The 72,089-nt window shown below is 40.2% G+C and overlaps 1 protein-coding gene across 3 annotated transcripts; it reads left to right on the top strand.

The window, feature by feature from the left end:
- Positions 1 to 26,045: 26,045 nt before the first annotated feature.
- Positions 26,046 to 71,174, top strand: tatdn1 (TatD DNase domain containing 1). 3 transcript variants are annotated; one of them, XM_059646076.1, is made up of 12 exons: positions 26,046 to 26,143; positions 33,630 to 33,695; positions 35,499 to 35,548; positions 38,424 to 38,487; positions 42,681 to 42,824; positions 42,982 to 43,024; positions 46,860 to 46,945; positions 50,110 to 50,150; positions 52,484 to 52,560; positions 63,517 to 63,587; positions 65,957 to 66,083; positions 70,204 to 71,174. In XM_059646076.1, exons 2-12 carry the CDS (start codon positions 33,656 to 33,658, stop codon positions 70,304 to 70,306), a joined length of 846 nt encoding a protein of 281 aa, XP_059502059.1. In that variant the 5' UTR covers positions 26,046 to 26,143; positions 33,630 to 33,655; the 3' UTR covers positions 70,307 to 71,174. The 3 variants fall into 3 exon arrangements, with proteins under 3 accessions (XP_059502059.1, XP_059502060.1, XP_059502058.1); XM_059646075.1 differs by lacking the exon at positions 26,046 to 26,143 and adding an exon at positions 26,734 to 26,871; XM_059646077.1 differs by lacking the exons at positions 26,046 to 26,143; positions 35,499 to 35,548 and adding an exon at positions 26,728 to 26,871.
- The last annotated feature ends 915 nt before the right edge of the window (positions 71,175 to 72,089 follow it).

The following is a 72,089-nucleotide window of genomic DNA, read 5'->3' as shown; positions in this document are numbered from 1 at the left end:
TAATACAACATTTCTTGATTTCTTGACACTTCTAAGGAGTCCAGACAGTGCAATTTTTTAAGTTCAAAATTATGAAGGATTTTAATATGGTAAAATGCCATTTATTTTTCTATTCTCCAAGTCCTCATCATTCATAACCACAGATTCTGCTATTTTTTTTAAATCATTCAATTCATGAAAGAATTCATTAAGATTAAAAAAACCTTTAAATCTGTTTTGCTGCTCTCAGTTTAAACATTTTGTGTACAACTGTAAAACTGTATTAACAAAATAATTACTTTAAAATATTATCACTTAAAGAACATATTATCATGTCTGAAAAACTTAAACTATATTTTAATTTACATATATATATAAAGCACACAGTGACAACACTGACGTAAAAGATTCTAGCATCTATCAAGTCAGCCACAGTATTTCTGCTGCTGTAATTAACATTTTCCTTACTTTATTGTATTCAATTGTGGATGTGAGTTGTTGGCAAGGCCAGCAATTGTGATAATGTTGTGGAGGTGGGGCTGATTGTGAGCCGCCTTCCTGCATGTCTGTATTCCACATGGTTAAGATAAACTCATGGTGTTGATAAGAACGGAGTCCAGGTTTATCACTCAGTGGGAAGAGATCTTGTTCCAATTGAGTTAGGATGGTGTATGATGACTTGGAAAGGAAGCTTGGACATTGTGATATTTCTGTATCTGCTACCTTGTCCTTCTAGATGGTACAGACCAAATATTTAGAAGGTGCTTTCAAAAGGATTTTGGCAAGTTCCTGCAGTGCATCTTGTAGATGGTATGGACTGCTGCCAAACAGTGCTGATGGCGGGCATGAGAATGTTTAGGGTGGTCGATATATTGCTGATTAAGCAGGTTGCTTTGCCGCAGAAGGTGTTGAACAGCAACTCGCCAAACCTCTTTTGACACACCTTTTACTACCTAGAAGCAGAAGGCTAGCAGATATATAGGAATACTACCACCTCCAGGATCTTCTTCATCCTGATATGAAACTATATTGCCATTTTCCCAATATCACAGAGACAAAAACCTGGGAAATCTCTTCCTAACAGTTGCACAGACACCACATAGACTGCAGAAATTCAACACAACCACTCACCACAAATACTTCATATTGATATAATTCCTTCAATGGAATGAAACCTTCCTTGATGTTTCACAAGAACATCATCAAATAAAATATAATGAGTCACATATGGTGATGAAGTCAAGTGACTGGAAACTTGGTCAGTAAATAATGTTTTTAGAAGTGTCTTAAAGGAGAGTAGAAGAGTACAGATCCAGAGAAATGTAGCAAGGGTATCCCAGAATTTGAGGCCAAAGTAACTGAAGGTGCTTCCATTGATTTGCAATGAGTAAAGTTGGAAGTTGTGTAAGGGGTCAGGGAAGCAGGGTATGGATATCTCAGAGGCCTGTGGAGCTGAGCAGATTAAAGAGATGGCAGTGGAGTGGGAAAGGCCGTGGAGATCTTTGAAAATAAGGATGAGAAATTTTAAATCCTGTTTGCTCAGGCATCTATGTAGATCTGTGAGCAAAAGCGTGGTTGGGAAAGGAAACTGCTGCAAGTTAAGACAAAGGCAGCAGTTTTGGATGACTTCATGTTTGTAGAGGTTGGAATATGATAGAGCAGCCAGACAGCCTGACCAGCAGATAAGTTAGAACTGTTTTGAAATCAGGAGGTATTGCAGAGTTGAAATTTGTGGGATGTGGATGTTGCTGGCTAGCCAGCATTTATTGCCCATCCCTAGTTGTCCTTGAGAAGGTGGTGGTGAGCTGCCTTCTTGTACCACTGCAGTCCACCTGCTGTGTGTTGACCCACAATGCCATTAAGGGGGAAATTCCAGGATTTGGACAGTGAATTAACAGTGATACATTTCCAAGTCAGAATTGTGAGTAGTTTGGAGGGGATCTTGTAGGTGGTGGTGTTCTATACATAGACAATCTTTGTGCTGGTTTGAATGTGAGGTATGAAGCTTATCTCCAGAACAACTGTGAATAGACTGGCTTAAACTGTTATCAGCAAAAGGGATGGAGTTATAAGTTAGGAAACAAAGTTTAGAGCATGGGCCAAAAACAAGTACTTAATTGGAGAAAGCATCTGCTCATGCAATATTGGATGTCAGATAATCATCTGATAATTTAGCAACAATGAAGCAGGCAAGAGGTGGTGTTGAGGTAGAGCTGGTGTAATCATCATAGCTGTTCCTGGGATTGCAGGCTTAGTTAAAGATTTATTATAGTTTTTTAGAAGTTTTGGAGGAATATTGACCAGGAGCAGGCAGGTAGGACTGGTTTGGTTTGGGATTATGTTAGGCATGAACTGGTTGGGCTGAAGGTTCTGTTTCTGTGCTGTATAACTATATGACTTTATGACTCCATATAGAACTTATGGCCATACCTTCAATGATGTTTCCATGGGGCAGCATGTCAATGAAAAATAGGAGGGAGACAAGGATAGATCCTTTGGAGACACCACGGGTCTCAGTGCAAGTGCAGGAAGAAGATGTTGCAAGTGTTTCTCTGACAATCGTTACATAGGTAAAAATTAACCCAGTCTCAACATTGCTAGATAACCATGAAGAGGTTTTAGAAGGAGGATGACGTGATCAACAATGGCAAGGCTACAGATAGATCGAAGAGGGTACAGAAGGACCATTTATCTTTGTTGCAGTTACATAAGATGTCATCAATTATTTTGATAAGAGTAGCGTCAGTCCTGTGGCCTGAAAACTGAATAAAAAGATTGAAACATGGAAATGTGGGAAAGATGAGAGTGGTTTGGGACGTGATATTACTTTCAAGCACTTTGTGGAGAGGCAAGTCTCCAAAGTTTAATTTGTAAATTTGGTGAGGTCAAGTGTTGGTTTTTCAGAGAAAAGGGCTGACAATGCAGATATAAAGGAAAGACGGAGAACACCCAAGCAGAGAGTCTTGTTTGGTATATTAGCCTACATGAGGACCGAGGAGAGAGGGACAATATCCAAGCAAAGAGAACTGTTTAGTATATTGGCCAACACGAGGCCTGAGATGAAAGTTGAGTGATTGGCAATGCCTTCACAAGGGAAATTAGGAACATTGCCAGATACAAGGGCAGTACAGTGGCTCAGTGGTTAACATTGCTACATCACAGTGCCAGGAGCCTGGTTCGATTCCATCCTCGGGTGACTGTCCACGTGGAGTTTGCACATTCTCCCTGTATCAGCGTGGGTTTCCTCCGGGTGCTCCGGTTTCCTCCCACAGTCCAAAGATGTGCAGGTTATGCCATGCTAGATTGCCCGTGGTGTTCAGGAATGTGCAGATTTGGTGGATTACAGGGGGCATGGGTCTAGGTGGATGCTGTGAGGGTAGGTATAGACTTGTTTGGCTAAAGGGCCTGTTTCGACACTGTAGGGGATTCTGTGAGCAATAAGTCATCAAAAATTTTAGAAAAAACAATCACAGCTGGAGCAATTGATCATGCATGAGTTAATCAAATGTATTCATAACAGATTTGCTAAAGGAAAGTTGTGTTTGACAAATCTGGTAAGAGCATCTTTGAAAATGTAAAGAGCATGCTGTTCATATTAAACACATGAATTTTCAGAAGGTATTCAGTAAATTGTCTCATAGGAGGCCTGTTACAAAAATGCAGCATAAGAGGAAACATAGTAAAATAGAGAGAAAATTCACTATCAAATAGGTTAGGGTTAATGGGTTTGTGATGGAAATGTATTTTTTTGTATGAGTTGAATTTTTTGCTTATTTTTACGTGATTTGAAACAGAATATAAGAGGTTAACACTCAAGACCTCACAAAAACAGTTCATCAGCAGGAAAACAATTCAAGGCAGAGTAGCTGTTTTGCAAAGGACTGAAAGAGGTGAGAATGTTCTAAAGCCAAATGCATGGTTATATAAAGTGGTAATTAAGTAATCAACCTGGGGCTGATATATTGAATCATAAACAATCTTGCAATTGTCTGGGGTTCATTTAATTAATTATTGATGACTGACTGTTTGTTTGAATCAAATTATGAAAGCAATAGCTTTCTGCAGCTTTTGTTCCAGGATTCTGCAGGGCTTTCCACAAGTCACCTCAATACCACTAAGCCCAGGACTGTGACTTCATTTGACAATAGTTTCTAAGGTCTTTTGGGTGTATGATAGAGAATGAAGTGGCTGCGGTTGTCTCTGATTGACAGGCTGCATTCAGCGTCAACGGATCGTGACTGAATTTCCATACAAGAGCTGTATGTAACAGCTGTGGCTCAGTTGAAAACACCCTTGCCTCTGAATGAGAAAGTTGCTAGTTTAAATCCTACTCTGGTCACTTAAGCACAAATATTTATGCTGATCTTTGAGCAGTGTACTGTTGCGACTTGTTTTGGATTGTATCTGAAATTGAAGCTCCAGCTACACTCTCAGATTGGGCTAGAGAGAGAAATCATGGGCCCCGCTGCTTCTCTTTTTTCCAGATCTCTAACTTCCACAACACATCTCCTCCCTGATTCTTTAAACCCTCGACAAGTTCTGAGCCTTCACAATGTTCTATGGGTCCTACAGAACAGTACTTCACTGAAGGAGGCCATTTAGTCCATCCAGTCTGTGTCAGTTCTTTCAAAGTGAAATCTAATCATCAACTCTTTACGCCTATTATTTTCTTTGTTTCTTCCAACTACTTATATAATTTACTTTGAATGTTAGTTTGAATCTACGTCAACTACAAAATCTGTGTAAAGGTTTTTCCTCATTCCATTGCTGATTAGTTTGCCAATCAAAAAATTAAACTATTTTAAATGTGGGCCATCTGATTATCAATCCTTTAGGTATTCAAATGGTTCCAATTTATTCGATCTAACACTTCATAGTTCTATGTGACTGAAGCAAATTCCCTCCTGCTTCTTAGCTCTAAGGAGAACAACCCAAGCCACTCTGTAAACTCTCATCACTGGAGCTGTTCCAGTAAATCTGTTCTCAACAATTTATGCAAAGTCTTCACAGCCTTCTGGTATCCAGAATTGGAAACTATAGTTACACTATGGTCAAATTGTGTTATATTGAATCAACAAGACATTTTTATCTTTTGTAGTCTGTGCCCCTCTTTATTAATGGCCTCAAGAGTAGTTGTTTCACTATGATCGAGTCATTGTGGACTCAAAATGTTAACTGTTTTGTTTTCTCTCATGGATGCTACCAGACCTGGTTGTTTCTCCAGATTATCTGTCCTCCAGAACAAGTTATCTGGTCATTATCACGTTCCTGTTTATTGGAACTTATTCTCACGTTTCCTACATAACAAGAGTGACCATACATTAAAAGTACTTAGAATCATAGAATGAATACAACTCAGAGTGGGCCATATAGCCTATCATAACTGTATCCATGACTCTCTGTAGGAGCAGCTCTCCTGCCTTTTCTCTCTAGTCCTGCAAAAGTCTCCATTGACTCCTCCTCCATCTTACTCTGCTGAATATAATAGTGTTTCAATGGGAAGATTACAGCAAAGAGAGGCAAGATGGCTAACGGTGGACGAATTAAACTAAAATCAAAATCTTTTGCACTGGTTTCACATTGCCCATTTTTCTGGCCAAGGCCATTGTTCTTGATTTAATATGTTGAACTTTAAGAAAATAACTGTTACTCTACAACATCCAGCATTTTTTGCCCTCAGTCATTTTGTATCAGTACTTTTGAGTGGATTCAAGCTTAAGGCTTTTTTTTACAGTGTTTGGATAAATAAAACAATTTTGATTCATGCTTTGTAGTACTTTATCACTGTTTGAAGCCTCAGGCGCATATCTATATTCAGTTCAGACATTGGTGTTTAGGCATTCTAACATTGTTCTACAATCCAGAAAACTCTGAAATCCAGAATTGCTTTGGTTCTAACCATTCCAGACTGGAGATGTGAGAGTGCACTTCATCTTTATTGATTTTGAGTGTATCTGATATGTTAACTTCTTTTTTGTAATGTAGGATCTTTTACCTAACTAAAAGCAAAAGAAAAGTGCTCAGTTAATACTTCACTCATAAGACTTATTCTTAATAATGCATACTTTTAGTTCTGTGCTGTAATGAAAAAAATGCCAAAAGGCCAAACAAACCTACCAGTAAGTTATGTTCCCTGAAAATGAGAAATGACAATCTTGAACATATTGCATGCCATTTTTCTATATTTAAAACCCTTTAACTAGAATTTAAATTGAGAAAAGAGAAGGTCGACTAAGTTCAATTCTTGATTTGCTAACATTTACGCAGATTTATGGGTTGGGAAAATGTTTAAAGTAACCAAATTGCAATCATTGTGCACATTAATCAAAAAAATATAAAACAAAATGACTGGTGTACATCACTGAGATGAAATACAGCAGATTAACCTTTCCATGTGTTGAACATGTTTTGAAACTTGCATATTTGTTAACTGCCTGAAGTGTTTTAAAAACTACTTGGACTCCATAATCCTCTTGCAGGGTATTATTTAAAGGAGAAAAACTGCAGAAAGCTGCAACACAAAGGCACTTGGGGCTACTTGTGGACAAAACACAGAAAGCTAGCACACTGGCCCAGTAGGTAATCATGAAAGCTAATGGAATGTTGGCCATACTTCAAGGGTCCTGGAGTATAAGGATAAGGAAGATTTAATACAATTATATAACTGCTATAAAGCAGTTTTGATACTCTTATACAAGGAAAGACATTATTTAATTGAAGGCAGTTCAAAGAAGATTCATAAGGATGATCACTGATATGAATGAATTGTCTTGTAAGCAAAGCTAAACAGGTTGAGGCTCTCCTTGTTGGAAGAATGAGAGGCAGTCTTATCGAAATGTATAGAATTCTTAAGGGGCTTGTCTGGTAAATGCTGAGAAGATATTTCCCCTCATGGCAGAGTGTAGGACCGGACAGCATAGTCCCAGAATAAAAGGGCGCCAACTTAAGACTGTGATGAGGAGGTCTTTAATCTCCCAGAGGATTGAGAGTCTTTGGAGATCCTGACTGCAGAGAGATGTGGGGATAGAGTCCTTGTGTGTATTTAAGGTTGAAATAAATAGATTCTTAATTTGTAGGGAAATCAACAGTTATGGGGAAAAGACATGAAAGTGGACGTGAGGAATGTCAGATCAACCATGATCCTACTCGAAGTGATGAACGGCCCATTCCTTTTCTTATTTCATAGTATTATGGCCCTTAACTAATCTAGACGCTCCTCATCTACCTATCTACTATTTATATGTTTATAGTACACTTTCAGATTCTCTTCAGTGTAATCCAACAGCCTCTTTTCATATTTATGCTTTGCCTCTATAATTTTCTTTCTTAGTACTCCTCTGAACCTTCCATATTCAACCTTATTCTCTCTTTTATTATCATTGGCATAGTTAGCAAATTTCTGCTTCAACCTTGTCTCTACCTCTGTCATTATCCAGGGAACTTTGGTACCCCTTGGGAATTTACCTCGACCGTACCCAAACTGTGTCTTCATTAAAGGCGGTCTATTTCTCCAATAATTTCCCTGTCAGTCCACTTGTACCAGATCTATTCTTATCCCTTTGAAATTGGCTGTCCTCCAATTAATTTTTTAATCTGGATTTAACCTGATTATTCTTCTCCACAGTCAGAAGTTAGATAACACCTGGTTATGGACCACCAGGTTTATTTGAAATTACAAGTTTTCAGAGTGCTGATTTTTTGTCAGGTGAAGTGACTTGTGAAAACCTGCGATTTCAAATAAACCTGTTGGACTATAACCTGGTGTTTCTGACTTCTGAACTTGTCCATCTCAGTCCAACAGCAGCACCTCACATCATAGTTATAACTCCATAACTAATCTAAACCTGATATTATACTGAACTCTAAGTGTTGCTCTACTGACATTTAATATATTCATTGACTTAATTTGCCAGCGTTAGATGCAACATTGCTTCCTTTACTCCTGGATCAATGCAAATCAAGAAAATTCACCTGTATACGTTTCAAAAATTCTTAGCCCTCTCTGCCCTTTATACAAATATTATTCTGGTCTATATTAAGATAATTAAAGCCTTCCATTTCTATTGATTTACCTCTCAGTAATTTCACTGAAAATTTACTCCCCGATAACTTTTCCACTAACGGCGGTCTAAAGAATACATGTAATGGCACCTTATAGTTTCTTAACTCTAATCAATAAACTTCTGCCCTTACCCATTCTGACAACCTCACTCTCCAACACTGTAATATTCTCCTTAACTCGATACTGCTACCCCTCCTACTTCAGTCCCTCCCCCATCTTTCTTGAACATCTTGTATCCAAGAGTATTTAGTCACCAATCCTTTTCTTTTTCAAGCTAGATCTCTATTATTTCCCAACATTGAATTCCCATCTGGCTATTTGTGCCTGTAATTATCCAAGTTTATTTATCACACTCTGTGCCTTTACATATAAGCACAGTAAAACTATTTTGAAACTCATTTGATTCCCTTTTAGTCTCGCACCAGCTAATTCCTTTGGGTTCTTACCCTAACGCTGGCTGTCGCTCCCTATCATTTATTTATCTCACTCCTCTTTTCTAATAATACCGCTTGGTTTGCATCACCATGCCAAGTTATTTTAAATCTCATCTCCAATCCACCCTGCAAGGATGTTGATCTCAACTGCAACATATCCAGCCAATGCATATTCCCATTGCAAATAACCAGAACATTAGTAAGTTGGACTCTTACTTGTTTCTCCTTCATAGCTGCTTAAAATTTGCCTACAGGACCACATTCTACTTTCTACTTCTACTTTCTACTACTTCGCAGTATGTACCATTACTTCGCAGTTCATTTTGCCCCCTTGTTGGAATGTTCTACAACTACTCAGTGACGTCTAGAATCCTGTCACTAGAGAGGCAACAGACCATACTGAATTCATTTTCACAGCCACCCATATCAACATCCGGAGATTATCACTGACCAGAAATTACACGGTGGCTGTGAAAGCAAGTCAGGGACTGGAAATTGTGAGATGAGTGACTCACTTCCCAAAGCTTGCCTACCCTCTACAATGCACAATTCAGAAGTGTAATGGAATTGACTCCTCTTATCTGAATGAAGGCAACTCCAACAACACTTATAAAGTAAGACTATATCCAGGACAAAGCAATCCGTTTGATCAGTACCCTATCTACCACATTGGACATTCACACCCTGCAGATACTAGATGCACTGCAGCAATTCACCAATGCCTTTTTGATAGCACCTTCCAAATCCACAATCTCAACAACCAAGAAGGATAAGGACATCTGATTAGGGACAACAGAGTTAATATTATTTGGGTTATTATTAAAGTGCATATAGTCTCAAAATAAGTACTGTATTTTGCCCAAATGTAACAATGACGGCTTATTACTCTTTGCTACATAGAGCAAGACGATAAGGGAACTGAAACCAATGAGGAAAGTTGAGTTACTATGGAAGCTAACAGACCCAAGGTTGAAGGCTGCATGAAGCTGAGAAATATAAACGTGTTCTGATAACTCTGCACTTTTTGAGAGGTTCTTTGGGTAATTGAGATGTGCTTCTCTCCTGCAAATCTTTGTTTATCTGAGCCATACAGACTCAAGAGTGATAATTTTTAACCAAAGCAGATCCATGAGAAAACCATCACCAGTGAAATTCACACCATCCAGACTTGGAACTATGCTGCCATTCTTTTACTGTTAATGGATGAAAACCCTGGAACTTCTTTATTAACCAAACTATAGATTGACTGCAGCAGTCCAAGAAGATGGCATACCACAACCTTCTGATGGGCAATTAGGCATGGGAAACAAATGTTGGCCTTGCCAATGATGCCCACAACCCACAAAAGAGTAAAAGTAAAACTCTGTCTTTTCCTCTCTAGAATCCGCAATTTGTTTCCCAAACTTCCTCTGCTCACTCTATGCTACAGAGCCAACTATGCCACCATGCATTTGACTCTGGCTGCCTTTCCCAGATGGACCATTACCCTCATGAGTATTTATGTTAAAAAGCAAGATGTATTCAAGAACCTCACATATCACCTGTCCTCACTTTCTTTGACTGATATGTAGTCACCTATTCCTCCTCTTCCTACACAATCTAAGCTGCACTGTTCTCAAATCCAAAAAATTGATACTCTCATAACTCTCAGTCTCATGAAGCATCAGTGTTTCTTGTTGCCACTTAAGTTCCAAAGCCAGAGTATGAGCTCCTCCCGTTTCCAACACTTCCAGCCCTGTCCAGTTCACAAGAGACATCCTGGAGTTCCTACTTGGAACAGCATATGCATTCCACTGGACTGGCTTGACCTGCCATTCACTACTTTTTAGTTCAGCTAAATTTAAATAGAAATAAGAATACAAATGAAAAGTCTATTTTGTTTATTAATTTATCAACCTACAGACTCTTAGCCAAGCAAAAATAAAGCTGTAATACTCAGGAACTAACACCACACCTTTTTTTTTCTGCACAAAAGTGCCTTCCCACCACTACTATCACCGTGGCATTTTTAAACTTTTTTTAAAACTAGTAATCACCATTAGGAAAAAAAACCACTTGTGTATGCAATTGAACATTTGTAAGAAAAGTCCATTATGGGCAATGCAAATCATCAAAGTTAGGGGGAGGCTTTGGGGGAGCAGCAAGATACTAAATCAGAGTGGATTTGGAGGGGGAAATAAAGCACTGAGAAACAACACTTCTTACCTTCACAAAATCTTGCAAATTCAGTGGTAGAATAAACACTCCAAAATGCAGCGCCCTCTCTCAGGCTGATATCAAGGCATTGGTTTATGATCAAGCAGTTAAGTTAGTAGGGTGAAACGTCTACATGCCTGACACAGAACTTTAAAGACTAGCTCTTACTCCAAAATCTTCACTGCAGGTGGTTACCATGAGGGCAGAGGAAAAACTTCAAGAATATCCTCACCGATTTGTTTGAATTGCTTTCTCAAATCCACCAAAAGTGGAGAAGCCCTCACAAAGCTGCCAATAATTTCAACCTTCTCAAACAGGCCCAGATGAAGGCAAAGTACAAACAGCATAAGGAACATGCAATATCCCAAGCATCTCAACCATCCTCCTCACCAAATACCACATGCCCCATTGGAGGCAGGTTTAGACATAAGAATCCACAATTTCGGATTGAAGGACTGTCTAAGAAGCATGATTGAGCCTTGAGAAGAACGTCAAACCTTTTATACATTTCTCTGCCTTCCATGAATGTATGTTTCACTGCAAGGTTCTGTTTACTCTTCACTTATCTACATTACATAAGTAAAACTATTTATTGGTCAATGACTTGTGTCTCAACTTAATAAGTGTTTATTTCCTGTCGACCTTTCAATGAGAGGAATACCTCATTGCCATAAGTGACACACTGCACTAACTTCTGTACAAAGTAAAGATGCAAACCTCAGGCCAAATTTTCATTATGATATTTTGGTCAAGAAATGGCACACTTCAGATGGTGATCCACTAATGGGGCTAGTTAGTAATGATTAATGGGAGAAAATATCTGGAATGAAATTACAAAAATATAAGAGAATGTAATTGAGATTAGAGAAAGTTTGCAAGTACTATAATTTGGGAGCTCTGCATTTTGTAGGCAGAACCTTTCATAGTAAACCCTGTCTGCCTGTTAACGTGAATGAAATTACAACATCATGTGGAAAATGGGATTTTAGTGTGTACAAATCAATTTACTTAATAAAAACAATTGACTACACTTCAAATATTCACTGGTAGTATAGTTTGAAAAGGAACATGCGCTATCAATAAAGGGGAGTCAATGCATGTACTGTTATAGATTTACACAAAAGATTTGATAAGAGAATTGACATAAATGGATTTTCTGGTTGGTAAAATGTAACCAATTGTGTGCCCCCAGAGATCAGTGCTGAGGCTGCAACTATTTACCATCTATATTAAAGATACGGATGAAAGGACCAAAGGTATGGTTGCTAAATTTGCTGATTACACAAGACTAGGTAGGAAAGGATGTTTTAAAGAAGATACAATGAGACTACAAAGAATATAGATAGGTTAATTTAAGTGGGCAAAGATCTAGCAAATGGAGTGTAGAGCGGAAAAATGTGAAGCTGTCCATTTGGTTGACAAATTAAAAGAAAGCATTCTGTGTCAATGTTGAGAAATTGCAGAGTTCTGAGATTTAGATGGATCTGGGAGTCCAAATGCAAGAACCACAAAAGGTTAGTATACTGGTGCTGCAAATAATTAGGAAGCTAAGAGAATGTTTTGTTGAGGGGACTTAAATACAAAAGTAGGGAGGATATGCTTTATTTAAACAGGCATTGGTGAGGCCACATCTGGAGAATTGTGCACAGTATTGATCTCCCTACTTTGAAGTCGGACCTAAAGACATTGGAAAATGTCTTAATACCTGAAACATAAAGTGTCTTATGAGGAAAGATTGGATACTTCAGCCTCATGTCTATTGGGGTTTAGAAGACGTAAGTTGACTGAAGAATGTAAGATTTTAAAGCGCCTTTACAGGGTAGATGTTGTAATCTGTGTGATACTGCTACTCCTTGCAAAATCCAGTCTGCCTAGGTGTCTGAAGATGCTATGCTTCCAAAGGCTCTCTAGTGCCACTATGTGGTAGGAACAGAAATGATTTTAGAGATAATGGGAACTGCAGATGCTGGAGAATCCAAGATAACAAAAGTGTGAAGCTGGATGAACACAGCAGGCCAAGCAGCATCTCAAATGCTTGAGATGCTGCTTGGCCTGCTGTGTTCATCCACCTTCACACAGAAATGGTTTTAGTTCCGTTCACTCCAGATTTTCAATTCTGATCATCAGTTTCTTGACTCACAGGTTATATTAGTGGCAAGATCACTGTCAGCACATAGAAACACGAGGTAATAAAAACAGTGCTGTTGTTACCAAGGTTCTGTTTCTGAGACCGAAGGCAAAATGATCTATTTTCTATTCTATTTTCTACATATGGGTCCTAAAGTATGATCTTCAAGGAGGTACTAAACTATTGCAACAAAAAATGTTATTTGAAGGAGGAACCTTTGGAAAATGTCCTGAGGAGGTTACTAGACTAATTTACAATAAGCCCCTGCTTTAAGCTACCCTGTCTTAAATCATTCTGTTTTGACTGTCATTGGTTACTGGGGCCCATATTTGTATTTAACATTGTGAGTTTTTTTTAAGTCGTTTCTTGGCAGGTCTAACATAGGTTTTTATGACCCAATCAGTGACAGTTTGAAATGGCCTCTGATGCTCCCTGACTCGCCTGCTCATCATTTAACACTAACTGCCTTGTACTACAGTGAAGGTCTGGGAAAAGGAAGTAAGTTGAGGGAGAGATGACAGCAATGGAACTGGGAAGGTCAGAAAGTAGTATCGGGCATGAAACAAATGTTCAACAGTGACAGCAAGGGTCAATTGGCAGCAAAGGCTTTGAGTTAGACAATCAATGAGAGAAAGGATCAGAAGTGACTGGGAAGACGGATTTGCAGATGTATGATGAGTGAAAAGTTTTGGAGCAGAATTCATGGCTAGCAACAGAGGATGAACATAAGGCGAGTAGGAAGTTAGCATATTTCATTTGTAAGTTTTATCTTTAAAGTTATATCTTTGACCAATGTAGGAATTTAGCAATGTAACACATTTTACCTTAGTGGGTATAATGTTTAATTTTTTCTCTGGTATCAACCTGTTGTGGTGGCACATGACTAAAGTTGACAAGATGGCTGCCCGAGGCTTTTTAGCGGATACAAGATGACTGAAAGGGATTGGCAGCTACAAATAACAGATGTTCACAACCAGACTTGTAGTCTCCATATAGAGTTATTGGATAAGATAATGAAAGGTTCAGGGGGAGTCATAAAAGGGCCCTGATGAGAAGAATCATTGGGGAATTTACTCGGGTTTCTGTAAACAGGCAGTTGTGAACACACAAGCATTTTAATAAGGGGCATTTCTGAAAAGCCTAGTTAAGCCAAGGTCCTAAGTTTGTTATTTAGTAAAAAGTAGAGGAAAAATTCTGATACTACAGTATTCTGAACTTTTAGATAATTGTAAGTTAGAAATGAAAATGACAATGGAGTCTGAAAGGGTTAATTACATTCCTTGAGCAAATGTTTGTGGGCAGTAAAAGAAGCTCACTGCATTATTAGGAAAGATAAAGTAGCAAATAATATAAATAGACAACATCTGAGAGAATAATGAGTTTGTAAAACATGGAGAGATAAACAATTGCAGATTCTTACATCCAAAGATCAAGGAAAGACTGACAGAAATAGATTATAAAATATGTGTGAAGACATCCATTTATTGGATGTATTGTAAGATCTAAAGACAGATGATGAAGATATCTGGTAGCTATCATGTGATTAGGAGAGGACCCAAGGCTGATCATAGAGTGGTCCAGCATTGATTGTGTGTTTACTAGATTGGATATATCGATTACAGGGAAGTGGATAACCGTCACGTCAATGTTGCATGTAATAGTTCTAGTGCAAAAGGTATAAAAATGTTATTTTCAGCTGAGGAAAGTTAGTGTTGTTGACCTCTCCTGAAATTTCAGCTGTTTTTAAGAGGAAAACTGGGTTCCATTGTGATATCCAGATTTGGAGTGGTCTCTGGCCTCTCCCATGTGTAGTAAAAGCGCTCTGAATAAATATCGCTTGTACTGCCGAACACAGAACTCAAAAATTCTCTTTGATATCCCTCTATAACACAACCTACTTTTGAGTTTTAACCAAAAAAAAATCACTAAAAGATTTTTCATATGATGTTCTATTTTTCAGGAACACAATTGCAGCTTTAAGTGAGGATTTATTGTTTGTCTTCAATTAGACACATTATGAGGTCTTGTCCATGAAAATGTAGACAATATATTGTATATAAGTTGTCCGGGTTTTCAATAACTCTTCAAAGGCAATGGAAGATTCAGAAATGAACACAGGGCGACACCAATGTATGAATGCTCGCTCTCATGAACCTGCTCACATATGGTTGGGGGAGGGGTATAACTTTAAAGATCAGACATATGAAAATTTCCTGTACTTACGAACTGTAAGTTTCTGTGCCCAATTTCAAACATTTCTTGTTGCTATCCAACTTGATTCATTCTAGGTTCACACATTCAGAATATCTTGTGTGCTAGTGCAGAATATAACTGTTGCTGAAAAAAATGATTTTCATCTTGCTATCATTAGGATATTTCACAAGGATACCGATGCATGGGGAATGTCAAAATTAATACTACAGGAGAGGAGATTGAAAATGAGAAAAGTCAAATGAGCTCCCTTTCCTCAATGTACAAGTTGAGAAATTGGTCAAGGGGTTCTCTACTATTGTTAACTACAAACTTGCATTCAATGGTCAGTGTACATGCTGGGATTACTTCAGTTCCATTTTCTATAAAACTGGCCTTATTGGCAGCCTCATAAATAGGGCCTGCGCCATTTATTGGCTGTGCAAACTTAGTGCTGAATTAGGAAAATCAGGGCCATCCTGTGGGTTAAAGACTACCCTGATCAAATCATCTATTGTTGTGTATCACACAAATTCATAAATGGCCCAAAGGTGGTCATTCTCTTGGTGCTGAAAAGTGCCCAGTCTACTTCAAATTACCTGGGAAGGGTACTCAAAAGTATGAGCAACTGGCAAATTGTGACCCTTTGTTGCTTCACTGAATCATTCTTGAGTTGCTTTCTGGAGAGATGGGAGTATTTTTGATTATTCAAATCCCTGTAGATCAAAATACTAGTTACAAGCTATCGTGTTTATCTACATTTCTCTCATTCTGACTACATGACAATTTGCATGTTTCTGCATTGCATTATTATATCAGAAGTTAAAATACAATTCCATATAAGAAGCATCTAATTGGTGTTATCAATGAACTTCAGTTCATCAATCTGCTTTCTTACAAAAGGAGCTTTTTTGTTCTCTCCGAGCAAGGTCAGCTTAACTCCTGACCTCATTATCTTATCAATAATGTTGCTCTTGTTACACATAATTGCTGTTCACCAGCAAAACCTTTAATTATAAGTACGTCTATGATTCTATACCATATAACACCAGCTAATTACCCTATTCTACAGAAACTTTAATTAAAAGATCACATTTACATAGAAGTTTTTCTTTGGAAAATTAACTTTTGTCCTTGCACACATAGTCAACAATTACAGCTCACAGAAATTTAGGAGTCAGCATGCAACTGCATACCTTTAATTAAATTCCCTTATTAAGTAGGGACTGCTTCACACCGAAAGCCAAAGTGTCAGGTCAGATTCAGTTCAAATGTTCAATGATCACTGACAATAAGATCTAATCATATTTCCCGAGTTAACAATGGTGAAAAGCTAACATCACTACAATATAAAGAAAAATCAGTAGCACCATTCATTCTAACTCAGTCTGGTCAACTCATTCCTTACATGCTGATTTGTAATTTGAATGTGTGAAACAGATCCAATGTCAGAGTCAAGTGATATCATATTGGACTTTCTTTTTTATGCCACCTGTTTTCAGGCAATATCAGTTACTTATGCCAAAATGGGATGTCATATCCTACTGCCTCAAATCCCTCAAAAAATCACCAAAATACAGTTCCTTAAAACTTGTTATGCTAATGGCATTGCCCAGTCAGAGCTCATGCACTCATAATCAGAAGAACACCAGGAACAAGTTGCGCATACCCACAGCTACAAAGTCTATCCAGTGAGGAAAGTTGTGCTTTGTAAAAGGCAGGGAAATAGTTTGAACTGGATAGCTCCTTCAAAGTACTTGCACAAGCCAAATGGGCTGAATGGTCACTTACTGTGCTGGATCATTCTATTTGATCAAAGTTCTGATTTCCATCATAAAACTCACCAAAAATAATCAAGCACATAGATGTAAAATAATTGGCAGAAGGAGCAGAGTGGAGCTGAAAATTCTTTTCAACAAGGAGGGTGGCAAGAACTAGCACCCACTGGCTGAATAGTAAGTAGAGACAGAAACCTTCATGTTGAAAAGTATTTTTCAATGCCTTTGAATAGGTCAAATGTTCTCCTCTCTGTCCCACTAACCTCTTCGATTTCTTAAAAACTTTGAACAGATACTTAGAAATAACTGCAACTATTACATACTCTTAACCTTAATTTTTCCTTCGTGTCAGCTACCATTCTTGGTTCAGTTCCTATAATATCACTTAAAACATATGAAATTAGAGCTGGTGTAGACCATATAGCTCTTGGAGTCTGCTTTGTAATTCATTAAGAAAATAGCTGGATAATTACAGCAATTCCACTTTTTCATCCTATCCACATAACACTTAATTCCATGAGTGTTCCAAAAATTTATTGATATTTCTACAAAATTCACCTAAGCATTCCCATGAAAAGAGACAAATATCCATACTCTCAGTATACTGCATCCAGGCTTGGTTGAGTTGAAGCCTAACCCTGCTGGATTCAGCAGCTTGAATCATTCCCATCATCCGAATATACCCCCTCATGGCTTTCATAGATACCACAAATACTAATGTCTTGCTTTCCACAAATATACAGTAATGGAGTTCTACAGGATAGTATATGTCTTTAGTTTTTGGAATCTTAACCCACACGTTTCAAAAGCTCACGAAAATAGTAATTTTATTTTAGAATCTTTCTTTCTAATATTCTCATCGATTTAAACATATACTTACCTGTGCAACGTTGGGCTTAACTACTTTTCTTTGTTGTTTGCTTCTTATATTACAGTTGGCACAAAATATCATGATTCAATAATAGCCCTTAAAATGGTAATCAGAAGTGCTCTATTTAACTAGACAGCTTAAGTTGACCCAAGCAATAAATCTCTCTGGTGATGTAAGGTACAAAATGTTTGTAGCTCAACAGTAACCCCCCCTTGGTGTTTTGAATGCTTACCTTGTAAAATATATTATTACACAAGCATGCAGAATGACTATCAATGTGATTCTTCATAGCTCATTGCCTTATTACCTATGAATATTAATGGCTTGCTTTCTTTGGCTGGTATTAGTGAGCTGCATGTATAATGTTTTATATAATTTTGTCCACATAATTGTATCATGTCCTAGTTCAGCTCTGTTAAATCGAACAGTGAGATTAACAGTGCGAATATTAATTACAGCATGTTCAAAGGTTAATCTGATATTAATTTATTGCCTACTTTCAGATGTAAACTCCTATTCCAGTTTATTGTCATCATTAGTTCTTGTTCTTGATGGATGTGATAGGTCCCAGATTTGCTGTGTTTACTTCCCACATTAAATGCTGGAATTACAGTACGTTGACATGAAAGGATGTGCAAATGAAAACACCTGTCTTCTTGTCCAGAGCCAAACGTCAACAGATTAAAGTCTCTTTACAGTCTCTTGTAATACGTTAACTCAAATGCAAACTACACATTTAAGATTAAAATATTTTCTTCTGACAGGTAGTAAAGCTCTTATGTAAGACTACCTTAATGCAAGTCTTAATGGACACAGGTTCCAAGCACAAAATAGCCCATAATTTGGTACTAATTGTACAATCATAATCAGACAGCATGGATTGAAAATTGCTTTTGGACATATAACGTGTAGGGCATTACTTCTGTGAGAATAAGAGGACTTTATAGGTGATTAAACAGACTTCTATCCCAGAACTAATGGTTGGTTCTGGTTCTGGGAATTGCCATGGAGAATGCATTAGGGAGCAGTTATCTGATTTGTAGGGGCATTGGTATGGGTGGTGCACTAGGGAATAATTGTCCACCATACTTTGATAAAGGTAAAATTCCTGTGCATGTTCTTGTTGTTTGTGGAGGACAGCACCCTCTACGAATGCATGCTGATTCTGGTATGTGTAACAGTTATATTGCAAGCTTAGCTGACAACCTGAAATATGATCTTAGTGTAATTCTTAGCAAATCTGAAATTGTTCAGGAAGTGCAGTTCAGTTGCGGAATTACACCTAATGTGGAACAATATTTTTCAGAGTTGACTTTTTTTTACTATTTAAGCCTCAGCAGCTGACTGTTCCCTGGTTCATTCTTGATGGCAATATCTGCACCAATTAGAGCCCACTAGCCAATGAATTGCACCCTTGTACTCATGTAGTATTAACTGTTACTTTCTTAGAAATATACTATTCTTGCTTCTGCCCTGATGCATACAAGGCAAAAAGCTTTGGCAGCTTGCCCTTTTTCCAGCAATACTCAATTTTATATTTATGAAATGCAACCTTTATTATAAGAAAACATTCCACGGATTTTTTAATAGGAAAGACGAAATTATTTTAGCAAATTTATCTATGAGGATGAATCTTTTCCTTTAATACCACGCATCTGACCCAGTCATTTTTAAAACTACAACTCCCAGAATTGCTTCCTACTGAATGTTTGTAAATAACGTGGACTCCTCGCACAGCAGAGGTGTATACATTGTCCAATTAGCCTGTCCAGAGATATTATTACATACCCTTGGAGCAGTTGAGACTTGAGCCAGACCTCCTGGCTAAGATGTAGGAATACTACCATTGCACCATAAGAGCCCTAGTCATTACTGCATTCTCCATAAAATGATTAAGAAGTGAAGGATGGTCATTAAATTTTTATTTCCTGGTTTTCTTTCCGTGAAAATGATTCTATTAAAAACAAAACAAGATTTAGATAGTTGACTTGGGGTCAATTAGTGAAGAATATTGATCTTATTGTTATTGAGTGAGAAACAAACTATTTTTCATAAGGAGTTGAGGAACTTGGAGGTGGTCAGAATGACACTTGCTGCATAAGCCACACTATATAGTCATTGGCATTTTGTACATCGTGAATGCACTGGAATGTCATTTTAATGTTGACCCTTAACTTTTCAGTTGGGAAGTCTGTCGTTGAGCCAAAATTCAGTTATACAGTCATAAAGTTTCACAGAACTGAAAAAGACTCTTCAGTCCAACACATCTATGCTGACCAGATATCCTAAATAAATCTAGTCCCATTTGCCAGCATTTGACCCGTATCCCTTAAAACACTTCCTATTCATGATCCCATTCAAATGTTGTAACTGTACTAGCCTCCACCACATCCTCTGGCAGCTCATTCCATTTATGCAATATCTCTCTGTGACAAAGTTGCCCCTTAGGTCCCTTTCGTATCTTTTCCCTCTCACCTTAAACCTATGCCTTCTAGCTTTGGACTCCACCACCCCAGAAAAAGCCCTTGACTATCCATCACTTTCATGATTTTATAACCTCTATAAGGTCACTCTTTAGCCTTGGATGATGTTTACCTGAAGATCGGAGGCTGAATGTTCTTTGACCGCTGAAGTGTTCCCAGACTGGGAGGGAACATTCCCGTTTGGCGATTGTTGCATGATGTCCATTCATCCGTCATCTATGTATTTGCATGGTCTCACCAATGTATCATGCCTCGGGGCATCTGTGCCTGCAATGTATGTGACAAACAACATTGGCCCAGTCACGTGATTATCTGTGAAGCAACGGAACTGCATCACCTACATGCACACCAAGAACAGAAAACTGGAGTAACTTGGCATCACCACCAGCAGTAAACAAGCCCCGCCCAATATCACAGTTGAAATCCCACCACGACAGGAAGTCAATTTGGCTGACCACACCCTTCAACGAGACAAAATCAAAGTTCTCAGCTGAGGGCTAAATTTCTGCCCCACCATAAAAATGGACCCCATTGGTCTGGCAGTAGACACAGAGGAATTCATCAGGTGAATAAGGCTCCGGGGGTTCTTCCACAAACCCCAAGATGTCAGCAGCAAGCCCAATGAGACAACCAACAAACAAGAACAGTTGACAGAGAGATCTGCAGTGCAGCGACCAAAGACAGAAGAGTTGACTTGGACTCCTCCAGAAGGCCACTATTCTAGACTCTTATGCTCATGCTGTCAGGAGATATGTCAACGTCACGCTCATAAGATAGTGCAGAGTGTCACCCAAGGACAACGTAACACCATCTATGCTCTCAAGACGAACCACAACATCGACATCAAACCAGCAGACAAAGGAGGATCCAATGTCATACAGAAAAGAACGGACTACTGCAAAGCAGCGTAATGACAACTAAACAATCAGGAAAAATAAAACTACCTGCCGATCTGACCAAAGAACACACTCGTCAACTCAATGGACTGATCTAGGCCTTTGATCCAGACCTTCACAGTATCCTATGCCGTGTCATTCTGTGTACTTCTCGCAGAGGAGATTTCTACTGCCTTCCCAAGATACACAAAGCCAACACATCTGGATGCCCCATTGTATCAGGCAACAGGACCCTGTGTGAGAACCTCTCTGGCTATGTTGAGGGCATCTTGAAACCTACTGTACAAGGAACCCCAGCCTCTGCCATGACCATGACAGATTACACACAGAAACTCAGTACCCATGGACCAATCAAACCAGGAACATTCCTCGTCACAGTGGATGTTTCGGCCCTCTACACCAGCGTCGCCCAAGATGACAGCATTACTGCAACAACCTCAGTACTCAGTATGAATAACTGCTAATTTCCAAACACTATCCTACTACTCATCAACTTCATCCTCAATCACAATGCCTTGACTTTCGAAAACCAGCTCTTCATCCAGATACACAGAACAGCCATGGGGACCAAATCTGCACCCCAATACAGCCAACATTTTCATGCACAGGTTTGAGCAAGACTTCCTTGCTGCACAGAACCACCAACCAATGCTATATGCCAGAAACATCAATGGCATTTTCTTCCTTTGGCCTCATCGCAAGGAATCACTGAAACGGCGACCCAACGATATCAACAAGTTTCATCACACCATCAGACTTACCATGGATGACTCTTCAGATTCAGTTTCTTGGACACACCCATCTCCAACAATAACCGACTCTACCGCAAACCCACAGATAACATCACGATGCTGCACTTCTCTAGCTTCCACCCTAAATATGTTAAAGAAGCCATCCTCTTGAGACTAGCCATGCGCAAACACAGAACCTGCTCAGATGAGGGAGAAAGCAACAGACACCAAAAGATGCTGAAAGATGCCCTCATTAGAACAGGATACACTGCTCAACTCATCGATCGTCAGTTCTGATGTGCCACAGCGAAAACCACAACTTCATTGAAGACAGACATAAGATGCGACCGATACAGTACCCTTCATTTCCAGTACTTCACTGGAGCAGAGAAACTATGCCATGTTCTTTGCAGCCTCCAATACGTCATCGATAACACAGATGTCTTGCCAAGATCATCCCTACATCTCCACTTCTCGCCTTCAAACAACTGCGAAACCTTAAACAGATATCACTCGCAGCAAACTACCCAGCCTTCAGGACAACATCAATCACATCACCACACAATCCTGCCATGGCAACCTCTGCAAGACATTCCAGATTATCGACATGATACTACCATCACACATGGGAACACCACCCACCACATACACGGCAGATACTCATGTGACTTGGCCAATGTTGTCTATGTCATACGCTGCAGGCAAAGATGTCCCAAGGCATAGTGTATTGGTGAGACCATGCAGACACTAAGACAATGGATGAATGGACACCATGCAACAATCACCAGACAGGAACGTTCCCTCCCAGTCAGGGAACACTTCAGCGGTCGAGGACATTCAGCCTCCGAACTTTGGGTAAGTGCCCTCCAAAGTGGCCTTCGAGATACACAACATCGCAGAATTGCTGAGCAGAAACTGATAGCCAAGTTCTGTACCCCTGAAGACAGCCTCAACCATTATCTTGGGTTCATGTCACGTTACATGTGGTCTCTTTACACTGTTCTCTAAAATCTTCCTTACTATCTGTTTTGACCCCATCACCTTGATAACTTACTATGATCGCTCTACCTTAACTAGTTTGTAGAGTTTTTGATTACTTGTTATTTTTGTTAGACCCTCGGCATGCGATTCTTATACTTAGCATGTTATTCCAGTCATTTAATTTGTCTTCAGCACCACCATACTTTTAATTTTTTGTAATTATCTCTCTGCCTCAATTAATCGGATTATAGGTTATCCCTTCACTTGTTATTCAGCTGTTGACACTTTGCTCACACAGCCCGATACTCCTGATCACCTGCAGAGACTTATTATTCAGACTGTCAACACTCCACTCATACCATTTGTATGATCTTTTGATCTCTCTGTTTATAAAGTCTGTGCTAGGGTGCTCTGTTCACTTCACCTGATAAAGGGACAGTGCTCCAAAAGCTTATGATTTCAAACAAATCTGTTGGTTTATAACCTGGTGTCATGTGTCTTTTGACCTTGTCCACCCCAGTTTAACACTGGCACCTCCACATCATGTTGGCAGAAGGTTATGTCTCCATAGTTTCCACAAATTAATCCATCACCCTTCACGAAGGGCTGAAACAGCAATGGCGTTAATGATATGGAAGTCAGGGGTAATAGTTCTTCTTCACAAATTTCTGTAAAAAGTTCTGAAAGTTCTACCTGTCATGTCCTGTGATACTTGCAGACTGAGTTTCCTTAATCTGCCTAGAAATGTGGTAGAGGCAAATTCAACTCAGGTATTCAAGCGGGCACTGGATTTTTTTTGGATGGTAACGGTGTGGTAGAGACATGATGGGCTGAATGGCCTCCTTCTGAATTTCAATAACTCTGTGAAAGGAGAATTGTGCTCTCCTAGCAATTAATCTGGTGAATCTCTATTGCACTCCTTGTACAGCACATCTATCCTTTCTTAGATAAGGAGGCCAAAACTGCTCACAATACTCCAAGGGCAGTCTCAATAAGGCTGCAGACAACTGCAGCAAGACATCTTTACTCCTGTAATCAAACCACTTTGCAATAAAGGCTAACATACCATTTGCCTTTCTAATTGGTTGCTTCATCTATATGCTAGCTTTTATTGACTCATGGACAAGGACACTCTAGTCCCTTTGGTCATTTACACTTCCTAAACTCTCATCATTTAAAAAAAAATTCTAATTCCTGTTTCATTTTGAGCAAAAGTAATTAACTTCAGGCTGATTCACGTTTTATTACATTTGCTGTGTGCTTGCCCACTCATTAGCCTGTCTAAGCTCACTTGAGGCCACCGTGCAACCTCCTCACAATTTATATTCCTACCTAGTTTTGTGTCATCAGCAAATTAGAAAATCCTTACAATTAGTTCCTGCATCCAAATCATTTTTATAAATGGTGAACAGCTATGGCCTAGCACTGATCCCTGTGATACCTCACTACTAACAGGCTGGAATCCTCAGAATGACCCATTTATTACTATGCTCAGCTTTCTATCTGCTAATTAATTCTCAATCCACATTAGTATAATACCCTGAATCTCATGCACTCTAATTGTATTTAGTGTTCTCCTGGGCAGAATCTTCTGGGATCACCTAATGCCTTTAGAAGGACTGACACAGGAACTTAATTGGGCAGAAGAAAAAGCAAAACTTCAGTTTCCAGATGGCAGAATAAAGTTTTGATATTAAGTTTTCAGAACCTTTGGGGAAGTTGGCTTTCCTGATCTTGATGGTCAGGACCTCTTGTGCATTAATTAGTATGCCATGAATGCTAAGAGGAAAGGAGAAAGTCATCAGCAGTGATAGGAGGAAAATGTAGTGTAGACAGAGGGGTGTACAGGGTGAGCAAGCCAAATGGAAAATTAACAACCATCTTCCTCCTGAATCATCTCACACAAGAAATCCTCACAAAGTGCAGTACAAATATTACGGTCTGAGATCTCTTTCAAAGAGTTCATACACACAGCAAATATATCCAAATGAGGGGATTGAAACAGAAACTGAAATATATGTGCGAGCATTCCACCATAGCTGATATTGAAATTTGAATCCTATAAACAAAAGTAGCTTTAAAAAGCTAGCTTAATGACAACAAAATATACGATGAACTGAGAAGAATGTAATTGCATGAAAATCTTGTTCTGAGAGAAGTACCACCTGCTTCAGTCCCATCTTCACTCAGTCTCAAAAAAAACAAGAATCTGTCCCCTATATGGGATCTTATCAAAGGCCTTTGGAAAATCCCAATACACCATATGTACTGGACCTCTGTTACAAGGTATATCCTCAAAATAACTCCGACGTGTTTTTGTGTTGTCAAACACAAGCTCTTTTTATAAATCTATATTAGCTCTGTCTAATTTTACCATTATTTTCTAAATGGCCAGTTATCATAACCTTTATAACAATTTCAAACATTTTCACAACTACATACATCAACCTACAGGTCTGTAGTTTTCCATTCTCCCTCTTTCTCCATTCTTAAATACAGGGCTTTCATTTGCTACTTTTAGGTTTGCAGGAACCTTTCCAGAATCTATAAAACTCTGAAAGATAACTGCTATTACAGCCATTGTCTCCAAAACTACCTCCTTCAAAACCCTAGGATGTAGCTCATCTGGTCCAGATTATTAACATATAATCCAATTTCCAGGTATTACCTCTTTATGTATACTAATTTATTTCAGTTCCCCAGTTTCATAAGTTTCTTGATTACCTAGTTTTTGAAGATTTTCAGAATCCTCTTCTGTGATAACAGACAAGGTAATTGCTTAGTTTCTGAAGCTGCTGTAAAATGTAGAAGTCCAAAATCATAGACAGCTACTTACAGACAATTAAGTACGTAAGGTGTGTTAATTTATGGTGCCTGGAGGTTAGGGGTGCAGCCCTCCAAATAAGTTGAGCCTCAGCTAGCTAGGGTGCCAGGTGGCCAGGTAAATGATGTAGTGATGATTTTGATTTTATTGTCACGTGTATTCAAGTACAAAAGAACTGAAGTACAATGAAAAGTTTATAATGTCGCCATACAAGGCACCATTTTAGGCAGAAGTACGTAGGCACAGAATCTTAAGAACAAGGCAGAAAGAACAAAGAGTTAAATGTTGCAGTTATTAGAGTATAGTGTTAAACAAACGAAATAAGTTAAAAGTTACACATTACAGATCTTCTTAATTTTAAGTAGAAAAAAGAAACAAGGGGCTAGGAAAGTAATCAGATATGGCACTGGTGATGGACAGTGATTGTCTGGTGGCGGGGTGTTGAAGTCCGGAACTGGGGGAAGAAGGGGTCAGATCCAGTGCGATATAGGTGAGAGTTCGTGTCCCGGGAGAAATAGGATAAACACAGCAGGCCAAGCAGCATCAGAGGAAAACTTGATGTGTCGGGTCGGTACCCTTCCAGAAAACAGGTGGAGTGATGGTGGCTGATCTGGTCTTGAGTGGGGGAAAGGGGGTGAGGAAAGAGTGCATGGGTTCGGAGCATGTAAAGGGAGGGTCAGCACCAGAGGGTGAAAGAGGGATGGGCTCCCCGGCGTTGAAGAAGAGGGCCCGAGTTTGAATCGGGTGAATACAGGGTTGACTCGAAAGAGGGTGAAGGGTTTCGGATCTGGGAGTGTGTTTGGGGGAAGGACCGGGACCTTTACAGCAGGATGAAGGGTGTTTAGTTCCAGGGAACTGTCTGTTCGGGTAACTTCTCCTGAGTAACTGTTTTCATAACATTATGGGAATCCTTCGGATTTTTCGATTTGAAAGGAGATTTTCGGAGAGGTCCAGGGAACAGAGGAATCCCGCAGGGTCCCCAGGCCCAACTCCATCTCGGCCGGAATAACGGCCCGTGTGTCCATCGGAAAATCTGCGCGGTGTTTACTCCAAAGCTCGAGGTCACTCGAACCTGAAAAATATTTTGTCACTCAGGCTGGGTGTTTTTGTTTTGTGAATTTATCCCGAAGGAAAGTACAAACAGATTCACAGTGAATCGGATGACACAAACTGGCCCAGGTCGCGAGGCGGTGACCTCTGACCGCGGGTTCAACAGGTCACAGGTCAGACAGGGGTGGGGTGATGAACCACTTCCGGGAGCGGATGGCGGCTGCTGTCTCGTCCGTGCGGAGAATGGGAAGCGGCTTCACCTTTATCGGTGAGTGAGTGAGTAAATTCACGAAGAGAGGGAGATACGCAGACAGATGCTTCCCCCCCGTCTCTTCGCCCTCAATGTGCCCGAGACCTGCCACCGATAGAGGGGCACATGTGCCAGTACCGGGCCGACCCATGGGCCTAGGAAACCTCACTCCCCGCCCACGTCTGTGCCTCACCGTTCACCATCCTCCCAGTCTGCACCCAACCCCCCCACCCCAAAGCCAGGAGTGAAGAACAATATTTCTAGAAAATGACAGTGAGACATAGGTACAAGATAATAATAGATCAAGTGAATGAGTTGGATGCTCAGAAGGACATGGAAGACCCTTTGAGCCAGCACCACTATTCATTATGATCATCCACAATCAGTATCCTGTCCCTGCCTTATCCCCACAACTCTTGATTCCACTATCTTTAAGAGCTCTATCTATCTCTTTCTTGAAAGTATCCAGAGACTTGGCCTCCACTGCCTTCTGGAGCAGAGCATTCCATATATCCACCACTCTCTGGGTGAACACAGCAGGTCAAGCAGCATCTCAGGAGCACAAAAGCTGACGTTTTGGGCCTAGACCCTTCATCAGAGAGGGGGATGGGGTGAGGGCTCCGGAACAAACAGGGAGAGAGGGGGAGGCGGACCGAAGATGGAGAGTAAAGAAGATAAGGTGGAGAAAGTATAGGTGGGGAGGTAGGGAGGGGATAGGTCAGTCCAGGGAAGACGGACAGGTCAGGGAGGTGGGATGAGGTTAGTAGGTAGCTGGGGGTGCGGCTTGGGGTGGGAGGAAGGGATGGGTGAGAGGAAGAACAGGTTAGGGAGGCAGAGACAGGTTGGACTGGTTTTGGGATGCAGTGGGTGGGGGGGAAGAGCTGGGCTGGTTGTTTGGTGCAGTGGGGGGAGGGGACGAACTGGGCTGGTTTAGGGATGCAGTTGGGGAAGGGGAGATTTTGAAACTAGTGAAGTCCACATTGATACCATTAGGCTGCAGGGTTCCCAGGCGGAATATGAGTTGCTGTTCCTGCAACCTTCGGGTGGCATCATTGTGGCACTGCAGGAGGCCCATGATGGACGTGTCATCTAAAGAATGGGAGGTGGAGTGGAAATGGTTTGCGACTGGGAGGTGCAGTTGTTTGTTGCGAACTGAGCGGAGGTGTTCTGCAAAGCGGTCTCCAAGCCTCCGCTTGGTTTCCCCAATGTAGAGGAAGCCACACCGGGTACAGTGGATGCAGTATACCACATTGGCAGATGTGCAGGTGAAGAGGTTCACCTGCACATCTGCCAATGTGGTATACTGCATCCACTGTACCCGGTGTGGCTTCCTCTACATTGGGGAAACCAAACGGAGGCTTGGAGACCGCTTTGCAGAACACCTCCGCTCAGTTCGCAACAAACAACTGCACCTCCCAGTCGCAAACCATTTCCACTCCACCTCCCATTCTTTAGATGACACGTCCATCATGGGCCTCCTGCAGTGCCACAATGATGCCACCCGAAGGTTGCAGGAACAGCAACTCATATTCCGCCTGGGAACCCTGCAGCCTAATGGTATCAATGTGGACTTCACTAGTTTCAAAATCTCCCCTTCCCCAACTGCATCCCTAAACCAGCCCAGTTCGTCCCCTCCCCCCACTGCACCAAACAACCAGCCCAGCTCTTCCCCCCCACCCACTGCATCCCAAAACCAGTCCAACCTGTCTCTGCCTCCCTAACCTGTTCTTCCTCTCACCCATCCCTTCCTCCCACCCCAAGCCGCACCCCCATCTACCTACTAACCTCAGCCCACCTCCTTGACCTGTCCGTCTTCCCTGGACTGACCTATCCCCTCCCCACCTATACCCTCTCCACCTATCTTCTTTACTCTCCATCTTCGGTCCACCTCCCCCTCTCTCCCTATTTATTCCAGAGCCCTCACCCCATCCCCCTCTCTGATGAAGGGTCTAGGCCCGAAACGTCAGCTTTTGTGCTCCTGAGATGCTGCTTGGCCTGCTGTGTTCATCCAGCCTCACATTTTATTATCTTGGAATTCTCCAGCATCTGCAGTTCCCATTTTCTCTGGGTGAAGATGTTTTTCCTCAACTCTGTTCTAAATGGCCTACCTCTTATTTTTAAACTGTGTCCTCTGGTTCTGGACTCGCTCGTCAGCAGAAACATGCTTCCTGCCTCCAGAGTGTCCAATCCCTTAATAATCTTATACATCGCAATCAGATCCCCTCTCATCCTTCTAAACTCAAGTGTATGCAAGTCCAGTTGCTCCAATCTTTCAACATATGATAGTCCTGCCATTCTGGGAATTGACCGCGTGAACCTATGCTGCACTCCCTCAACAGCAAGAATGTCCTTCCTCCAATTTGGAGACCAAAACTGCCCACAGTACTCCAGGTGCGGTCTCATCAGGGCCCTGTACAGCTGCAGAAGGTCCTCTTTGCTCCTATACTCAATTCCTCTTATTATGAAGGCCAGTATGCCATTAGCTTTCTTCACTGCCTGCTGTACCTGCATGCTTGTGTTCATTGACTGATGTACAAGAACACTTGGAAGGTGCCTAGAGAGACAATTGTTGAAGTATGTTCACTTGAGGTGTACCATGCAATAAAGTTAGCATGCAGCTTGATGCGGAATGTATAATTCTGCTCACCTTTCCCATGGTCCTGAAGTCCAGAAGGTTGGAGACACTGCTGGCATGTTGCTAATTTCTTTGCTCAAATCAAACATGCCTACTTGGTTGGAAAGGTAGTCCTCTTCCTCGTATCCTTGAGAGCTCACCTCATTACAATCCATCAGATGTCATTGCAGGACATAAGGTAAGAGTGAGAATTGTGGGGAGCAGCTTTTCTAGGTGCCCTCTTCATTCCTGTAGTTAATGCAACATAAAGTGCCCCAAGTACTGAGGATGTAGTTTGTTCCAGCCTGTGCCATCTTTGTCCCTTTTAATAAGAAATTCTGCCTGTGACAGCTCAAATGTAGCATCTTACTATGGTCCCTGATTAATTGGGCAATGCAAAGGTGAGGTATGACTGAGTTGAAGAGCTTTCCATTCAGGTTCCTGACCTCTTGGCTCCAGCATTTGAACAGTGACTTGGGAGGTAGTGGTAATGTCACTAAACTATTCATCCAGCGCGCCCCACCCCCCCCGGCCCATGCTAAAGCCCTGGGGAAAAGGGTTTGAATTCTACACTGGCAGATGATGAAATCTGAATCCATAAAGAGCTCTTCTAATCGTGACTATTTAGCCACTGTCAATTAGTCTTAGAGTCCTAGAGATGGCCAGCATGGAAGTAGATCCTTCAGTCCAATTCATTGATGCTGACCAGACATCCTAAATTAATTTGTTTCCATTTACCAGCATTTGGCCCATAGCCCTCTAAACCCTTTCCATTCATGTATCCATCCAGATTCCTTTCAAATGTTGTAATATCAGTCTGCACCACCACTTCTTTCCATATATGCACTACCCTCAATATGAAAATATTGCCCAATGTGAAAAAGACTCCGCTACCCTGCGGAAAAGACCCTGGCTATTTACTCTATCCGTGCCCCTTGTGATTTCACAAACCCATATAAGGGTCTGTGATGCTCGAGGGGAAAATAGCCCCAACTCCTATTCAGCCTCTTCCTAACGCTCAAACCCTCTAACCCTGGCAACATCCTTGCAAACTTTTCTAAACCCTTTTAAGTTTGACAACATCCTTCCTATTATTAGCGACACCAAAATTGAATGCAGTTTTCCAAAAGTTACCTCATCAATGTCCTGTATAACCACAATATGACTGACCAATGCCTATATTCGATGCTCTGACCAATAAAATTATTGTAAAAACCCATCTGGGTTCACTAATGCCCCTTTAGAGAAGGAAATATGTCAGCCTTCAATGGTCTGGCCAGTACATGACTGTGAACTACCCTTTGAGCAATTTGGGGTGGCTAATGACTACAGGATAAGCCACCGATACCCAGATTCCATGAAAGAATTTATTTTACCAAAAGAAAGTTGGAAAGTTCCGCCTGTTTCCCTGCCTGAATCAACTGACTGACTTGAGAGTACAATTAATGCTTCAAACTAGGAAGCAGAAAGATGAATCATTCTTGTTCTTGATTGTTAACTGGTAACTACTTTAAGAAGCTAATAGCAGTATCAGACTTGATTGAATTCCAGTCCTAGCCCCACACTTCAGGGAACAACTTAAGTTAATGCAGTACCTCTGATCTTTCACTGCACTATTAGTCATTGTATTCAAGGAAGAGTGCAACACATTTAAAACACTTGAAAGTGGTGAAATATTTATCACTTCAGATCATTGTGATTTTGATTTTGGACACAGCTTTATTATTTTTTTTGGAGCAGTCTTCGGTCTAAAATTATGTGATATTAGAACATTGAAAAAAGACTACACGTTAGTATATATCAAAGGTTTAGTTTGTTTGATTTACAGCTGGCCTAGTTTTCCCTTCATGAATGGGAAATTATGTGCAATGTGAATCAAATATACAGCATTGAACTGTATGTCATGTAAAAATTTAAACTATTATAAAAACTATATCTTTTACTGTGTTTTTGATTATGAACTGAAATGGGAACATAACTTTTTAAAACCAAAACTAGTCGAAGGATTGCTGTATTTTTTTTATAAACAAGAATACAAGGAGAGCTAGCCATTGGATATAGAACAGCCTCAAAGGTGGGAGACAGAAGGTGGTGCTGGAGGGTTGCTTTTCAGCCTGGAGGCTTGTGACCAGCGATGTGCCTTAAGGGTCGGTGCTGGCCCACTGCTTTTTGTCATTTATATAAACGACTTGGATGTGAACGCAGGAAGGGTGGATAGTAAGTTTGCAGATGACACCAAAATTGGTGGTGTTGTGGCCAGCCAAGAAGATTACCTCACAGCACAACAGGACCTTGATTTGATGGACCAATGCGCTGAGATGGGAGTTTAATTTAGATCACTGTAAGGCGTTACATTTTTGGAAAGGCAAATCAGGGCAGGGCCTATACACTTAATGGTAAGATCCTGGAGACTGTTGCTGAACAAAGGTACCTTGGTGTGCAGGTTCATAGTTCCTTGAGAGTAGAGTCACAGGCAGATAGGATAGTAAAGAAGGTATTTGATTTGCTTGCCTTTATTGGTAGTACATTGAGTGTAGGAGTTGCGAAGTCATGTTGCAGCTATACAGGACATTGGTTAGGCCACTTTTGGAATACTGCATTCAGTTTGGTCTTCTCCCTACTATAGGAAAAATGTTGTGAAACTTAAAATGGTTCAGAAAAGATTTCCAAGGATGTTGCTAGGGTTGGAGGGTTTGAGCTATAGGAAGAGGCTGGATAGGCTGGCATTATTTTCCTTGGAGCATCGGAGGCTAAGAGGTAACTTTTATAGAAGTTTATTAAATCAGGAGCGTAGATAGGGTGAAAAGCTAAAGCCTTTTTCCTAGCAGAGGGGTGTCCAAAACTAGAGAGCATAGGTTTAAGGTGAGAAGAGAAAGATATCAAAGGAACCTACGAGGCGCCCTTTTACACAGAGGGTGGTGCATATGTGCAATGAGTTGCCAGAGGAAGTGGTGGAGGCTGGTACAATTATAACATTTAAAAGGCATCTGGATGGGTACATGAATGGGAAGGGTTTAGAGGGACGTGGGCCAAATCTGGCAAATGGGACTAGGTTATTTTAAGATATCTAGTCAGCATGGATGAGTTGGCAAAGGATCTCTGTTTCCATGATATACAGCTGTATGACTCTAAGTAATTTGATATTCATTCTAGCTACTGTTTGCACAGTTGCTTGTTCAAGTATTTGTGGAAATCTAGGTTGCAGCCAAGCTAAAGCCAAAGGATGTGTATGATAGGAGCTTTGGATAGTAACAAGTAGCTGATTGGTCTGTAGCCAAGGGACCAGTTATCAATAACAAAGCCTTCTGCCTTCCAACATATGGGATTGGCTGTCAAGTGGCTGAATGACGTGGGAGCATGAATGTTTGGGAGAACCGACTGGGGTTCTGCAAAAGCAAAATTTGCCTCTCTTCTCTGCAGCAAAAACTACTTTAACCCAGAAGAAACCCAGTTTACTTCTCCTTTCCTGTTGCTTCAAACTTTGAATTCTAACTGATAAGTCAAAGACGTTTTATGGGTGTGAACCAGTCACCCTGTACTATCTGCAAACAAATAAAAACAGTTGCAGAAGGAAGAATGGGAGGCAATGTTCTCATCAGCAAAAAGATCATCTCAGAAAACCCTGTGGACAGGAACCACTGAACCGTCTTTACTTCCATTTTTTTCTTTGCCTGTAGGTGTGTTGAGGGGAAGTTTATAAGGCAGTTTGAATTTCAACTAGTAGATGTATATGCTAAAAACTCATGATTGTTTACATGTAGCAAGAATTTACTGGATAAGAACGCCTGGATAGGCTGGGAGATTTTTTTCATGTAGGAGGCTGAGGGTGACTTTATATAGAGATTTATAAAATCATGAAGGGTTAATGGTAGGTGCCTTTTCCCTAAGATGGGGAATTTCAACACTAGGGAAACATTTTTAAGGTGCTGTAGCTCTAAATGCATAATTGAATCTCACAGATCCATTCATAGCACAAAAATAAATATCACTTCTCACTTTTTAAAAATCATAATAGATCTTCTGTTTTTATTAACATAAAATAACTTAGGTTGATTTTTTCAGGTTTTCCATTTGTGTGTATATCCTTTCTCTTGTCTGCAGTTTGTTTAGTTGTCTTTATTTCTTATTAATCACTTCAGTTTCTTTAATACTTTTTAAACAGACATTGGAATAAATTTGACAGATCCAATGTTTCGTGGGATTTATCGAGGCTCTCGGAAACATCAAGGTAAATCTCAACACGTAACTACAATTAGTTTACATTTTGTTAAAAGAACAAGACTCTAAACCTTTGTGAAATTCTGTTGTATGTCCATGCACAGAATGCTGATATATGTAAAATGTTATTTTGATTAGACATGACTGAACCGTGAAATTTTAAATGTAAACAATAAGTTAACCTTTTGATCCCTTTAGTGGGCATTAATTAGCTCTGATTTCATGTTAGTCTGTTGACTTGCTGTAAGGAGTAAGGTGGTTTGGGGTTAGATTTATTTAGTGCTGTTGGCATAGCTCCAAGACTGACCATGTCAAATGATAACGGTTAAATATTTTCAGCCGTTTAATAGACTTCCCACACCTCTTTTGTTTAGGATATGACTGCTTGTGAAATTTTCCTTTTTGCGGCATTAGAGGGAAGAAAAAAAACGCTAATTCAGTTCTAGTGTGCTGGCACTAATGCTCATGGAGTGACTCCTAGTGGTAGTTAGGGTATTCTAACTCTTTGTATAGGTTTAGTAAGTTCAATTTTTCTTGCAAAATCCTTATTCAACAAAGTAATATTACAGTTGATTACAAAGTTTGTTCCTACAGACATAATCTAATTCAAAAGTTCTGCATTTAAAAGAAACAATTTACCCAGAGGCAAAAATACCAAAAATATGAATTTCATCCGGTGCAAAGACAGCATTAAAATAGACTTTTAGCTGTTTAGTTTTTTTTGGTTTGTTTGTACAAGATTCTTTCAAATATTCTGGATATTCAGTTAAAGCTATGATTGGAGATGGTGTTGTATAACTTCTAAACATTTATTGTTGCTGTTGACAAAATATACCACTTGCTATTAGAGATAACAAGGTGTAGAACTGGATGAACACAGTAGGCCAAGCAGCATCAGAGGAGTAGGAAGTTTCAGGCCTAGACTCTTCTTCAGAAAAACATTTTCTGAAAGGTCGAGGCCCGAAATGTCAGCCTCCCTGCTCGTCTGATGCTGCTTGGCCTGCTGTGTTCATCCAGCTCTACATATTATACTATTAGTATTCAGTATATTTCTTGAAAATGCTCAAGGGGTGTATTAATCTTATTGCAGAATTCAGTGCAAATTTTGCTGATTTCAGTTAAATAATTCTTTAGATTTTAAAATACACCAAGTAACAACAGTGTTACCACAAAAAAAGTAATAATTAATTCATTTGAGTTTTTTGCTGTGATTAAAATGCGTTCCTCATGCCGGTACAGTTCTGCAATTTCACATTCCCATTTACAAAATCAGCAATTATAGTCTGCCAGATGTTCTGCAGAATTTGAAAGTTTCACACTTAAATTTATGACAAAAATTACACCTTGTTATCACCCGTGCTGTTAGGGTGTTCAGTCATCCCAATCAAGGATTAACCCTTAAGAGATACTGAATTTTGTTTACTGTACCAAGAAAGTGCTCTGGAAGGTGATATACTCATTTATTTGCATTTTAATTATCTAATTCTAATGAACTAAATGTTCAAACAAAAGTTAGACAGAGAAAACAAACACCAACAAAATGTGGAAATGCAACACATCTCTTTGCAAAAAATAAAGTTGCACAGTTAATTTGTATTTGCTGTGTGTCCAAAAATCCAGATAGCTAGCATCATCAACCTCGAATATCTTGAGAAATCAAAAGGCCTTTGCTTACTACCACAATACTAAATTCAATTACCTCCTGCATTTAAAACATTATTTACGTACCAGGATCTTGGACAATCAAAACACCTGATCTCTTATCTTGAATGAGAAGTTATAGGATACAGAATTTTTTTGTGCACTCTTACAGATGATTTTTTGGATGTAATACAGAGAGCTGTCAAAACTGGAGTTCAAAAGGTAAACAAAATTCTGATTTCTGTCAAGAGTTTTCAAAATATTGATTTTTAAATTCCATTTGAATTCAGTTTGAATGTTGAGATACCCTAGATTAAAATTGAATTACCAAATTACTCAGCATAATTAAACTGAAGCCTGCAGGAACTCTGAAATTTACTTGGTCTCCCAAATTTAGACATTCCAGGGATTAGGGAGAATGAGGAATTAAAGGTAATTAATATTAGTTAGAAGATTGTCTTGGAGAAATGTATGTTCTGAAGAAGAATATATGCTACGTGGAAAATGTAAAGTATCGAGGATTTGGGCAAGTGTAATGAATGGACAGGATGTGGCAGCTGGAATATAAAGAGTAATAATGTGAAATTATGGACTTTTGCAGAAAGACCAGGTATGTGAGTATTTCTTAAATAGTAAAAAGTTAGAAAACTTAGGTGGTGGGACGATGCCAGTAATGTATTGAAGGCAAGGAGGCAGGTGTAGCAAGCAATTAGGAAGGATATTGTATGTTAGCTTTTATAGCAAGAGGATTTGAGTGCAGGAATTGCAAAGTCCACTTTCAGTTATATTACTTGGTTAGACCACACCTGGAATTCCTTACCTTAGAAAGGATATTATTACCATAGGGGGAGTGCAACAAAGTTTCACGAGACTTGTTACCTGGATGTCAAAACTGTCTTATGAAGAGAATTTGGGAACAGTGGACCAAATGGTGTGAGGTAATGTTATTGAAACATAGAAAATATATAGAGATAGGCAGGATAAATGCAGGTAATTTATTTCCAATGGGAGGGGAGTTTGGAACCAGGGAACACAATTTTGTAATTGGACAAAATTATTTGGGACTTGGATGATAATTTTTTCTTTCTTTTTGCTCCGTGTCATGTATCTTTGGAATTCTGTACCTTGGACAGCTGTAGAACCTCGCACATTGAGTGTGTTTAGAGCCTGATATTTCGAAATCTGTCAATGATATAAAGGGCTCTGGGATACCATGGAAAAAAGACATTAGAGTCGATGATCAGCCATGGTCATATTAAATAGCAGACTAGGCTTGAAGGTCTAAATGTAGCAAAAGACTTGATTCCAAGAAAGAAATCGTCAGTAGCCTATCAAGACTGAATTGAGGCTGCTGGAACATAAATGTAGTTTGGGCATCAAGGTTTTTGTCCCGAGAAACTACGTTTGCCATGAAAACGTGAGCTAAGTATTAGCATTTGCAAAAAAACCTGTTTTTTTTTTAGTTTATATCTTTTGTAGATACCCTTTTCACCGGTTGTCCTTGATAATATTGTAGAATTTTGAGTCTGGCTTGTAATTTAGATTATTTTGTACTTTCAGTATCCTGCATGTGTTATTATTGATCAGTTTCTACAGAGAATCGGACTTGAATAATTGCCTGGCGTGGAATGCGATGAACATAGAAATCGCATTGAAAATTATTCTTGTTTCATGTGATAATTATTTCCCATCTGTGTGACAGGATAACAGTCCTGTTTCCTGTATTAAGATGATGAATTGTGAGGCTGGATGAACACAGCAGGCCCAGCAGCATCTCAGGAGCACAAAAGCTGACGTTTCGGGCCTAGACCCTTCATCAGAGAGGGGGATGGGGTGAGGGTTCTGGAATAAGTAGGGAGAGAGGGGGAGGCGGACCGAAGATGGAGAGAAAAGAAGATAGGTGGGGAGGTAGGGAGGGGATAGGTCAGTCCAGGGAAGACGGACAGGTCAAGGAGGTGGGATGAGGTTGGTAGGTGGGAAATGGAGGTGCGGCTTGGGGTGGGAGGAAGGGATGGGTGAGAGGAAGAACAGGTTAGAGAGGCAGAGACAGGTTGGACTGGTTATGGGATGCAGTGGGTGGAGGGGAAGAGCTGGGCTGGTTGTGTGGTGCGGGGAGGAGACGAACTGGGCTGGTTTTGGGATGCGGTGGGGGAAGGGGAGATTTTGAAGCTGGTGAAGTCCACATTGATACCATTGGGCTGCAGGGTTCCCAAGCGGAATATGAGTTGCTGTTCCTGCAACCTTCGGGTGGCATCATTGTGGCACTGCAGGAGGCCCATGATGGACATGTCATCTAAAGAACGGGAGGGGGAGTGGAAATGGTTTGCGACTGGGAGGTGACCTCCCAGTCGCAAACCATTTCCACTCTCCCTGCCGTTCTTTAGATGACATGTCCATCATGGGCCTCCTGCAGTGCCACAATGATGCCACCCGAAGGTTGCAGGAACAGCAACTCATATTCCACTTGGGAACCCTGCAGCCCAATGGTATCAATATGGACTTCACCAGCTTCAAAATCTCCCCTTCCTCCCACCGCATCCCAAAACCAGCCCAGTTCGTCCCCTCCACCCACTGCATCCCATAACCAGTCCAGCCTGTCTCTGTCTCCCTAACCTGTTCTTCCTCTCACCCATCCCTTCCTCCCACCCCAAGCCGCACCTCCATCTCCTTCCTACCTACCAACCTCACCCACCTCCTTGACATGTCCATCTTCCCTGGACTGATCTATCCCCTCCCTACCTCCCCACCTATACTTTCCTCTCCACCTATCTTCTTTTCTCTCCATCTTCGGTCCGCCTCCCTCTCTCTCCCTATTTATTCCAGAACCCTCACCCCCATCCCCCTCTCTGATGAAGGGTCTAGGCCCGAAACGTCAGCTTTTGTGCTCCTGAGATGCTGCTGAGCCTGCTGTGTTCATCCAGCCTCACATTTCATTATCTTGGACTCTCCAGCATCTGCAGTTCCCATTATCACTGTTTCCTGTATTGTTCTGTTTGTCGTACGTCTGTGTGATAGAAAATAACACACTTTTCTCCAGACTAGAATAAATAGGCAAATTATTCAGTGTGCATTTTGTCTTTTTTTCTCTTCTGTTCAGTTCATGCTTACAGGAGGCAGTTTGCAAGATAGCAAAGATGCACTGGAATTGGCAAAGACAAGAGGTCAGTTACGAAACCAGTTTTGCCTCAGTATATTCCTTGAAAATGCTCAAGGGTTGTATTAATCTTATTAGAGAATTCAGTGCAAATTTTGCTGATTTCAGTTAAATAATTCTTTAGATTTTAAGATACACCAAGCAACAACAGTGTTACCGCAAAAAAGTAACAATTAATTCAATTGAGTTTTGTGCTGTGATTAAAATGTGTTCCTCACGCCTGTACAATTCTGCAATTTCACATTCCCATTTACAAAATCAGAAATTATAGTCTGAATTTGAATATAGTCAGAATTTGAAAGTTTCACACTTAAATTTATGACAAAAATTGTTCACTTTTTATTAGCTGCTGAGCCCCAGAGCAATTTAACAAAACATGTAAATATTTTGTAGTGAAAGTGTGTAATCTTATTTTAGTCATGGGTTTATTCTGAATAATATTTTTCATGTAAAATCCATTCGGCTAATCTAGGTAAGGTCCTGAAACAGCTGGAATATACTAATACATTTGAATTTTCATGTAGAAACCAGTAAGCAATGCCATTATTATCGTATTTCCGTATGCTCATTAAGCTCTCTCTATGAATGAACGTTTCTACTGTACTGTACAAAAACAACGGGAAAACCCCCTTCTGTGCTGTAATGATTCCACGATGCTGTGAAATATTTGCCTTGTTTATGTGCCTGCAATTCAGAAACCTTTGATTCAACATTACCTCAACACTGTAGAGGTCTGTAAGATGCTATTTAAATACAAATACTTGCAAAATTTAAAGATGTATGTAAAGTACCAATATATTGCCAGAAATAAGCAGAAGTGCTGCTCCTGCTATTAATCAGTAATCTCTCCATTATGTTAGTGATGATCGTTTTTAAAAACACATAAATGTATTTGCAAACTAATAATTGTCTGACGGCAAAATACCTTCAGAGTGTAGTGCTGTGATCATTAATGGTCAATGGCAGATTTTGGCAAGAACTTGAATTTAAACATGCAGTCACGTATGCAGTTTTTATTCATTGGCCATAAGTGTGAAATAGCTTCAAAAATGCAATGATATGAAAAGTAACCATAGGACTTGATTATTAAAAACAGAAAATACTGGAGATTTTCAGGATCTGTAGCTTTTCTCAGAGCTGGAATATGTTAAAGATGTAAGCAAATAAAGAAGGAGGGAGAACAGTAGGGAAGTCTGAGAGGATTGAATACAAATAATTAAGAGACAATGGGAACAGTAACAAAAGAAACAAAGGAACAAAAGTTGGAGCTGTATTGGTAAAATTGAGCTATGGTTACAATGTGAAATAGTTGAATTCTATTTCAGTGAGCTGCAAAATCCCAAATTGAAAGATTTCTTATGCTTCTGTTTAATTTAATTTGGAATGGTGAAGAAGAGTGGGTACAGAGTGATCAGTGTGAGAATGGAGTGGAGAATTAAAATAGAAAGCAGCTGGAATCTCATGATTATGCTAGTGGACAAATGAAGGTGTTCAACAAAACACTCACCTAACTCATGGTAATGAAATGTGAGGCTGGATGAACACAGCAGGCTCAGCAGCATCTCAGGTGCACAAAAGCTGATGTTTCGGGCCTAGACCCTTCATCAGAGAGGGGGTTGGGGTGAGGGTTCTGGAATAAATAGGGAGAGAGGGGAAGGCGGACCGAAGATGGAGAGAAAAGCAGATAGGTGGAGAGGAAAGTATAGGTGGGGAGGTAGGGAGGGGATAGGTCAGTCCAGGGAAGATGGACAGGTCAATGAGGTGGGATGAGGTTAGTAGATAGGAGATGGAGGTGCAGCTTGGGGTGAAAGGAAGAACAGGTTAGGGAGGCAGAGACAGGTTGGACTCGTTTTGGGATGCAGTGGGTGGAGGGGAAGAGCTGGGCTGGCTTTGGGGTGCGGTGGGGGAAGGGGAGATTTTGAAGCTGGTGAGGTCCACATTGATACCATTGGCCTGCAGGGTTCCCAAGCGGAATATGAGTTGCTGTTCCTGCTACCTTTGGGTGGCATCATTGTGGCACTGCAGGAGGCCCACGATGGACATGTCATCTAAAGAATGGGAGGGGGAGTGGAAATGGTTTGCGACTGGGAGGTGTCTCAGTCTCCATCTCAGGCAACCAGCTTGTAACTGATGTCCATTTCAAGCCCACCGACTCCCACCCATCCTCCTGCAAAAGTTCCATCCCTTATTCCCAATTCCTCCACCTCCGCAGCATCTGCTCCCACGATGAGGCATTCCACTCCCGCACATCCCAGATGTCCACGTTCTTCAAGGACCGCAACATTCCCCCCACAGTGGTCGAGAACGCCCTTGACCGCGTCTCCCGCATTTCCCGCAACACATGCCTCACACCCCGCCCCCGCCACAACCACCCAAAGAGGATCCCCCTTGTTCTCACACACCACCCCACCAACCTCCGGATACAACGCATCATCCTCCGACACTTCTGCCATCTACAGTCCGACCCCACCACCCAAGACATTTTTCCATCCCCACCCCTGTCTGCTTTCCGGGTAGACCACTCTCTCCGTGACTCCCTTGTTTGCTCCACACTGCCCTCCAACCCCATCACACCCGGCACCTTCCCCTGCAACTGCAGGAAATGCTACACTTGCCCCCACACCTTCTCCCTCACCCCTGTCCCAGGCCCCAAGATGACTTTCCACATTAAGCAGAGGTTCACCTGCACATCTGCCAATGTGGTATACTGCATCCACTGTACCTGGTGTGGCTACCTCTACACTGGGGAAAGCAAGCGGAGGCTTGGGGACTGCTTTGCAGAACACCTCCGCTCGGTTCGCAATAAACAACTGCACCTCCCAGTCACAAACCATTTCCACTCCCCCTCCCATTCTTTAGATGACATGTCCATCATGGGCCTCCTGCAGTGCCACAATGATGCCACCCGAAGGTTGCAGGAACAGCAACTCATATTCCGCTTGGGAACTCTGCAGCCCAACGGTATCATGTGGACTTCACCAGCTTCAAAATCTCCCCTTCCCCCACCGCATCCCAAAACCAGCCCAGCTCTTCCCCTCCACCCACTGCATCCCAAAACCAGTCCAACCTGTCTCTGCCTCCCTAACCTGTTCTTCCTCTCACCCATCCCTTCCTCCCACCCCAAGCCGCACGTCCATCTCCTACCTACTAACCTCATCCCACCTCCTTGACCTGTCCGTCTTCCCTGGACTGACCTATCCCCTCCCTACCTCCTCACCTATACTCTCCTCTCCACCTATCTTTTCTCTCCATCTTCGGTCCGCCTCCCCCTATTTATTCCAGAACCCTCACCCCATCCCCCTCTCTGATGAAGGGTCTAGGCCCGAAACGTCAGCTTTTGTGCTCCTGAGATGCTGCTGGGCCTGCTATCTTCATCCAGCCTCACATTTCATTATCTTGGATTCTCCAGCATCTGCAGTTCCCATTATCACTCACCTAACTCATATTTGGTTTTCCCTGTGAAATTCAACAAATACTATTTGCTGAAGAATAAGGTACAATTAGACTACCATTTCACCTGGTACAGGATTTGCAAGCCTCGATAACAGGAAGTGAGAAGGTGAAAATCCCTTTCTTCACACTCTGTACTTGATTAAAACGGCTGCATCTTTAATTTTTAACCTAGTTCTATAAAAGATCATCAATCTGTAACGGTAATTTGATTTCCCTTTGCACAAATACTGCCACACTGGCTAAGCAACTCCAGCATTTTCATTTTGTTTCATTGTTAACATCTGCAGTATGTTTTTTTTCGTGACTTTTATGACATAGAACCTGCAGTCTGAGCACGTGAAAACAAAACTGTTTGAGATGCACTGCCTCTACTGATGTTGGTTGTGGCTTCAGGTGACTGGGTCCTATGTTTCTGAGTTCCCACCCTCAGACCTTTGCTTAGCCAATCTTTCTCCGAGTTTAAACACTGCTTAAACCTATTTCCTCACAAAGTTTTTGATCATAGGTTCTAATATCTCCTTGTGCTTCAGTCTTTTGAAACACCTTGGGATGTTAAAGATGCTGTATAAGAGGCTGTCATATTTGTATATATCTTGTTAATTTCTATATTTAAACTCTTAACTGATGCCCTCTTGATCTCCAACTTGCCAGAGAAATAGTTCATGTTTTCTATTGCAGATATGTGTGTGTTTCTTGTGGACATGTCGTAAGATATGATCATTTCACTTCCATGCCATTTCCTCACAGATTCTTTCTATAGTACAGTTGGTTGTCACCCTACACGCTGTGGTGAATTTGAGCAGAACAATCCAGAGCAGTACTTGTCTGATCTTAAAACTTTGGCCATAGACAACAAAGGGAAAGTGGTGGCCATTGGAGAATGTGGTTTGGGTAAGTATAAAAAAGTTATGCCTGTTGTGTTGTTGGATTGACTTTACGTTGTTTCCCGTGGAAACATTATGTTTGGTTTCTGTAACTAGATTGGGTACGAGGCTAATGATTGATAATCATATTACTTACTGGTCCTTTCTAATTTTTACTTCTGCAGATTTTGACAGATTGGAATTTTGTCCTAAAGAGATTCAATTAAAGTAGGTATTCAGTTTGATTTCTGCTGTCTACTTAAGTTACAAACATTTTCATCCCTCCCAAATTGCTTTCTCCACCATAGATTACCGACATCTACACAATCTTCATGTTCCTATGAGGATAGTCCCAATGGTAATTAGAAGGAAATGAAAAATCTCTGTGCTCAAGAGATAACAATTGTGTATGTAATCTTTAAACAATTATAGTTGTGTCTGTTTTTAAATTGTTGCATGAAAGCTACTTCCACTGAATTGCAATTTGCCTATTGTCCTCCATAATGTAATGAATCATAGAATGGCCCTGTTCTGTGCTATAACCTGTTGGTTTTTCTTGTCCATGCTAGAGCAACTCCACAAATCCTGCTTCCAACCTGTAGTCCTGCAAATTCTTTTCTTTTCAGATAATTACCAAATTCTCTTTTGAAAGCTGTAATGAATCCCCAATTCACTATCCTCTTAGGCAGTACGTTGTAAACAGTCGCTGGGTAAGAGAGGTTTTCCACATGTCACTTTTGGTTTTTTTGGCCATTTACCTTAAATGATTCTTAAACTTTCAACCACGAGGAACAGTTTCCTCCCATCCAATCTATCTAATTCCCTAAATTATTTTGAACAAATTTCCTGTCAACCCTGTCATCTGTAAGCAGAGCAGTCCCAGCTTCACTTAGTCATGCAATTGAGATCGCTGTTCTCATAAATCTTTTGTTCCTTCTTTTCACATATTTCATAAAACATGGTGCCTCGAATTAGACCCGTGAAAATAAGAGATTAAAATCACTATACCTACTTTATTTTTATACTCTGTTTATTTATAAATTCTAGGATTCTGTTTGCCTTTTTAATCATTTTTGAACTTTTTCTGTCACCTTCAATAATTTATACACGTAAAGTCTATTACCCCTCTGTTTTTGCACCACCTTTTAGAATTGTATCTTTTAATTTGTACTACCTCTCCTCATTCTTTCTCCAAAATGCATCATTCACTCTTCTCTGGTTTAAATTTCATTTGATGCGTTGTCTAGCCTGTCCTCGTAGTCAGTTGCTATCCTCAATATTTCCAATTCTGCGATTTTTGAAATTGTGCCGTATACATCCAAATGTTTACAGATTACTTTCAGGGGGAAAAAAAAATTCACAAAATTACATTTCTGTCACAACATTGTCTGTCAGGTCAGCTTCCAAAAGTATGACTATATCCCAGACACTGCCATCAACATCCCTGGATACGCTGTCCCCACTGACTAGACAGACCTAGCAGAGGTGGCGACACAGTGATATACAGTCAGGAACGAGTTGCCCTGGGAGTCCTCAGCATTAACTCTGTACCACATGAAGTCACATGGCTTCAGTTAAACATGCGCATGGAAACTTCCTGCTGATTTACAACGTACTGTCCTCCTTCAGCTGATGAATCAGTATTTCTCCATGTTGAGCAATACTTGGAGGAAGCACTGAGGATGGTAAGGGCACAAAATATACTCTGAGGCATTTCAATGTCCACCACCAAGAGTGGCTCGGCAGAGTACTACAGATCAAGTTGGTTCGGTCCTGAAGGACGTAACTGCTGGACTGGGTCAGCAGCAGGTGGTGAGGGAACCAACAAGAAGAAAAAACTGACTTAATCTCATCCTTATCAATCTGTCAGCTGTTGATGCATCTGTCTATGATGGTATTGGTAAGAGTGACCATCGCACAGTCCTTATAGAGACAGAAAGTCCAGCCTTCACATTGAGAATAACCTCCATTGTGTTGTGTGGCACTATCACTGTGCTAAATGGGACAAACTTAGAACAGATCTAACAATTCAAGACCAAGCATCCATGAGGCACTTTGGACCATCAACTGCGGCAGAATTGTACTGCAGCGCAATCTGTCGCCTTGTGGCCTGGAATATTCCCCACTCAACCTTTACCATCAAGCCAGGGGATCAACCCTGATTCGATGAAGAGTGCAGAAGGGCATGCCAGGAACAACATCAGGCATGCCTGAAGACAAGGTGTCAACCTGGTAAAGCCAAAAAGGACAACTAGCATGCCAAACAGCAAAAGTAGACAGAGCTAAGCAATCTCACAACTAATGGATCAGATCTAAGCTCTGCAGTCCTGCCACATCCAGTCGTGAATGGTGGTCGACAATTAAATGACTCACTGGAGGAGGAGGCTCCAGAAATATCCCCATCCTCAATGATGGAAGAGCCCAGCACATGAGTGCAAAGGATAAGACTAAAGCTTTCACACACTTGCCAAGTGAATGATTCATCTCGGCCTCCTCCAGTGTTCCCCAGCATTACAGATACCAGTCTTCAGCCAATTTGATTCTCTCCATGTGATAACAAGAAACAGTTGGAGGTACTGGATACTGCAAAAGCAATGGGTCCTGACAACATTCAGTAATAGTACTGAAGACTTGTCCTCCAGAACTTTCCGTTTTCCTAGCTAAGCTGTCCCAGTAGAGTTACAACACCTGGTATCTACCCAGTATATGTGGAAAATTGCCCGAGTATGTTCTGAATGTAAAAAGCAGAACAAACCCAAGCCAGTCAATTACCACTCTGTCAGTGTACTCTTTATCATCAGTGAAGTGATGGAAGGTGTCATCAGCAGTGTTATCAAGCAGTTCCTGCTCAGTGATGCCCAGTTTGGAGTCCCCCAGTATCACTCATCTCCTGACTTCATTACAGCATTGGTTCAAGCGTGGACACAAGTGCTGAATTCCGGAGGTGAGCTGAGAGTGACAGCCCTTGACATCAAGGCTGCATTCGACTATGTGTGGTATCATGGAGCCCTGGCAATACCGGACAATACCATTTGACAAGTTGCAAATAACATTTGTGCCACACAAATGCCAGGCTATGACCATCACCAGTAAGAGACAATCTAACCACCACCCCTTGACATTTAATGGTGTTACCATCTCTGAATCGTCCACTGTCAAGATCCTGAGGTTTATCATTGACCAGAAACTCAACTGGACGCACCACTCAAAAACAGTGCTACAAGAGCAGGTCAGAGGCTAGAAATAGTGATGAGTAACTCACCTGCTGACTCCCCAGAGCCTGTACACCATTTACAAGGGACAAGTCCCCACTTGACTTGATGAGTACAGCCCCAGCAACACTCATGAAACTTGATTTCATCCAGAACAAAGCAGCCTGGTTGATTGGCACTACATCCACAAGCATCCACTCCCTTTACCATCAACGCTGAGTAGCAGCAGTGTGCACTGATGTACTGCAGAAATTCACCAAAGATCCTCAGGCAGCACCTTCCAAACCTGCGACCACTTCCGTCTAGAAGGTGAAGGGTAGTAGATATATGGGAACACCATGACCTGTAAATTCCCCTCCAAGCCACTCACCATTCTGACTTGGAAATATATCACTGTTTCCTCACTGTTGCTGGGTCAAAATCCTGGAATTTCCCCCCAGTGGCATTGTGGATCAACCCACAGGTGGACTGCAGCGGCCCAAGAAGGCATCTCACCACCACCACCTCGAGCAACTAGGGATGGGCAATAAATGCTGGCCAGTCAGCGACACCCACATCCCACAAATGAATAAATTTTAAAAAAGGTGGTTTCTTGGACCTAGCTCTCCTGGTCTAGAAATAGAGGCACTACGTCTGTGTCACAGGAGTCCTTACCTGTTTATTTATATAACATCCTTTTCTTCATTAAAATGAGCTCTAAATAAACACACTCTAGAAAATGTTGAGCTTCACTGTCATGGGTAAGTTGACATTAAGACCTTAATTGATGGCTGTTTTTTTCCTTACATGTTTTGTCATCTTTAATTGATAAAATTTTGTCCTGAAATACTGAGAATATACTTTCCTTTCAGATACTTTGAAAAGCAATTTGACCTGGCAGAAGAAACTAAATTGCCTCTGTTTCTACACTGCAGAAATTCCCACGCAGAATTTTTAGGTATGATTGAAATAAAATCGCAGTTTCTACCAAAATACAAAATCAATTTCTTCAATGGTTAAATACTCCCAACTATGTAAAGCCTGCCCTTACGTGCTGCAGAGTTTCTAGTATGATCAGTGATGGCAAGGGTAGCAGCCAGCATGGATTTTATGATTCCAAAAAACGACCAAGAACATTTTGAGAGAAATTTTCAAATGTTTAACTGGAAATAGACCAGTGGATGAAATTTCCCTTAAGACATTTTCTGCACCAACAAACAGAAAGTAGATCAAACTGGCTACTATTGCCTCAAAAAACAAGGGTAATATTCACAACTATGGCTTAAAGTAACTGAAATAGTCTTATGAAGCATCACAATTCCATACTTCTGACTGTTATACACGAATGGTCTCACGGTCACCCCCAGCTCATCACCAGGGATTCATTTTACTTCACTATAATAGACTAAAACTTCTAGTATTATAGGAAGTTGCTTTGTCAACCTGTGTTTTTCTGGATGCTGTTCCACTGTCAAGCATCTGGGTGACTTATTCATCAGATCATCGAAAGCCTGCCTGTTCTTTCCATTTCCTCTGAGCAGAAACCAAACATTCACAAGCAGCCTGCTTGATGATGAGCACAAATGCAGTTTCCCACAAAAGGATTGAAAAATCGTCCAGAATTCAGTGGGTTTTTGTTTGAGCTTCTGTCCCTATGATGACTGAATTACTTGAGCATGTCTTCCAGACTGAGGTGTTTTTCTTGTTATGATGCCAGCTAATGTTAATTGAACAATGTTAAATCCTGGATTGAAACCTGGCTTCATAGACCTTTGATAGAACTGAAACTAGGCTGAAGAACTCCCACGCTCAATTTCTCATCCTTCCTGGTATAGAATCATGGAACCTTAGAATCCCCTTTAGTGCACAAGAAGGGCATTTGGCTCTTTGAGTTGACACTGACCCTCTGAAGAGCATCCCACCCAGACCCAGCTCCCTACCAAATTCCTTAACCTCACATCTACCATGACTAATCCATCTCGTCTACTCATCCCTGAACGTTACAGATAATTTCAGCACAGTCAATTCAAGTAACCTGCGCATGTTTCGATTTTTGGAGGAAACTGGAGCACCTGGAGCAGACTCCACACAGACAGTTTCCTGAGGGTGGAATTGAACCCAGGTCCCTGGTGTTGAGAGTCAGCAGTGCTAACCACTGAACCACCGCACCGTAATAGGCTGCTGTTGTTGGCTCCTCCTGAAAGAAACCTGCCCTAACTGAAACCATGGCCACCTCTGCATCATCGATATAGACAGGGGGCGTGTCCTCCTCTCTGCTTCCTGAAGTGCCTCGTTCCTTCAGTTTACTGACATTGAGGAAAAGGCTGTTGTCTTTACACCATGCCATTAAGCTCTCTATCTCTTTCCTGTACTCTGTCTCATCATTGTTTGAGATCTGACCCACTACAGTGTGTCATCAGATTTCTAAATGTTAGAGCTGAATTTCGCCTCATGGTTGTGAATGTATAAAGAGTGTATAAGGGGTGGAATACGCAGCCTTGCGGGGCACTGGTGTTGAGGATTATGGTGGAGGAGCTGTTGTCACCTATCCTTACTGATTGCAGTCTGCAGGTCAGGAAGTCAAGGATCCAATTGCAGAGGTGGGAGTAGAGTCCTGGGTCCGTGAGTTTGGAGATAAGTTTGTTTGGAATTAAGGTGTTGAAGGGAGAGCTAAAGTCAATAAATAGGAGACTGACATAGGTGTCATTGTTATCCAAATGAGTGTAGAGCCAGGGAGATGGCATCTGATGTGGACCGCTTACAATAGTCAGCAAATTGTAGTGGATCAAGGCAATCTGGGACGTTAGAGTTGATGTGTGCCCTTACTATCTTCTTGAAGCACTTCATAATGATGGCTGTCAGACCCACTGGGTGGGAGTCATTAAAGCACTCATTCTCTACACACAGTTTCTAAGAGTATTGCAGAATTTCATGGGATTTGAGCTTTACTGATTGGGCCACCATATAATGCCCATCCCTCATTGCCATTGAGATGGCAGTGTCGAGATAGCTTCTTGAACTGTTGCAGAATATTTGGTGTAGGCACCCCCACAGCGCCAAGAGTTTTGGGATTTTAACCAAGCAATAGTGAAGGAATAGCAATGTACTTCCAAGTCTGGATACTGAGTAGCTTGGAAAGGCTTTTACATATGGTGGTGCTCACATGTTTGTGTTGTTGTGGTTCCCATGTATCTGCTGCCCGTGTCCTTCTAGAGAGTCGTCATGAAAGTGCTGTCTAAGGGGTCTTGGTGATCTTGTAGATGTTATAAACTGCTGTTACTGTGCATCAGTGGTAGAGGGAGTAAATGTTTGTGGATGGAACTTTTGTCACTTATTGCAGGGGGAATGGAACGGATAAGGAAGTTTTGCTGCAGCTCTACAGAGTATTGGTGAGACTAGACCTCAAGTACCATGCACAATTTTAGACTTTTTGTTTAAGAAAAGATATAATTGAGTTTGAAGAAGTGTAGTGAGGTTCATTGGTCCAGCGAAATTGTTATTGTAATGATGATAATAATAAGTAAATAACTTATTGGATAGCAAGTTTCTACAGTAAGAAAACAAATTAATGCCTAGATGATCTGTTATGTTGCTTGAGGCTAATCTTATGAGGAAAGATTAGACTAGCTGGGTCTGAAACTGTTGCAGTTTAGAAGAATGAGAGGTGATCAGACTGAGGGAACTTGATATTGTAAATGCCAAGAGGATATAGCTTTTCCCTTTTGGGAGAACCAGGCTACGTGGTTGAAAAATAGGAGATCTCCCATTTAAGATAGTAATGAGGAGAATATTTTTTCTCTGAAGGTTACGATTCTGTGTAATTGCCTTCCACAGAAAGCAGTGGCATTTTCATTTAAGTATTTTTAAGGCAGATATAGGTGGCCTTTAACTCCCTGGTTAACCAAGAATCCATCAGGAGTAGGCAGGAAAGTGGAGTTGAGGCCACAGTCAGATCAGTCACATAATTATGTGATATTGGAGCAGTCTGGGGTGGGGGGGACGGTGGTTGGGGGGTGGGTGGTCTGGATATTTGGCCGATTACAAAGCAGATGTCAAGTATTGAACAAGGCATCATACATAATGTACAAAGAAATTCTGAGCCTTTTCAACTCTGTTTTGTAGATATAATGAAGAGAAACATTGACAGATGTGTTGGAGGTGTGGTAAGTCTAACAGTTATGTGAATCAGTCTAGGGAATCAGGAATTTGATTATCACAATATGCCCTTCTTTATGATATAATCAGATACTACATTCAGGAATTGTGTAGAAAATATCCAAGCCAAAAAGGCAGTTTATTAATTTTAACTACGTAGTAAAAATTTAATGCCTCTGTTTTGTGATAAGCATAAGGATACGCCTGTAATTTATTTTGTATTCACTGAGTAATGTAATGTGACTGACTTGGCCAGTTGATTATTGTAGAAATCAGTGGAATTAAAATTTTGAGATTTCTGCAATGAGTTATCCAGTCTGGTAAGCTATCACCTGCGTGGTGAATGTGCACATGTACCTACTGATGACCGTAAGGACTGCAGTTGCCAGGAACTAGGGTCCGAAACGTTGACTTCCCTGCTCCTAGGATGCTGTCTGACCAGGTGTACTTTTCCAGCTCCACATTTATTAGTCCCATGTACCCACTGGCCTTCGGAACACAGCCACCATTACTCTCGAAGCAAATATTTTCAGGTAAAGTGTGTTAAGTATTGAATTATATAAAAAAGAAACCTCGAATTTATATAGTGATTCAGAGATAGTAGGAGCTGCCGATGCTGGAGAATCTGAGATATCAAGGTGTAGTGCTGGATGAACACAGCAGGCTAAGCAGCATCAGAGGAGCGGGAAAGCTGATGTTTTAGGTCTGGACCCTTCTTCAGAAACATTTTTTTTTGGTCTTCTTGATATCTACTTTTTCATTCTCACTAACTCCTTTATTAGGTAATGCAGTTACAATGTAACATTAGCTTGTGCTTGTGTTGACATATAGAGTACTTGGATTTTCTGAGAACCAAAATTAGAAAAATAATGCAATATCTTCAGTAATTATAAACTCCATTGAACTTAAATCCTCAACACCACAAGGAATGTATTAATTTCCGAAATACCACCGTATTTAAATTGCCACAATAGGCATAAATTATCAAAAGTTTTCTTTTCAAAATAGCTGATACCTACATCTACGTACAAAAATCCATTAGTCTGAACACACCTTCTGCAGACTTTTGAGGTCACACTGAATACATTTTCATTGCATATTTATAAAACTTAAATATTTTAACTAGGCATTTATCACTTTTTTATTTCATCTCTGATCCTAAACTCAGGTTACAAGTTAACCGTAGCATCACTAATTCCCAATAGCTGTGAAGAATACGCATGTATATCCTTAAGCTAGAGGTACCATATTCATTTGCAAGTAATTTATTACCTCAGGAGATTTGAAGCTTTCCCAACTCCTAGTTAACTGTTCATTTCTCGCTTGCTTGCAGTCCCTCTCTCGCTCTCTCTCGCTCTCACACACACGCGTACACAAACCTAATTTCAACCACCCCTCCAGTATTTCCTTCCCGCTCAATCCTACCCCACCCCACCCCACTTTGCGGCTTTCCATTGTCCTCACCTCAGCCTACTTGTAGCTTTCCCAACTTCCCACCCTACTTTCATGACCCCTCCCCCTGCCTTTCCATCCCACCATCCAGTGACCGTAATGAATTACAAGCATAACTATACTGTAGTAGGCTAAAACTTAGAATTTTCTCATGCAGACCTGTCCATAAATCAGTGGGTATGAAGAGCTTCTCCAGAATTGATACGGATTATGTTTGCAGCCTAGGATATTGGCTCCCTGTTTATTTTTAGTAGATATGCATTTAATTTCTGATACAACTGATATTCTAATCTTTTCTTTTGTGACTTACTATCCGGCTTGCAAACCTTTATGCACGTTCTTTCTCTGTCTTCATGCAGCTTATGCCACAGTTCTTCATCTGGGGATGAAGAAGGTAAAAAGAATGATATTAAACCTAGGGTTTTAGAGTTTTTGTGAACCACACAACTGCCATCTAGCTAACTGAGCTAACCGGCTCCTTTTACGTATCTTCATTACCTTTCTATCTTCTCTCAATCTCTTGTTTCCGCCAACGTTATTTCTTTGTTTATCCTCAGTCTTCCTCTGCAGATTGAATCTTTTATTATTTAAGCCTTCTGAAATGATAGTTGGGTCACCTGTTCAATCCATGTGACCTTGCCAAATGCCTAAGTTGTTAAAGCTGAAACTTGATTTGAGCTGATGTTAATCTGGTCAGTAGGTGCTATAATGATATGATATTTTTGGTTCTGCAATGAAAGCTTTCAGGTAACAAATGTATCAACGAATTTCATAATTTTAAATAAGATGAAAGTATGATAATTTATTGCCTCATAAGAGGTACCACTTAGTGAATTTAAAAAGAAAATTGTTAAAGAATGATTTTACAGGTTTCACAATTTTGTCTTAGGTGCACTCCTTCGATGGTACAAAAGCGGAAGCTGCTGCACTAGTAGAATTGGGTCTTTATATTGGTATCAATGGCTGGTAAGTTTCAATATACTGGTTCAGTTAGGGATAGTGTTGATTTGTGGCCTTTAAAGTACATGAAGCAATAAGTTCCTTGTAACTGAAGCTAAAGTATGCAAGTCATGGTTTCTGTTAGCTATAAAGGAATCTATTCGGCAACAACAGAAAGCCTCCTAATATTTGATCAGCATTTAGATGTGTACTTGTGATGCCAAGGCATACAAGGCCAAATACTGGAAAATTAGATCAGAATATTTAGTTGCTGCTTTTTTTTTTATTGGTTGTATGCCCTGGACCTCTGTGACTATGCAATTGCATGGAGGTGATTCACCAATCATAGTCAATTTAGTGCGGATAACCAATTCTTTAACAGACCTGAGATACATCGTCAGAGAATGCCTGGTGTGATCATCTTTTGAAGTGACATCCAACCCAACAGATCATTATAAGAACCCATATTTTGTGAAGTTTGGAAGAGTTAGTGAAGTACAAAATAGATATTGAAGAATTTAATGAACCAGTTGAATGCAAGAAAATGTGCTCTACCTAGTTAACAGTAGGATGGAGAATGTGAATGCTGTTCCTTTTCAAAGTTCTGAAAGCTATCTAAATGAGAGTTAAGGAGGGAGGTGGAAGTATCAGCAACAGTCTTGGAGAAATTTGTCAGCAGCCAATGACATGCCTAGGAGCTTCCTTTTTGAGGAACTGTTCAGGACCATTTTTGAAATAATTAGTGGTAAGAGACTAAAACTCAGGTTAAGGTGCTCACTATTTAATTGGCAAGTGGTGTTTTATGGGAATCTGTACTTGAGCACCAGTTTTTTGTCATCTATTTCCTGCAGATAAATAGATAAATAGTAAATTGCACACCTGAATTCACAAGTGAATCTAAGCTAGAATGTTTGGAAGGATTTTGAAAGGTTAATGAGTTGACAAAACTATGGAAGTTGAGGTGTAATGCCAAAGCTGCAATGTTTTCCACTTTGGATCCCAAATACGTCTTTAAAAGGTCCTTGTGTTTCTGAAAGCATTCTTATAATCCTCTCTGACATAGCCATGTGTTTAGACTGTGTTGTAATCTTTCTTCACTATTTTGAACAATGTAGTCATCAGTATGATATTGGAGTAGATGCTTTCAGGTGTCATTTATGACCTTTGCATGGTGTAGAAGGGATGTCAAATGTATTTTGATAGGCAGTAGTCATGGTTGTTAATTTGAATTGGTAGACACCAGTTTTGCCCTCTGCAAAATCCTCCTAAGTCTGCACTGAGGTGTTTTACTGACCCATGTAATGGAATCTCCAGATTTCAGAAACCTGACGTACCCCACGAGATACAAATTGGGGACCCTGAAGTTCGGATGCGCTGAATACATTGGAATTGACTGAAAAGTTTAAACTTCCAATGGGCAATAGTCCTGAGTTGGAAACCCTCTGAAAATATCTTCAACTTTGAATTAGAGTGCTAACTGACTTATTTGCATAATTATTGAGGAAATGCTAGACAGATTAGAACCAGTTTTAATTCCTTAGTAACTGTATTACTGGACCCCGAATGAACCTAATTATGCTCCTGGCCACCTGATATCCTACTCCTCACCTACCCTATCCTACACATTCACCTGGCACTCTACCTCCTCACCTATGTATCTTTCACTCCATAACTTCCCAAAGAAGCTGTAGGAACATGAGCATGAGTAGACCGTTCCGCCCCTGAAGCCTGCTCTGCCATTCCAGATCATAGCTGATCATCTATCTCAATGCCATCTTACTGTGTTGTCCCCATATCTCTTGATTCAAAAGTAATTAAGAACTTGCTAATCTCTATCATGAATTTAGTTAATATCTGACTTCCAAAGCTGTTTCTGACTGAAGAAGTTCTTCTCATTCATCCTAAATGGTTAGCCTTTTAATTCTGAAACTCTGTTCCCTGGTTCTCAACTGCAAATCCAGGGGAAGTGTTCTTTCTACGTATACTCTATCTATCCCATTCTAAACTTTCTAAGTTTCTGTGACACCACCACTCAATCTCCTAAATTCTAGAGAATACAGGCCCAGTGTCCACAAACTCTCTTCATTGGATAGTCCAACCATCCCAGGAATGAGATTGCTAAAGCTCGACTGTGCTCTCTCTATGACAAGTATGGTCTTCTTTTGGCATGTGGAGCAGAAATGCACACAAAGCCTGGGCTCACCAGTATTCTATACAATTAAGCAAGACTATATTGCTTCTGTACTTAAACCCTGTCACAATAAGGGCTAACATGGTGCTTGCCTTCTGAATTGCTTGCTGCATATGACTTATCTACAAGGATACTCCAGTCCCTTTGGACATTAACAGTTTGCAATCTTACAGCATTTAAACAATACTCTGCACCATAATTCCTCCTACCAAAATGGGAATCACGTCTATCTGCATTGTATTCCATTTGTCATTGTCTCGCCCACTCACTTAGGCAACCTTTGCATAGTCCTCACAACTTACATTCCCACCAACTTTAGTATCATCTACAAACTTGGAAATATCACAGTTAGTCCCCATATCCAAATCATTGATATAGATTTCAAAAGCTTGGGTCACACACTGATCCTTATGCTACTCCACTGGTCACAACCTGTCAATCTTGAGAGTCATGCATTTATTTCTAGCCTCTCCTTTCTGCCTATGAACCAATCCTCAGTCTATGCTTATATCCCAAGTACTTTAATTTTCTTTCCTAACCTCCTGTGCAGGACTTCATTCAAATCAGAATACACCAAATTGGTTCTCCCTATTAACTCTGCTTGTAATATCCTTGAAAAACTTTAGCAGATTTATCAATGTGGATACTGTACAATTATTTTCCAAATCTCCAGTAGTTGTATCCTTTATAATAAATACTAGTGTGTTTCCTATTAGTGACATCAGGCTAACAGGTTTTGTATTTCCTTTTTTACTCCTTCCTATATTCAACGGTGAGGTTACATTGGAAGGTTGCAATCTTCAGGCATCATTGCAGAATTAATGAAAATTTGAGAGATGAATGCATTATCTTGGTAACCACTTCTTTCAAGCCTCTGGGGTAAAAGGTCTTTATGTCCTGAGGATTCTCAGCTTTCAGCCCCATTATTTTCTCAAAAACTAAATTTCTCTTTAATGCATTTTAATTCTTTCACTTCTACACTCACTAGACCCTTTGATCTCAATTATTCTGGGATAACCTCTTTGAAGGTTGTTACAAAATACTTTCTTGGCTTTGCTTCCATTTCTCTATATTTTTTACAATCATTCACAGGATGAGGAAGTCACTGGCTAGGCAGCATTTATTTCCTGTCCCTAATTGCCCAGAGGACAGTTAAGAGTCAGCCACATTGCTGTGGGTCTGATATCATGTGTAGGCCAGACCAGGTAAGGGTAGTAGATTTCCTTCCCTAAAATACCAGAATGAACTGGATGTGTTTTTCTGGCAGTCAACAATGGATTAATGGTTATCATCAGGTTCTTAATTTCAGATTTTCTTTTAATTTGAACTCAAATTCCACCATCTGCCATGGTGGGATTCAAACCTGGTCCCCAGAACATTATCTGGGTCTCTGGATTGACAGTCCACAGATAATACGAGTAGGCCATCACCTCTAACGAGAAATCCATATGCCTCTGCTTGTAAATAACATGTGTCTTTGCCAATCTATTCCTTTTTGTGTGCCTGTAGAAATTTTTACAGTCTGATTTGACATCTCTTGTTCTTTGAAATTCATTCCATTCTCTTTCTTGATCAATTTCTTGGTCCTCCTTTGCTGAATTCTAAAGTAATTTTCAGGCTTGCGTTTTTAAAGAACTTGAAAGGCTCTTAATTTCATCCAATATTATCTTTGGCTCCTCTTGTTAGCAGTGGTGATCTCATTTTTAATTTCGGGTATTTTTGCCGTAATGCTTTGAACATTTAAACTACTTACTTACCAGAAAGAGGCAACTAGTCCATTAAAGGGAGCTGGGGAGATGAGGAGAGGCTTCTACAATTCTGCTGCTCTCTACAAGCTTTCCTTTTTACACTATTTCGGTCAACTGACACAGTGCTTCAACTATGTTATGGTCAACAGAGAATTGGTAGACTGGCTCCCTTCTTTATCCATTTCTCGGTTCACTGCAACAGGTTTATTTTAGAAGCGTTAACTTGCCAATTTACAGAGTTGCTAACTAAATTAAGTAATATAAGTATAAAAGAAAAACACACATTACCAAGTTTAATTGCAGGTTTTCAAAAAGAAAATAGTATTTATTACATTTAAGCACCTAATCCAAAACAAAATTAAAAACATGCCAAGTCTTGGATACATGCATCCAAGGGTTCACCCTCACTCACACGCACACACCTCTCTCGCACACCCCCCTTACACCCTCAAGTGGAAGGATAGGTCAAATAATTTTAGGCCTCCCATAGATTGAAGTCCAGGATGGTTTCAGACTGGGCTCCATGGACTTTCCAAATACTAGATAGTTTTAAAAAGGTGTTATTGGATGATTTCTATTCGGTCATCTGGAGTCTGCAGCTGCTGGATAGTTGTTTTTCAATGCTGCCCAACGTAGGTTAGAGCTATGATTGTTCTGAATTACCGTAATTACTTTTGAAGTGGATCAGTGATTTAAAATATTGTACTAACTGCAATTATCATTGGACAATGGTGAGAAGCTACAAGATGACTAAATACTCATCAGTTTATAATTACTCATGTTTCGAGTAAGTAGATCGTTAACCAGAATTATTGCTGCATTCACTTTTGAAGATTTTATCTGCTTATCTAGCTCTAAAGATTAAAAGGAAAGTTTTTCACCCCATACCTCATTCACTTTAGTGAATATTTCAAAATTAAAATTAATTTTCCGTTCATGATACTCCAGACTGACTGATTTCAGACGCACAATATGTCTGTAAATTTGGAAGGTTTACTTCAACACCTTTATTTCCACAGTTTTAAAATGATCAATAATTTGATCTGATTTATTACTGTCACATACCGAGGTACAGTAAAAAGTGTTGTCTTACATGCTTTACAGGCAGATCATACTGTACGGGTGCCTCAGGGTAATAGAACGGAGTATAGGATACAATGTTATAGCTGCTGTGAAGGTGCAAGGAGAGATCAACGTTAACGTTGAAGAGGTCCATTCAAAAGACTGATTAGGTGCAGAAGAAGCTGTTCTTCAATCTGTTCATACGTACATACATACTTCTGTATTTTCTGCCTGACAGAAGAGGGTAAATCCAGGGTGGGAGGGACCATTGTTGATGTTGGTTGCTTTCCCGATGCAGCAGTAAGTATAAATGGAGTCACTCGGTGTAAGCCTGGTTCACGTGATGGACTGGGCTATGTTCACAGCTCTCTGCAGTTTCTTCTGGTCTTGGGAAGAGCAGTTGCCACACCATGCGGTGATGCATCCAGCTAGGATGCTTTGTATGGTGCATCTGTAAAAATTGGTAAGCTTCTTTATGGATCTGCCAAATTTCCTTAGCCTCCTGAAGAAGTAGAGACGTTGCTTCACTTCCTTGACTATAATGTCATTAATACTCAGATACAGTTCCTTGTAATCAATGTGAAAATTTTAAGAAAATTATAAGCAAAGTCTAAATTTTGATGGCAGTAGACAGTACAATAAATGTGGATTGGGAACAGTAATTTATAACTAAATAACTCAACTTACTTTCTTTGTGAAAATAGGGTCATAGAGACGTACAGCTTGGAAACAGACCTTTTGGTCCAACTCAGCTATGTTGACCAGATATCCTAAAGAAATCAAGACCCATTTGCCAACATTTGGCCCATATCCCTCTAAACCCTTCCTATTCATAGACCCATCCAGATGCCTTTTAAATGTTGTGATTGTACCAGCTTCCACCACTACTTCTGGCAGCCTATTCCATGCACGCACCACTCTGTTGAAAAGGACCCTTAGATCCCTTTTAAACCTTTCCCTTCTCACCTTAAACCTATGTCCTCTAGTTTTGGACTCTGCTATCCCAGGAAAAGATCTTGCCTATTTACCCTATCCAGGCCCCTCACAATTTTATAAATCTTGATAAGGTCACCCCAAGGCCCCTGATGCTCCAGGGAAAATAGCCCCATTCTATTCAGCCTCTCTCTATAGCTCAAACCCAAAGTATAACTCAAAATTTGGCAAAGTTCTTAGAAATCTTTTCTGAACACTTTCAAGTTTCACAACATTCTTCCTATAGCAGGGAGATCAGAATTGCACACAGTAGTCAAATAGTGGCCTAACCAATGTCCTGTAGAATCATAACATGACCTCCCAACTCCTATACTCAATGTACTGACCAATAATGGCAAGTAAACCTAACGCCACTTTCACTATTAGTCTACCTGTGACTCCACTTTCAAGGAACTGTGAACCTGCACTTCAAGGTCTCTTTGTTCAACAACACTCCCCAGGACCTTACCATTAAGTGGTAAATTGCAGCACCTCACATTTGTCTAAACTAAACTCCATCTACCATTTTTTGGCCCATTAGCCCATCTGATCAAGATCCTGTCGTACTTGGAGATAACCTTCTTTGTCATTCATGACACCTCCAATTTTGGTGTCATCTGCAAACTTAGTAACCGTACGTCCTATGTTCCCATCCAAATCATTTATAAAAATGACAACATTTAGAGGCGGCACAGTGGCTCATGGTTAGCACTGCAGCCTCACAGTGCCAGGGACCCGGGTTTGATTCCAGCTTCGGGTGACTGTCTGTGCGGAGTCTGCACATTCTCCCTGTGTCTGCGTGGGTTTCCTCCGGGTGCTCCCGTTTCCTCCCACAGTCCAAAAATGTGCAGGCTATGTGGATCGGCCAGGCTAAATTGCCCATAGTGTTCAGGGGTGTGTGGTTTATAGGGGGATGGTCTGGGTGGGATGCTCTAAGGGGCTATGTGGACTTGTTGGGCCGAAGGGCCTGTTTCCACACTGTAGGGAATCTAATCAAATCAAAGCAGTGGACCCAGCACTCATCCTTGTAGCACACCATTGGTGACAGGCCTCCAGTCTGAAAAGCAACCCTCCACCACCACCTGCCTTTTACCTTTGAGCCAGTTCTGTATCCAAATGGCTAGTTCTCCCTCTATTCCATGTGACCTAACTTTGCTAACCAGTCTTGTAGAATACCTTACTGAAGTCCCTATAAATCACATCAACCTCATCAATCCTCTTCATTACTTCTTCAAAAAACTCAACCAAGTTCATGAGATATAATGTCCCATGCTCAAAATTATGTTGACTATCCCTAATCACTCCTTGCCTTTCCAAGTATTTGTCTCTCAAACAACTTGCCCACCACTGATGTCATGCTCACTAGTCGATAGTTCCCTGGCATTTCCTTCCCACCTTTCCTAAACAGTGGTACCACTTTAGCCAATCTAGTCTTCTGGCACCTCATCTGTGGCTATCGATGTCACAGATATACCAGCAAGTGACCCAGTAATTATTCCCTAACTCTCTCATAGTTTTAGGGTACACCTGATCAGGTCCTGGGGTTTTAAGATGTCTAGCACCTCCTCCTTTGTAATATGGACATTTTTCAAGATGTCGCCATTTATTTCTCCACGTTCTCTACCTTCTACAACCTTTCCCACAGTAAATACTGATGCAAAATACTCATATTTATTATCTCCCCTATCTCTTGCAGTTCCACAAATAGACTGCCTTGCTGATCTTTAAGGGGACAACGAAATGTGAGGCTGGATGAACACAGCAGGCCCAGCAGCATCTCAGGAGCACAAAAGCTGATCTTTAAGGGGCCCTATTTTCTCACTAGTCACCCTTTTTGCACTTAATGTATTTGTTCAATCCCTTTGGATTGTCCTTAACCTTACTTGCCAAAGCTATCTCATCCTGTTTTTGTCCTCATGATTTCCCTCTTAAGTATACTTCTATTGCCTTTATATTGTTCTGGGGATTCACTCAATCTCAGCTGTCTAGACCTGACATGCTTCCTTCTTATTGTTGACCAGCACCTCCAACCTGTCTCGTCATCCAGCATTCCCTACACCTACCAGCTTTGTCCTTCACTCTAATCGGAACATAATGTCCCTGGACTCTCATTACCTCATTTTTGACAGCTTCCCGTTATCTAGCTGGCCCTTTACCTGCGAACATCTGCCCCCAATAAACTTTTGAAAGTTCTTGCCTAATACTGTCAAAATTGGCCTTCCTCCAGTTTAGGGTTTCAACTTGTTCATCTGATCTGTCCTTTTCAATCACTGTTTTAAAACTGATAGAATTATGGTCACTGGCTCCAAAGTGCTTTCCCACTGATACTTCATCTCCTGCCCAGCCTTATATCCAAAGAATAGGTCAAGTTTTGCATCTTCTGTAGTAGGTACATCCACATATTGATTTAGAAAATTTTCTTGTACACACTTATCAAGTACCTCTATCCAAGCCCTTAACACTATGGGAGTCCCAATCTATGTTTGAAAAGTTAAAATCGCCTACCATTGCCACCCTATTATTCTTACAGATAACTTAGATCTTCTTAAAAATTTGTGTTTCAGTTTCCTGCTATTGGGTGTCCATAGTACAGTCCCAATAAGGTAAACATGTCTTTCTTAATTCTCAATTTCCTCCAAATAACTTCCCTGGACGTATTCCAAGGAATGTGCTCCCTAAGAACAGCCATTATGTTGTTCCTAATCAAAAACGCCACTCTCCCTCCTCTCTCGTACCACCCTGCCTCCGGTCTTGTACCACCCCCTGTTCCTATCCTTCCTATAGCATCTACACCCTGGAACATTAAGCGGCCAGTCCCACCCATCCCTGAGCCATGTCTCTGTAATTGCTGTGATATCCCAGTTCCATGTTCCCAACCATGCCCTGAGTTCGTCTGCCTTACCTGTTGGGCCTCTTGCGTTGAAATAAATGCAGTTTAATTCATCAGTCCTATCTTACTGTCTGCTTTGTTCTTGCCTGCCCTGACTGTTTGACTTGCTCCTTTTCCCAACTGTACCAGTCTCAAACTGATCTCTTTCCTCAGTGGGCTCCCACCTCTTCCACTTCCTAGTTTAAATCCTCTAGCAAATCTGCACACCACCCCCGCCACCCCAGTATGTTAGTCCCTTTCCAATTCAGGTGCAATCTGTCCTTGTATAGGTCACTTTTACCCGATTTAAAGATTACAATAATGCAAAAATGTGAATCCTTGTCACTTGCACCAGCTCATCACCCACATATTCATCTGCTCTATCCTTCTATTCCTGTTCTCACTAGCTCATGGTGCTGGGATAATCCAGATATTACTAGCCTCGAGGACCTCCCTTTTTATTTTTCCAGCCTAACTTTCTGTACTTTCTCCTCAGAATCTCATCTTTTTCTCTTTCTGTGTTGTTAGTTCAAATGTTTACAATGACTGACCTCCAGCTGGGCTCTCTCACCTTTTGATATTCTGCACCCTCCCTGAGATTCCTTGATCCTGGCACAAGGAGGCAACACACCATTCTGATGCCTCATTGTCAGCCACAGAAGCGTCCGTCTGTGCCTCTGACTACAGAGTTCCGTACCACAATTGATCGCTTGCAACCTGACAAACCCCTAGTTACGGCAGAGCTGGACTTGGTACCAGAAACCTGGCTGTCAGTGCTATGTTTCCCGGAGAGTCCATCATATTTTGCAAAATGGCATACTTGTTTGAGATGGGGATAGCCAGAGGACACTCCTGCATGACATTCCTCTTTCTCTTAACTTTCCTGGAGGTAACCCTTCTCCCTGACAGTATCTGCTATCCATCACACTCCCTCGCTCCTGTAAATTCCTCCTAATCTCTATCTGCTGCTTCAAGTAATCTGTACTATCCAATAGAATTTGCAACCAAGCAGACTTCCTGCAGATATTATCATCAGTAATGTAAAAACTCTCCTTAATCTCCCACATTCAACAGGAACAGCACATCACTGGAGTAATGGCCATGTTTGCATCTTAACAATCAATAGACACAGAAAGAGAAAAAGATGAGATTCTGAGGAGAAAGTACAGAAAGTTAGGCTGGAAAAATAAAAAGGGAGGTCCTCGAGGCTAGTAATATCTGGATTATCCCAGCACCATGAGCTAGTGAGAACAGGAATAGAAGGATAGAGCAGATGAATATGTGGGTGATGAGCTGGTGCAAGTGACAAGGATTCACATTTTTGCATTATTGTAATCTTTACAAATTGGACAGTCTTCCTGCTGTAAAAACACTGTTCTAGGCTAACTTAGTATCTGTGTTTTTATATTTTTAAAGTTTAATCAAGAGACAGATCTCAATAGAATCATATCATGAGAGAACCCACTCTACTCACTACTGTTCATTTACAAATAAAACGGTAAGGGTATGCTTTAAAACTAGGCACTTTGCTCTCCTGCTGTGAGCTCCCACACACCGGTTTCTCCAAAGTTGGCTGTGAATTTTGCTGTATGTTTATTTTTCTTAGATGAACTCCGATATCCAGAGTTAGTGGATAAATTGGAAATTCTGATTACTAGGGTGATAAGTATCTTTCAGCTAAAATAAATGAATTGAGTCAATTGCTTCAGTTAAAAACAAACGTTTTTACTTTATGCAGAGCTCAAATTTTCTTCCAGGTTTAATTTTTATAAAAATATTTATTTAACAGGACAAGTGTTGAAATATTAAGAATTACATTGTCATGACTGATTCTGTTCCTTCAATTCTATTTGCTTTGTCTGCTCAAATTTTAGGACTTTTTTTGTGAATAATTGATTGTTGAGTGTGAGAATTCAAGCAAACTATTGATTTGAGTAGGTTTGAATTAATCGAGTGTGTGATAGAGTGCTTATGCTGTCTCTAGAAATAGATGATGGCTGGTGGAGAAATACTATACTATAACTAATGTTAATTATATTTGAACAGTTTAATCTGTTTAAATTTAAAATCTATATTTCTGAAAATAGTGGACTTATAATTTTTAATACTGTATGTATTAAGAACAGATTTGATTCTTTCAGCTCCTTAAAAACCGAATCCAACCTTGAAGCCATGAAATCTATCCCGAGTGAAAAACTGATGATAGAAACTGGTAAGGTTTTTTAATCTAGATTTACCCAAAATGTAAAGGTTGGGTAAAGGACAGATCAGCAATAGAAACACTAAATTTCTATTTGGAGTGCTTGATGCAAAAATAATTAGTTGATTTATTTGTTTGCAGTGGACCAATTTTATTGGTTTCACTAGATTGAAAAAATAAAAATGGTTCTAATGTACAGAGCTGTAGTACATAATGGATCACTAGGGTGACAGTCTGCAGAGATAAAGAATATAGTTTGCTATTATGCAGCTCTGCGGTGGAGTACAGGCCAGGAATTTCTGGACCGTCCTCCACACCAGTAATTGTTTTAAACCAGACACCATATGATAATCCTGTAATTTCTGATTTAGACTGCTGAGACTTGGCATATAATCCATCAGTAGAGCTGAGCAGGAAGTATTTAACATTTTATACCAGAACAGTAAAATTTTAATGGCAAGCTGATTATGTTCATAAATTTTTACTTACAGTAATAGTTACAGTGAAGTTGTTACAAAGTAAAATATTTATTTATTTTACAACTTTTAATCTGTGAATGTGCAGAAGGCTTTCTTGCTTTATTAAAGTTAAATTACTTTTAAATTACGCAGAGTGTTAATATGCAAACTACCTTTTTGTTTATATGGTTTGGATGCTTGGGCATTATCTTTAACAGTGCAATTTTCTCACCTGTATTCTCTATCACCTGCATGTATTAATTTTTGAATGGAATGAGGGTCTATGACATTCACCTTTTTAGTATTTTACCAAAGTAATTATTCCTTAATTGGTGAACAGAGAAAGTCAGTCTCCATATATTGTTCAATTGTTGGAACATTACAACCCTGTCTTGTCCCAAGATCCACACCTGAACCTGCAGGGGGCCATGCTGAATATTTGTGAACAGGAGTCCAGCAATGTTTACTCTCTTATCACAACATTCTTCCAAGATGCTTCAATTTTCCATCCCACTGATGCTCTTTGTGCTCAGTATGACTCTCAGTGCTGAGATAACTCCACAACAAACAGGGAGAGGGTTTATAACTGAAATCTTCAGACTGTATGACTCAGCTGTTTATCAAGTAGAGCCACTGTGTCAATTTTGTCCCTCTAATTTTCACTGCCTCCAGAGGCAGTTGCATATAAAACTCTGAACTTCAAAGATGACAGAGTTACGTCATTACGAGCGAAGTATCTTTATCAGTACGATGGAGTGGGGTGTCTTTGGGCTTGGGAGTAAAGTAGTTACAACTCTATAACAAACTGTGTTATCCACATCACAGTAGGAGTGATTAGAGGTGGTCAGTAGTGGAAGCCATGGCTGTATTTTTTTCTATTGTTGCTAGTTATGGAGTCTGATTTTATTCAATTTATTCTTAAATCAGCTAACTAATGGATTATGATGTTGACTAAAGTGTGCAACTGAGTACCACACACATGACTGGCATATTGGTAAATGTTGAATTTTAAATTTTTGGTGAATTTCATCAGTGATAGTATGTTGGTCTTTGTTATAAGAAATAGAAAAGTCTGAAGTCCTGAAAGAAAATAGTCCTACAATTATATAGAGCTTTGGTGAGGCTACATCAGATGTAGTTTACACAGATTTGGTCTGCTTAGTTAAGGAAAGACGTACTTGCTTTTGGGGGATCACTAAGAGCGTTCGTGGGATGACAGAGTTGTCTGAGAAAAGATTGAGAAGAATGGGTCTGGTGTTTGGAATGGTAATCCCAATGAAATTGATAAATTTTCTGGAGGGCCTGACAGGGTAGATTCTGTGAGACTGCCAACACTAGCTGGAGAGTCTTTAATTAAAGATCATAGTCTTAGGATATGTGTGAAGCCATTTAGGATTCAAATGATTGGATATTTCTTCACTTGGAGTTTAGTATTTTCTATTCTAAAAAGAACTATGGATGCTGAGCTGTTGAGTGTATTCAAGACCAAAACTGTTAGACTTTTAAGCACTTAGGGAATTGAAGGTTATGAGGATACAGGAAAAAGTGGAGATGGAAGATTAGATATGATCCTTTTGAGTTGTGGGACAGTGTCAAGGGGCCAAATGGCTCTCTCCACTTCCTATTTCTTATGGACTTCTTTGGTTCAGGTATATTTGATGTAGTGCAGACCCCTTTCAATTGAAACCCAAAAATATGCCTTAATTCCAGCCATTAGAGGCTGCATCCCAATATCTGAATTAAAAGCAGAGTTGCCATTTGGTATTGATATTCCTTGCAAAGAAACGTTAACCCTAGGTCCAGAAGTGAAAAGATGTTTTTGCTAATCTTCTTTTAATTAAACTGTCCAGATAAGAAACAATCTTGATTTATTTTATTGTAGCTTCAACTCTTCATTTCATTTTTTTGTTTACATTTGAAAAGATGCACCATGGTGTGGAGTAAAGAACACGCATGCTGGTGCTAAGTTTGTGACAACCACATTTCCAACAAAAAAGAAGTGGGAAGAGGGACACTGCCTCAAGGACAGGAATGAACCATGCCATATTGTGTGAGTATGAAAAAGTTCCCTCCTAGTTGATTCAAATTCTCAACCTATTTTGTGCCTATTTATTTTGTTGAGCTTTCTCTCAAGATGGTCATTGCAAATGAAGTGCCATTAGTGACATAATTCCTTCTGTACTGGACCAAAGAGTTTGCTTCAATAACCAGGCTATATTTTGACATTCACTAGCATCACTGATTCCTAGATAGGGAAAATATCTAGTTTTTTTTTCTATGGCTCTTTCTAGATAAACTGCAATGCAATGTCCATAAGTTGGTAGATCTACGCACCAAAGAAAAATATTCCTGAAGCTCCCTTCACAGCACCAGCAGATTAAAATTATCTCTAATTTTTAAAGTAAAGTTTTCTTCAGAAGATCAGGTAAAAGGCTTCAAAATGACGTCAAATGGTTAAAAAAAACATTTTTTTGGCTGTGCATATTGCATGTCAATTTTTGCAGTTGAATTAGGGCAGCTATAATACAAGTCTTGTGGAAGTCTACTAATCTTTAGATGTCCTTATTAATTCCTCCAGTAGTTTTGTTTATGCAGTATTGTCCCTTTCATCTAAACCATGCATATTCAAACCTACTTGTTAAGTCTTTGAAGCTGCTACCACCAATGAAGTTGGTGCTGCCTGACTTGTATCTGACCTCTGGCCTGTCACCTCATAGTTCAGCTCCAGGCCACGCTAGATGTTGCTCTGTTTATTATTGCTTGCTCTTGCATGCTCCTGTTTTGAGCCTTATCTCCCTCCCCACTATTCATGTAACTTCATACCATGTACTAATCACTTACTCTGCCCTCATTTATCTTGGACAGCCTCCTATTAGGCAAATGGAGTCAATCATTTGTCTGTTGAACAGATGTTTAATAGTTTAACTACTTCAGGCAGTTGACGCAGCTATTTGAGCGGGATCGTTGTCATTAAATCCTTCCAGGCAGCTCCAAGTGTTGAACAAGTAACAATCTTCTGAACTTCAAGCTGTATTAACAGTTTCTGCTAAAGGTCGGAAACTAATCAGATTGTTGTGTACTTAAGCTCTCTATGGGTAAATAGTGCTGAAGGAGTTTGTCTGTAATCAGGAATATTTTCCACAATTAGAGGATTAGTACAGTTTAGTAGTAATAAATATCTACAATTAATAGTACAGAAGTCCATAAATGCTGTCCTCACCATTTGCAAGTTCTGATTCAGAGCAGGAGAAACTCCCTGCAAGTTTCCACTTTCCAATTTGTTATTTCAGAGAATCACCTCCTAAGAAAGAGAAGTAGTAAAGATCTGAACTCAAAACCCAGAGCTGATGGTACTTACTTCCTGAAATTTGGATTTGACTTGTTCATAAAGATCTGTTCTAAACCAATGTCCCCACCATCTTAATAACAAATTGTGTTTTTGTGAACAAGCCCTGCTGTAGACAAATGAGCATTTACCTTGAACTCTCCGCTTGACATTCCTGTACCTTTCAACTTATATCTGAGCCTTTCCCCATATTTGCCATTGCTAATGTGACCCTAACACAGTCCCTGCCATTTTTCTTCAAAGCCACAACTTGCATGCAGCCTTCCTGTGTTCGCCTCTGCAAGTACTTTACACCAGGACCACAACAGTTCGGCTCACGACTTCTCATGGCTATCAAGGATAGATAATAAGCTGAGCCAGAAATGCCCAAATTCTTTAAAAAAATTAAAAGGAGGTGCTCTCTTGGAATTGAGATTAAGAAACCACATTGGGTAATTTAGATTTGTCACTTCAGTAATCTTGTTTATTGATTTTCAGTATAATTAAAGAAGTTGGACGGCATGATTATAACCATGTTACTCACTTTTTAAATGTAAAATTTCAATTAACTTTGTTATAATAACATTGAGGGTTGCATACTGTTCACGAAACATTTATTTAAAAGCCAAAATAATAAGTTGAGCATCATTACAAAATGCAGCAAAGCATTAGCAAAACCATGTGGTGGTATCAATGGTTCACAACATTTCACCCACTCGACAAATGTTATACTAAGGTTGTTAGATGAATACTGAGCAATATTCATTTAGATAGGTTCAATCATTATAAAACCTCCAAATTGTCTACTGATAGTGAATACTACTGTATATTTTTGTGAGATAATGGGACCTGCAGATACTGGAGAATCCAAGATAACGAAGTGTGGAGCTGGATGAACATAGCAGGCCAAGCAGCATCTTAGGAGCACAAAAGCTGATGTTTCGAGCCTAGACCCTTCCCGAAACTTCAGCTTTTGTGCTCCTAAGATGCTGCTTGGCCTGCTGTGTTCATCCAGCTCCACACTTTGTTATCCTATATACTTTTGTGTCTGTGTTTTCACTTCCACTCTTCTACAGTTTTCCTTCTAGGGGCAGCATGATAACTGATTGTCTAGCACTGCTGCCTGACAGTGCCAGGGAACCAAGTTCAATTCCAGCCTCGGGCAACTGTCTGTGTGGAATTTGCATTCTGCCCATGTCTGCGTGGTTTCCCCCAGTGCTCCAGTTTACTCCCATAATCCAAAGGTGTGCAGGTTAGGTGGAATGGCCATCACGAAATTGCCCATAATATCCAAGGATGTGCATGCTAGGTAGATTAGCCATGGGAATTGCAGAGTTACGGGAATAGCATGGGATGCTCGTTGGAGATGTGGTGTGGACTCAATGGGCCAAATGGTCTACTTCTACACTGTTGACATTCTATTATTGTAATTGCTGTGCGTAGCCTGTTTGTTATGTGATTATTGCATGTGTGCAGATCCTAAAGTAAACCTTATGTATAGTATTTTGTTCAGTGAACAGTATGTTCTGGATTGCTGCACAGCAGCACAAATCCACAGCTCAGTGGGATCATTTATTCTTCTGTCTGTGAGATCTGCTCAAATTGAGTTTGCAGACTAGTGAAGATGCTGTCCTTTGTGGAGAAGCATGCAGAAATGATACAAAAACAGGAATAGTAATAAGGTAGAGAAAGCTTGTGTCAGTTAAACCCAAGAACAGACTTGTAAATTTCAGTGTACCCGAATGTTCAGTTTTATGGCAATTCAGAACAAGATCATAAGATTTAGGAACAGAATTAGGTAATTCAGCCCTTCATGTCTGGTGCACTGTTTGATCATGGTTGATACGTTTCTCAACACCACACTCCTGCCTTCTCCCTGTAACCCTTGATCCCCTTACTAACCAAGAACCTATTGGTCTCTGTTTTAAATATACTGAATAAATTGGCCTCCACAGCCTTCTGCAAAAATAAGTTCCACAGATTAACCACCCTCTGGTTGGAGAAATGCCTCCTCATCTCAGTTGGAAAGGGTTGTCCCTTCACCTTGAAGCTGTACCCTGAGTCAGGTCCTAGCCTCTGCCCTGTATGGAGACATCTTCTCAATGTTCAATCTGCCTAGGCTTCTCAGTATTCTGTAAGTTTCAAGAGATACCTCCTCATCCCCCTACATTGAACAAAGACCCATAGACCTCAATTGCTCCTGATATGACAAGTCGTAATTCCTGGGATTATTCTTCTAAACCTCCTCTGGACCATCTCCAAGGCCAGCATCTCAGATATGAGACTCAAAGCTGCTCACAAATTTCCAAATGCAGTCTGACCACAGCCTTATACAGACTCACCCAGTACATCCCTACTCTTGTATTCTAGCCCTTTTGAATTGAATGCCCACATTGCATTTGCCTTTCTAACTGCCAACTGAACCTGTATGTTAGGGTTAAAAGAATCCTGAACTAGGACTCATTGGCCCTTCAGATTTCCAAAGCTATTTCCATTTAGAAGATAGTCTGCACCCCTATTCTTCCTACCAAAGTGCATAACACCATATTTTCCCACATTATATTCCATAATCCACTTCTTTGCCCACTGTCCTAGCCCTAAGTCCTTCTGCAGCCTCCTTGCTTCCTTGAACCTATCTTTGTCATCAGCAAACATTTGCATCACAGCAACCTTTTCTGAAACACATTGCTGCAAAAACTAGGCAGTTCCTTATAGAATAATTTTATTAAAGACATTAAAGCAGGTAAAGACATCAAATTTGAATAGTTTTAGAAATTCATAATTTACATTGTTAAGTCTCTAACTGCCTACTACATTCATCCTTAATAATTTTTTTCTTTAATAGACAAATATTGGAGATAATGGCTGCAGTGCGAGAAGAGGATGCACGTGAGCTGAGCAACACTATGTACAATAATACTGTGAAGGTCTTCTTTCCTAATAGTTGATCAACAATCATATCATCCTGACCAATTGATTTTAAGTTTACACAACCTAAGAGGCAGCTGGCAATGGCATCCATTTCCAGGATGGTGCTATCTAGTTTTTGTTGTTGAATCCAATGCATGAGCTACTCTAGATTGATATGAATTTATCCACACCACAGCCATACATGTTCTGTTAAAAATCCGTGAAATTGCTCATGTTGGTAACATTGGAAGATACTTTTGAAAAATTTTGGGATGGGAAAGCTGACTCCCTCTAATGCATGGATACCAACTTCCCTCCCCTGCCTACCTGAACAGTTCAAAAGTGTAAATACACTGACAGAAGATTGACCAAGTACCTTAGTGGTATTTTTTGAATCTGTAATACCTCATTGTACAAAATCATTGTATTGTACTATGGTTATTTTATTATAATCCTGATTGTGACAGATGTTTATAGTAAACCTGTAACCAGAGATCAGTACTGAATTAAAATTTAAGTTCTTTCTATGTAAAGAATAAAAGGACATTAAGGTCAAAACTTGGTTTGGAGCAAGATGAAATGCATAGCATCAATATGCAACTCTGATTGCTTTTAGACTATACTGAATATACCTATTTTATGATCTTGAGATATATTGTAAAACCTGATGATAACAAGAAAGTCATTTAAGATTATAGAGAGGAAGACATTATAAGTTTGTTCCAGTGCCCATTGAGACAAAAATATAAATGGTGGAAGATAGAACAATGTAGCTATCACGTACAAAAATCTATATTCATGACCCGTCACTGGGATATAATTGCTGGAATCTTGATGTGTGAGAAGTATTACTTGATCAATATGAGAGTCATTTGTTTGAAAATAAAACTTGTATTCAGTCATGAAGCATTCTTTTGTGCTTATTTCATTGCATGCTCTTCACATTCAAGGAAAATCTGCAATTACATTTTGAACAAGTTTGATATAGGAAGATATTATATAATTGCAAGTTCTATTCAATTTCTCTCAATGTTTCAACAATGTACTCATACTTTGGTTCAGATTTTGTTTCCTGCTGTTCTTTGTACTTTGAGATCAGCCTGAGATAAAGCCCTCCTTTAGAGATCTGGGATCTACTTGAACAGAACAAGAAATTCCTTGCCAAGTCAGATTGAAGAATCATTACAGAACAATGTAGTCTTAACCAGAAGTGTCAATTAGAATATTTAATTCCAATGTTAATCAAATACAAAAAGTCAAATCAAAAGGAGAAGGAAGATTGTTTTCAGAGAGAAAAGTAAAATAAACAGAAGTGCAGAGAGACCAAGAATTGCTGATGCTGGAGTCAGAGATAATATAGTGTGGAGCTGGAGGAACACAGCAGGCCAGGCAGCATCAGAGGAGCAGGAAAGCTGATGTTTGGGGTCAGGGCCCTTCAGAAATTCAGGATTCCAACCCAAAATGTCAACTTTCCTGCTCCTCTTAGACAAAAGTGCAAGATTTTTTTTAATCTCAAACGTAAAATCTGAATACGGTGATATATTCGTTAATTTTCAATGTCAGAAAGATTGTTTGACAGTAATTGATATTTATCATGGTATTAAAGGATGATGAGACTCTAATGGACAAGACCCAAAATTACCTGAAACAAAAACAGAAATTGCTGGAAAAACTCAGTTGGTCTGGCAGCACCTGTGGAGAGAAAGTAGAGTTAATGTTTCAGGTACAATGACCCTTCTTCAAAACATTTACTGATGTGTTTAGTGAGAATACATCAAACACTACGGGAAGTGCACGTCACTCTATATTTTTCATTGGTGA

The sequence above is a fragment of the Stegostoma tigrinum genome, chromosome 5 (genome assembly GCF_030684315.1).
Source record: "Stegostoma tigrinum isolate sSteTig4 chromosome 5, sSteTig4.hap1, whole genome shotgun sequence".
In the NCBI taxonomy this organism is placed as follows: domain Eukaryota; kingdom Metazoa; phylum Chordata; class Chondrichthyes; order Orectolobiformes; family Stegostomatidae; genus Stegostoma; species Stegostoma tigrinum.
Note: the sequence above shows the minus strand (reverse complement) of the source record. Positions and strands in the feature narration are given on the sequence as shown.

What these genes read in the sequence shown, in the direction of transcription:
- tatdn1 (XM_059646075.1), top strand. Translation starts at nt 26,796, where the DNA reads ATGAACCACTTCCGGGAGCGGATGGCGGCTGCTGTCTCGTCCGTGCGG. An exon ending in AAGCGGCTTCACCTTTATCG is followed by an intron (nt 26,872 to 33,629) that starts GTGAGTGAGTGA and finishes CTTTTTAAACAG; the next exon opens with ACATTGGAATAAATTTGACA. An exon ending in CCTAAAGAGATTCAATTAAA is followed by an intron (nt 43,025 to 46,859) that starts GTAGGTATTCAG and finishes CTTTCCTTTCAG; the next exon opens with ATACTTTGAAAAGCAATTTG.